Source organism: Ranitomeya variabilis, chromosome 4 (genome assembly GCF_051348905.1).
Source record: "Ranitomeya variabilis isolate aRanVar5 chromosome 4, aRanVar5.hap1, whole genome shotgun sequence".
Classification (NCBI taxonomy): domain Eukaryota; kingdom Metazoa; phylum Chordata; class Amphibia; order Anura; family Dendrobatidae; genus Ranitomeya; species Ranitomeya variabilis.
Genome location: NC_135235.1, coordinates 400,110,031 through 400,182,119, shown reverse-complemented (window position 1 = coordinate 400,182,119; position 72,089 = coordinate 400,110,031). Strand labels below are relative to the sequence as shown.

Below are 72,089 nucleotides of genomic sequence, written 5' to 3'. Positions count from 1 at the left end.
AGATATCGCTGTAATCGTACTGACCCGACGAATAAAACTGCTTTATCAATTTTACCAAACGTGGAACGGTATAAATGCCTCCCCCAAAAGAAATTCATGAATAGCTGGTTTTTGGTCATTCTGCCTCACAAAAATCGGAATAAAAAGCGATCAAAAAATGTCATGTGCCCGAAAATGTTACCAATAAAAACGTCAACTCGTCCCGCAAAAAAGAAGACCTCACGTGACTCTGTGGACCAAAATATGGAAAAATGATAGGTCTCAAAATGTGGAGACGCAAAAACTTTTTTGCTATAAAAAGCGTCTTTTAGTGTGTGACAGCTGCCAATCATAAAAATCCGATATAAAAAAACGCTATAAAAGTAAATCAAACCCCCCTTCATCACCCCCTTAGTTAGGGAAAAATAATAAAATTAAAAAAATGTATTTATTTCCATTTTCCCATTAGGATTAGGGCTAGGGTTAGGGCTAGAGCTAGGGTTAGGGCTAGGGTTAGGGCTAGGGTTAGGGTTGGGGCTAGGGTTAGAGCTAAAGTTAGGGTTAGGGCTAAAATTAGGGTTAGGGTTGGGGCCAAAGTTAGGGTTTGGATTACATTTACGGTGGGGATTAGGGTTGGGTGTGTCAGGGTTAGGGGTGTGGTTAGGGTTACCCTTGGGATTAGGGTTAGGGGTGTGTTTGGATTAGGGTTTCAGGTAGAATTGGGGAGTTTCCACTGTTCAGGCACATCAGGGGCTCTCCAAACGCGACATGGCATCCGATCTCAATTCCAGCCAATTCTGCGTTGAAAAAGTAAAACAGTGCTCCTTCCCTTCCAAGCTCTCCCGTGCGCCCAAACAGGGGTTTACCCCAACATATGGGGTATCATCGTACTCGGGACAAATTGGACAACAACTTTTGGGGTCCAATTTATCCTGTTCCCCTTGTAAAAATACAAAACTGGGGGCTAAAAAATCATTTTTGTGAAAAAAATAATAATTTTTATTTTCCCGGCTCTGCGTTATAAACTGTAGTAAAACACTGGGGGGTTCAAAGTTCTCACAACACATCTAGATACCTTCCTTGGGTGGTCTAGTTTCCAATATGGGGTCACTTGTGGGGGGTTTCTACTGTTTGGGTACATCAGGGGCTCTGCAAATGCAACGTGACGCCTGCAGACCAATCCATCTAAGTCTGCATTCCAAATGGCGCTCCTTCCCTTCCGAGCTCTGCCATGTGCCCAAACAGTGGTTCGCCCCCACACACGGGGTATCAGCGTACTCAAGACAAATTGGACAACAACTTTTGGGGTCCAATTTCTCCTGTTACCCTTGGGAAAATACAAAACTGGGGGCTAATACATAATTTTTTTGAAAAAAAAAAAAGAATTTTTATTTTCACGGCTCTATGTTATAAACTGTAGTGAAACACTTGGGGGTTCAAAGCTCTCAAAACACCTCTAGATAAGTTCCTTAGGGGGTCTAGTTTCCAATATGGGGTCACTTGTGGGGGGTTTCAATGTTTAGGCACATCAGGGGCTCTCCAAACGCAACATGGCGTCCCATCTCAATTCCAGTCAATTTTGCATTGAAAAGTAAAATGGCGCTCCTTCCCTTCCGAGCTCTGCTATGTGCCCAAACAGTGGTTTACCCCCACATATGGGGTATTGTCGTACTCAGAATAAATTGCACAACAACTTTTGTGGTCTAATTTCTTCTCTTACCCTTGGGAAAATAAAAAATTGGGGGCGAAAAGATCATTTTTGTGAAAAAATATGATTTTATATTTTTACAGCTCTGCATTATAAACTTCTGTGAAGCACTTGGTGGGTCAAAGTGCTCACCACACATCTAGATAAGTTCCTTAGGGGGTCTACTTTCCAAAATGGTGTCACTTGTGGGGGTTTTCAATGTTTACGCACATCAAGGGCTCTACAAACGCAACATGGCGTCCCATCTCAATTCCAGTCAATTTTGCATTGAAAAGTAAAATGGCGCTCCTTTCCTTCCGAGCTCTTAAACATTCCAAAAATTCCTGTGAAACACCTGAAGGGTTAATAAACTCATTGAATGTGGTTTTGAGCACCTTGAGGGGTGCAGTTTTTATAATAGTGTCACACTTGGGTATTTTCTATCATATAGACCCCTCAAAATGACTTCAAATGAGATGTGGTCCCTAAAAAAAAATGGTGGCGTAAAAATGAGAAATTGCTGGTCAAATTTTAACCCTTATAACTCCCTAACAAAAAAAAAATGTTGTTTCCAAAATTGTGCTGATGTAAAGTAGACATGTGGTAAATGTTACTTACTAAGTATTTTGCGTGACATATCTCTGTGATTTAAGGGCATAAAAATTCAAATTTTTCACCAAATTTCCATTTTTTTCACAAATAAACGCAAGTTATATCGAATAAATTTTACAACTATCATGAAGTACAATATGTCTCGAGAAAACAATGTCAGAATCGCCAAGATCCATTGAAGCGTTTTAGAGTTATAACCTCATAAAAAGACAGTGGCCAGAATTGTAAAAATTGGCCCGGTCATTAACGTGCAAACCACCCTCGGGGCTTAAGGGGTTAAATTTGCTAAAATTTCTACATTTCTGTTTTTTTTTCAGTCAAGATGGGGTGCAGAGTGTACATTAGTGTGAAAAAAATGAACTTTTTTGAATTTACCAAACGGCTGCAATGAAACAAAGAGTGAAAAATTTAAAGGGGTCTGAATACTTTCCGTACCCACTGTATAATCAGAGTATACCATGTACCTCCATATGTGTCAGACTACAGATCTGCTCCACCAATCTCCACCTGGCTTTTGAGCAAAATCATTGAACATGTAGCCAGATTTATTCAAGTAAAAATTTCAAACACTAAATACTAATTTATTCAGGAATTAACATGTAATTCAGATTTTGTCATTTATACCATTATATGTGAATGTGGTTTTATATACGTGGGTCGATTATTTGGCAGGATTCAGTGAAGGAACTGAACCGGTTCATGAACCAACCCAATCTGAATCACAATAACATTAAACTTACGATCAAATATGATCCTAGCACTATAGAGTTTCTTGACATCCGTATGGAGGTGGATCAACGATCTAGCCTACAGACTGATGTCTATAGAAAGAGTACATCTGTAAATGCATTACTGCATGCAGAATCTGCTCATGATCAGTTAACTATAAGGGCCATCCCAGTTGGTCAATTCCTCAAGGTGAGGCGGATTTGCTCATCTGAGGCCGATTTTGAAAAACAGGCACGGGATCTGTCTGATAGATTCTCTGAAAGGGGATATAGCAAAAGATGCATAAGAAAGGCATATAAAAGGGCAAAATTAACTCCGCATAACGAATTGCTCAATTCAAAAAAGAAAAGAGATACGGGTGATGGACAATTAATATTCATCTCTACATACAATCAGGATTGGGATACCATGAGATCCATCTTAGGCTACTTTCACACATAAGGCTTTTTGTTTCAGGCACAATCCAGCAATTTTTGAAAAATCGGATCCGGTTTATTTATGCCGGATCCGTGTTTTTCCCATAGAGTTGTATTACCGCCGGACTGTGCCTGATGGCCAGACGTTTCATCCGTTTTTTGCCGGATCCGTTCAAATAGTCGTTTCTGGCAGACGGAGAAAACGTCCACTGCAACGTTTTTTTGTCAGGCGGAAAAAAACGCACAGTGACGAAATCGGTCAAAAACAGATGAAACGGAGATGTGAAACAACAATCCGGCGTCTGGATCAGGTTTTCACAGCATTTTCCATGCAAATCATGGAGATTTTCCGTTCCGGGGTCTCTCTCTCTCGCACACGTTGTGGTTTTTGATGCATTTCCGTGGCGTATTTGGAAGCGCGGAATTGCCTCAAATACGCAGTGCATTGTGCACACAATGTTAATCAATGGGAAATTCAAAAACGCTGCGGAAAAAAAATTGCGGATTCACAGCGTTTTTTTTCCTCAGCATATCAATTCTTTGTGCAGAACTGCAGCGTTTCTGCGCTAACTGACTTGCATTGAGTCAGTCACATCCGCAGCAAAACTGCAGATGTAAAAAAGATCTGCGGTTTTGCTGCGCATGTGGGTGCGAGAAACGCTGTGGCCTGGAGGAGGGAAATGTGTGGGCGGAGTGTGGGAAGTGACTGTGTGCTTGTCTGTGTGTGGGTCTGCGGGGATGTGTGCGGGGTCGGCAGGGCTGTGTGCGGGGTCGGCGAGGCTGTGTGTGGTGTCGACAGGGCTTTGTGCATGGTCAGCGGGGCTGTGTACAGGGGCCTGCGGGGCTGAGCGGGGGGTCTGCAGGCTGTCCGTGGGTCTGTGCGGGGGTCTGCTTGGGCTGTGCGGGGGGTCTGCGGGGCTGTGCAGGGGTCTTCTGGAGCTGTCCAGGGGTCTGCTGGCTGTCTGTGGGTCTGCGGGGCTGTGCAGGGGTCTTCTGGGGTTGTGCGGGGGTGCTGCAGGGCTGTGCGGGGGTCTGCCAGGGCAGTGCGGGTGGGTCTGCAGGGCTGTCCAGGGGTCTATGGGCTGTCCGGGGGTCTGCGGGGCTTTGCGGGGGTCTGCCGGGGCTGTGCCAGTGTGTGTGTGTGTTTGTGTGTGCAGGCATCGTCCGATGGGACTACAAGTCCCATCCGGCTATACCTTCAACAGTGACAGTAATTGACACATTAGCCAATGATGGGACAGTAGTAGTTCCATCATCCGACTAATGTGTTGAATGTAAAAAAAAAACAAAAAAAACACATACAGTATATATATATAGTTCATACTCCCCATCTACACCTAATCCCCGAAGCCCTCGCACACCTGATAAAATATTTAAATAATAAACCAACAATATACTCCCTGTGTCCGACGTAATCCAATTAATACGATTGTCCCACGACGATCTCCTGTGGAGAGCTGTCACATCAGCAGATGCGACCGCTCTCCAGGGGCTCCGGGATACAATGACGGAAGGTATCCCTCCGCACTGTACCCCTCTGCCGCTATGAGTACAGTATAGTTCATATTGTCACTTGCGGCACAGCTGTGTGGGAAAATTCCCAAGCAGTATTGCATAAAGCGAGACAATGAACTAAAGTAACCTCTTCAGTGATGCACTACAGGAGCCATTGTCTCCTCTCAGTGTTTCACTGGAGGCCCTATAGAGAGGTGACATCACCCGATGTCACTGTTCTATAGGGGAGATCGTCGTGGGACACTCATTAATTGGACTGCGTCGGACAGGGAGTATACGGTTGGTTTATTATTTTTTGCAGGCGATCGAGGGCGTCGCAGGAATTAGGCGTGCTTGTAAGTATGGTGAAATTAAGAACATTAAAATACTTTTTTCTGGCTGTGTCTTTTTTTTTAATACTTTTTCACTACTATAGGATTAGTAATGGATAGGTGTCTTACTGACGCCTCTCCATTACTAACCAGGCTTGATGTCACCTTACAATACAAAGGTGACATTAACCCCTTATTACCCCATATGCCACCTCTACAGGGCAGTGGAAAGAGAGAGGCTAAGTGCCGGAATTGGCGCATCTCACAGATGTGCCATTTCTGGGGCGGTTAAGAGCTGGTATTTGTAGCCAGGGGAGCCAATATCCATGGCCCCTTCCAAGGCTATGAATATCAGCCCGCAGCTGTTTGCTTAGCCTTTCTGGCTACAAAATATAGGGGGAATCCACGTCATTTTTTTTTGGGGGTCCCCCTATTTTAAAAGCCAGTAAAGGCTAAGTATACAGCTGAGGGCTTATATTCATAGCCTGGGAAGATCCATGGGTATTAACCCCTTCCCAGTCTACAAACATCGGCCCCCAGTTGCTGGCTTTCCCACTCCGGACTTGAAAATTACTCGGGAGCCCACGCAATTTTGTCCCCATTTTTTTTTTTTCGCATGAGTCTCGCACCTCAATACCCTGCACTGCCACCGGCACTCGGGACCGGAGTGTGCGGCTGGATGTATTTCTATGCAGCTGAACGCTCCAGTCCCAGTGCCGGCGGCACTGCTGGGTATTGAGGTGCGAGACTCATGCGAGTTTCTCGCAAGTGTGACCCCGGCCAACGCAGATTTTGAGTGTGTGTCTTTATTTTACTCTTTATTTACCATTTTATCATGTTTATTACTAAACATCGGGCTTGGTATTATCTATCTATCTATACATATATCTATCTATAGATATAGAATAAAAAAAAGGATATTACATCCGAAACGTCGCCACGCCGTTCAGGCATTAAAGTCCACTTTTTCTTCAGCTATTTTTGTGCTGTTTTCCTTTTTTTGATTCTATGTTTGAAGGTCACTGGATCGGTGGTTAGGAAAGCTTTGCATGTCATCTGAGGTAACACTGGATGCTGTTCCAATTTTTTCTTATCTATAGATCTATCTATAGATAGATCGATAGATCTATCTATAGATAGATATATCTATAGATAGATGGATAGATAAACAGATATATCTGGAGCGCCCCCACGTTAAGGGCAATGGGGTACTCGGTACCGGGTCCTTCGGTTCGGGGAATGTCACGGTGGCCCGACCCGGTCCGTGGCCCTTCTGAGGGGCGTCCAATTAAAGGTGAAGTCTGTACGGTGTTCGTGACACCACCTGTGGTGCTCGGTCAGGGTGACTGACGCTGCTTAGGGGTCCACTGGGGTGATGGAATAGCAGCTAGATGGTATACCTTCCCACAGGTGAAGTATGTCCCCAGGGCTTCCCAGAAGTGTAGGTGGTGATGGTGGATGATGTAAGGCGCAATGAATAACGAGGACACAAAGGTTGCAGTCTCTTTACCTTTTACTGAAGACTTCAGCGTCCACAGTCCAGAGTACCGTTCACAGGGCAGGCAGAGTCCGGTTGGTCCGAAGGCATATCCAGAGTTCTCTTAACCAGGTGGAAATCAGTAGCCTTCCTACTAGCGCCTGTGTGTTGTAGTACCTCCCTGCTGAGCACCACGGGATAGTCCTCACAACTTTCGTAGATGTTTCTGATGTTCTCTTTCTCTCTGTCCCCCAGATGGTATGGATAGGACAACCCGTATGACTGGGATAGCCTGGGGCTTGGTTGTAGGGATCCTAGTGATGCTCTGACCCCCACAATTTGTCACCGTGTCTTCTTAGGTATTAAGGTCGGGCAGCCAACTTGGAATTGACTCTCCTGCCGGTCTCTGAAGTAATGCGTAGAGTCAATTACTCCCTCGGTGTTCTGGCCACCGGCTACGCGCCTCAAAAGGAGGCTGCCGATCTCGGGGCAGAGCTCCTCCCGGTATTATCTCCTTGTGCTGTGACTTCGTTTCTCACTCTCCACAATACACTTCTCTTCGTGTCCTTTCTTAGGATTCTGCCGCATGTGGGGCAGGCGCAGCTGCGTAGCTTTCTATCTCGTGCTAGACCTCTGTCAGGATCCCACCCCTGACAGGGATCCTCTGTCTGCAGCTCAGATGTTCCTCCTTCTCCCCCTGTCTGCCTGACAGGAACCCTCTGGGTCTAAACCCAGGCAGCATCTGACTTTCTATCCAACCCACCAGTTTTACCCGTATGTGAGGAGTGCCCTAATAGATAGAAGCAAGGCTCCCCCTGGTGGACTGGAGTGTGAAGTGTCGTGTGTGACTTGTGATACCTGGCAAGGTGAACTCCTTTAATACCATCAGACGTAATATCACTCCCCCTGGTGGAAGAGCGACATCACTGCAGCAACTAGGACTCTGGGGCGCTGCATATCTATAGATAGATCTATAGATAGATAGATCTAGAGAGAGATCTATCTATTTTTCTATATATCTATCTATCGATAGATCTATCTATCTACCTATCTATTCTGTGTGTAAACATTATTCTTCAATCGAGTATGTAAATGAAGAGGTTGGACAAGAAATTACATCACAATTCTTTTTTTTGTTCAATAATAGATCTTTATTTAGCTTTCAAAAACACATACACAAGCACATCAAAAACGCATCAAATCCACACAAAAAACAAGAGATGCCGAGAGATGCGGATTCTGTGGGGAAAAATCCGCAAAGTGTGTACATACCATTAGAATAGCATTGGTCCGTCCTACATATTATTATTATTTATTTATATAGCACCATTAATTCCATGGTGCAGTACATGAGAAGGGGTTACATACAAGGTTATAGATATCGTTTACAGTAAACAAATTTACGATGACAGACTGGTACAGAGGGGAGAGGAACCTGTCCTTGTGGACTTACATTCTACCTTCCTTGAGTCCACATCTATCAACAATTCCATTGATATCTCCTAAACGGTGTAAAAATATGAGATACATCTTAGTGAAAAGTCACTATATCTCACCGGTCAAATCCTTTTGGGTTAAAAGGACCCACAAATGGTTGTTTTCCGTGCGTCCACTGTCTGGCCTGCACCAATGTCTCTTGCACTGCTACTTTTTTCCTCTGCATCTGGGGATCGTGAATATACAATTAACAACCATATCTCATGTGGTAGCTCCTATGTGGTCTACTATGCAACATGTGGTTGTGGGAAGATCTACATAGGACTCACATCAAGTGAGTTACGGGTGAGAGTCAGAGAGCATGTGAGAGACATTGGTGCAGCGAAGACGGTCGTCGACACCACAACACTAAAAATGGTGCCACTGCATTTTAAAGCCTATCATGGCAGTAATCCCAAGACCTTTATGGTCTGAGGCATTGACATAAGCCATGGGGGCATTTGTGGGGGCAACATCAAAAAGACTTTGGGCCAAAGAGAGACTAAATGGATTGTTGAATTGGGAACTATGATTCTGAATGGGCTAAATTAATCCTTAACTACTTTCCTTTAAAATTTAAAATGTATGGTTTTCCTTTAATAATGATTGCCGGTTGTATTGTTCAATTGTGTTTTATTATCTTTAATTTTTCCACTTATTGTGTTGGTTGTCTTGTTCTATACAGCTCAATTACCTTCCTATTCATTAAGCCTATTCTTTGAATGCCTGGACGGACTTTTTTGAACATCCCTGAGGATATAACCTCTATGGCCTTCTGAAAATCTTATCCCCTTGATATACATAGTGAATCTGTGGAATTTTCTTTTATTACGTTGTCTTGTGTTATTACTGTATGTTTATTTGGGCCTCCTATTTCATGTCCGTGGTGTGCGCATGCACGTACCTCCATGCAGCACCCCTGCACCTGCATGGGTGTCTGCATTTCCCTGGGACTGTGCCTCCACTTCCCGGCTGTGTGCGGCCCCCTTGATTGCCCTGGGCTATGTGGGCGGCGTGTGCTGCGATGTCTGCATGCGCCAATATACCCGGCTGTCATTGGTCTACTGTGACCATGTGATCACAGGTACTGACGGATCAGAAACACTTAGGCTTCTTTCACACTTCCGCCGAGCGGGGTGCGTCATAATGCAGCGAAATGACGTATCGACGGACGTTGTGAAAATAGAGTAAAACGTGTATAACGCATCCAGTTTTATGACGGATGCGTCGAATGGGGAGAGAGAGAGATTTTCCCGAGACAAGAAAATCATTCCTGGCATGCTCAGAATAGAAAAACGCAATACGTCGCTGGCTTCCTGCTTTTCGCAGGCAACGACGCCTCCTGCGTCCATAGGCTGCCATTATAGCCAACGACATATGCCACAGGATAGTCGTTTTTCCGATGCTGACAAAAACGTTTCATTGAAAGTTTTTTCCAGATGATGAACCGCTATTTTCCGATGGATCCAGTGCACGACGGATGAAACAGATGGCTATCTGTCACAATCCGTCGCTAATACAAGTCTATGGGAAAAAACAGGATCCTGCAGAAAAATTTGCAGGATCCTGTTTTTTCAAAACTCGACGGATTTCGACGGGAGGAAAAAGACGAAAGTGTGAAAGAAGCCTTAGAAGGTCCTTTTTCTGATTACAAAGCGAAATACGCGTTGAGGCTCTCTTTAGATCCTGGGACCTCTTCTTCTTATCAATATGGGTAAGAGTGCAATTCCTCCATCTACATCCCTTACTTTGCACTAGCACTTTAGTGTACCGACAACTTTTTCTTTCACTTCCTCTGGTCCATGTTGAGTGTGATACACACCATGTCACCAAACAGCACAGTGAATATCTGTAGCCCTATATACAGGCCCACTCACTGATTCCAAGATTGTAGGCACCTGTGATGCTAGTTAGTGGACACACCTTGATTTGACATGTCCCTTTTGTCACATTGTTTTCAGGGGTACCATCAATTCTGTCCAGGCCTATTTCATGAGTTTTTTTTTTTTTTTGGAAGCACGGTTGAAAAGCAATGTTTGACTTTCATTTGTTCATTTTCATAGATTTTTTTATTTATTATTACTTTTGTCAGATTCAAGGTGTTTCTGTGATCATTGTGGTTTTTTTTTGTCATTAAACGAGGGGTACCAACAATTTTGACCACGTGTGTAATGCACCCCCCATAATACTCCATACTCTATTATGGCCACCAGTCGCTGATTTAAAAATAAATACAATACTAATTTTTCCTCGTTCCACCTGATGCTCCGGTCTCCTGAGCGTGAGGTGTGAAGCGTCGCACATTTAATAACAGCATGTACGCTGTAATTATGTCACCGCGCCCGCTGCTCTGATGAGTCAGATGCCAATGTAGAATGATGGGGTGGAAGCTTCTGTAATGCTCCATCATCATTGCTTGCGCTGACGGCAGGAGGGGTGCCTGGTGCAGATGCTGATGGGTGAAGTGGGGATGCTGAAGGGTGGAGTAGGGGCCTGGTGGGGCCGCTGACGGGTGGAAGAAGGGGCCCGATGTAGGCTCAGACACTCCCATACAATATAACTATAGTATTAGTAATGGATAGGTGTCTCATAGACGCTTCTCCATTACTAACCCGTGGGCTTGTCACTGAACAATACAAAGGTGACATCAACCCCAATTGATACAGGCACATCACAAGTAGGAAGACCTGGGCAAAGCGTCAAAATTGGCGCATCTAATAGATGTGCCTTGTCTGGGCAGCTGTGGGCTGCTATTTTTAGGTTAGGGGGAGCAATATCCATGGCCCCTTACCAGCCTGAGAATACCAGCCCCCAGCTGTCTGCTTTAGCTTGGCTGGTTGTAAAAAAATATTATTATTAATTTAAAAAAAAACTGCGTGGGGACCCCTCTATTCTTGATAACCAGCCTTGCTAACGCTGACAGCTGAGGGTTGCAGCTCCCAGCTGTCAGTTTTGCCTGGCTAGTTACCAAAAATACAGGGGACTCCACACCACTTTTTTATTTATAGCCTAGTCATCGGCTGATACTCCCATCAGCCTCCGACTGTTCTTGCTGTTATTAGCAGCAGCAAGCGTAGGCTGATGAGAGTTAGGCCGGCGTCACACTAGAGAGTTTTACGGACGTATGCGAGGCGCAAAAACAACGCCTTGCACACGGACCAATGAATCTCTATGGGGCAGCTCCTATTTGGCATATATATTATGCATTCGTATTTTACGGACGTAGAAAATCAGAGCATGCTGCGTTTGACAGCGTATTGCGCAAAAAATCCGCCAATGAAAGTCTACGGGTGCGCAAAAAATACGGATTACACACGGACCAACAGTGTGACTTGCGTAAAATACGCAAGAGTTCAGCAGGTGACAGGAAATGTGCCAAGCCCTCAATCGGGAAGCTTAGACATGCTAATTAACTGAAAAAGCCCGACATCCCGGAAGTGTGCTGCACGCCTCCATGGAGTCTCCTGCATCATGGCCAATATTATTAATGTCAAAATGCTGCTGGTCCTGGTGCAAGAGAGGCCAGAAATATGGGATCAGCGAGATGCCCATTATTCCAACTGGGCCAGAAAAGAGGCGGCATGGAGAAGAATATGTGGGATCCTTTTCCCAGAATATGAGCAGCAGCCACGTGAGGTCCAGAGACAGATAAGTAAGTACACTCATGTTTCTCTATGATTAATATTGCAAACTGCATTACCTACATGAATTTGGGCCTTCTGATATTTTCATTAACATTAATCTCATTTATTTATATCGCCCCATTAATTACATGGTGCTGGGCATGAGAAAGGGGTTACGTACAGAGTTTTATAGATGTCGTTTACAATAAACAAATTTACAATGACATACTGCTACAGAGGGGAGAGGACCCTGTCCTTATGGCCTGAAATTCTGTGTATTTTCCATTATATCGTATTGTGCTGTTTGTGTTTTCAATCTTTATGTTGATGAATTTTTTTTTAAATGCAGGTTACTAGGCCACATTAAAATCTGTTATATCACTGACACATTGTGGTACCACTGTGCACAATGGCCTTATACATTATTTTTTTGGCTTTCGTTGCAGTGGAAGATGTTATGAGACGATGGCGCAGCATACGCGACCAATATAGGCGAGAAAGGCACCAGCGGGCCAGGAGTGGGGTAGCAGCGCCTGCAAAAAAAAAAGGAAATATATATATATTATGACCAACTCCTTTTTAGATCCCAGTATGAATCTGAGACCGTAGGTAAAAACATAATTAAAAATTACACATATGTTTTATAAAGGTAAAATTTGAATTTATCATTAACCCCTTTACCCCCAAGGGTGGTTTGCACGTTAATGACCAGGCCAATTTTTACAATTCTGACCACTGTCCCTTTATGAGGTTATAACTCTTGAATGCTTCAACGGATCACGGTGATTCTGACAATGTTTTCTCGTGACATATGGTTCTTCATGATAATGCTAAAATTTATTTGATATTACCTGCGTTTATTTGTGAAAAAAATGGAAATTTGGTGAAAATTTAGAAAATTTTGCAATTTTCCAACTTTGAATTTTTATGCAATGAAATCACAGAGATATGTCACACAAAATACTTAAAAAGTAACATTTCCCACATGTCTACTTTACATCAGCACAATTTTGGAACCAAAATTTTTTTTTGCTAGGGAGTTATAAGGGTTAAAAGTTGACCAGCAATTTCTCATTTTTACAACACCATTTTCTTTTAGGGACCACATCTCATTTGAAGTCATTTTGAGGGGTCTATATGATAGAAAATAACCAAGTGTGACACCATTCTAAAAACTGCACCCCTCAAGGTGCTCAAAACCACATTCAAGAAGTTTATTAACCCTTCAGGTGTTTCACAGGAATTTTTGGAATGTTTAAATAAAAATGAACATTTAACTTTTTTCACAAAAAATTTACTTCAGCTCCAATTTGTTTTATTTTACCAAGGGTAACAGGAGAAAATGGACCCCAAAAGTTGTTGTACAATTTGTCCTGAGTACGCCGATACCCCATATGTGGGGGTAAACCACTGTTTGGACGCATGGCAGAGCTTGGAAGCGAAGGAGCGCCATTTTACTTTTCAATGCAAAATTGACAGGAATTGAGATGGGACGCCATGTTGCGTTTGGAAAGTCACTGATGTGCCTAAACATTGAAACCCCCCACAAGTGACACCATTTTGGAAAGTAGACCCCCTAAGGAACTTATCTAGATGTGTGGTGAGCACTTTGACCCATTAAGTGATTCACAGAAGTTTATAATGCAGAGCCGTAAAAATAAAAAATCATATTTTTTCACAAAAATGATCTTTTCGCCCCCAATTTTTTATTTTCCCAAGGGTAAGAGGAGAAATTGGACCCCAAAAGTTGTTGTACAATTTGTCCTGAGTACGCTGATACCCCATATGTGGAGGTAAACCACTGTCTGGGCGCATGGGAGAGCTCGGAAGGGAAGGAGCGCCGTTTGACTTTTCAATGCAAAATTGACAGGAAATGAGGGACGCGATGTTGCGTTTGGAGAGCCCCTGATGTGCCTAAACATTAAAACCCCCCACAAGTGACACCATTTTGGAAAGTAGACCCCTAAGGAACTCATCTAGATGTGTTGTGAGAGCTTTGAACCCCCAAGTGTTTCACTACAGTTTATAACGCAGAGCCGTGAAAATAAAAAAAAACTTTTTTCCACAAAAATTATTTTTTAGCCCCCAGTTTTGTATTTTTCCAAGGGTAACAGTTGAAATTGGACCCCAAAAGTTGTTGTCCAATTTGTCCTGAGTATGCTGATACCCCATATGTGGGGGGAAGCACCGTTTGAGCGCATGACAGAGCTCGGAAGGGAAGGAGCGTCATTTGGAATGCAGACTTAGATGGATTGGTCTGCAGGCGTCACATTGCGTTTGTAGAGCCACTAATGTACCTAAACAGTACAAACCCCCACAAGTGACCCTATATTGTAAACTAAACCCCCAAAGAAACTTATCTAGATGTGTTGTGAGAACTTTGAACCCCCAAGTGTTTCACTACAGTTTATAACGCAGAGCAGTGAAAATAAAAAAAACTTTTTTTTTCCACAAAAATTATATTTTAGTTCCCAGTTTTGTATTTTCCCAAGGGTAACAGGAGAAACTGGACCCCAAAAGTTGTTGTCCAATGTGTCCTGAGTACGCTGATACCCCATATGTTGGGGTAAACCCCTGTTTGGGCGCACGGGAGAGCTCGGAAGGGAAGGAGCACTGTTTTACTTTTTCAACGCAGAATTGGCTGGAATTGAGATCGGACGCCATGTCGCGTTTGGAGAGCCCCTGATGTGCCTAAACAGTGGAACCCCCCCAATTATAACTGAGACCCTAATCCAAACACATCCCTAACCCTAATCCCAAAGGTAACCCTAACCACACCCCTAACCCTGACACAACCCTAATCCCAACCCTATTCCCAACCGTAAATGTAATCCAAACCCTAACTCTAACTTTAGCCCCAACCCTAACTTTAGCCTTAACCCTAGCCCTAACCCTTGCCCTAACCCTAGCCTTAACCCTAATCCTTGCCCTAACCCTAGCCCTAATGGGAACATGGAAATAAATAAAAAAATTTAATTTTTTAATTTTTCGCTAATAAGGGGGTGTAATAATTATAGGGGATAACTCAGGAGACTCTTTGAGTGGAACAAGACAACTACAGGACACAGTTTTATAAGTGGGTAAGTCTATATTATCACACGGTGATTCAAACAGGTGCAGAGAGAAACTCAAGTCCACAACACTTGGTGCAAATATCAAATGCAGCTCAGCAGTCTATAGGAAACTTCAGAGGAAAATGCAATCATGCAGAAAGTCTATGAAGCACAATTATTCTTGAGGATACTTGACACGAATAAGTCCTTGCTTAGTCCAAAACACAGATAGATATGCTTATAAGGCATTATTCCCATAGTCCTAAATCAGACAGGCTGATGTCACTTCAAAAAATCATTAACTCACATATTCATTTGTGAAAGCATCACAAAGAAAAAACGAAGTAAAGAGAGTGGGGTAATGTTAAAAAGTAATATGTTTATTAACAATAATTAAAACAGTACACTACAGTACAGTACAGGTGGAGAAAAGAAGGCGGGGGGGGAGAGGTCTTACCACCAGACAAAATTAGGAAACGGACCTGCACCATACCACTAGGGGTTACCAAAGTGGAATTAACCCCAAAATATCACGTATAGTTGAATAGATGGTGATATAAAGGTAAAGGGCGGCACAATTAGGCACACATTACTCATATATAATTGTCCATTAAAATTTAACCAGTATACTACCAATGTAGGGAGTATCCCATATAGGTGGTATTTTACTAGCTCAGTGAGTGTATATATCCAGTAGTGCAAAATACATTGCTAACACACTAGAAAGTAAACCCACTATAGACAATCTGATAAAGGAAAGTTCCTATGAATGGTTAATTTACCTGTGATGTGGATGGAAATACAAAGGTGCCTGACGCGGGTGGTAGCGAGCAGGTGCGGATCCCCGGCGCCCGACAAGCGCTGTTTCGCCGTAGCTTCTTCTAATGGGGGCGAGGGTCCTAGTGGTATGGTGCAGGTCCGTTTCCCCTAATTTTGTCTGGTGGTAAAACCTCTCCCCCCCTGCCTTCTTTTCTCCACCGTTTGGTGTACTGTAGTGTACTGTTTTAATTATTGTTAATAAACATATTACTTTTTAACATTACCCCACTCTCTTCACTTCGTTTTTCCTTTGTGATGCATTCACAAATGAATATGTGAGTTAATGCTTATAAGGCAGTTCAAATAATATCTTAGCTCAACCAGGGAGGTCTGGGTAATAGTCTCAGGTTCTTGCAAAGCAGAAACAGCTTACATGTCCAGCAAATGCAGATGGAAGTAAATACGAGCAGCAGATGAAGGAGGATTAGTGGAACTGGTGTATGCAGCAGGAACTCAGAGCAGAGTATTCTTCGGGATCAGTACGATTACAGCGATACCTCATTTATATAATTTTTTTATGTTTTGGCGCTTTTATACGATAAAAACTATTTTATAGAAAAAATAATTATTTTTGCATCGCTTTATTCTGAGGACTATAACTTTTTTATTTTTTCTTTGATGACGCTGTGTGGCGGCTCGTTTTTTGCGGGACAAGATGATGTTTTCAGCGGTACCATGGTTATTTATATCCGTCTTTTTGATCCGTGTTATTCCACTTTTTGTTTGGCGGTATGATAATAAAGCGTTTTTTGCCTCGTTTTTTTTTACGGTGTTCACTGAAGGGGTTAACTAGTGGGACAGTTTTATAGGTCGGGTCGTTACGGACGCTGCGATACTAAATATGTGTACTTTTATTGTTTTTTTTTTTTATTTAGATAAAGAAATGTATTTATAGGAACAATATATATATATTTTTTTCTTTGGGGATTTTTTTTTTTACACTATAACATTGCCCGGGGGGGGGGGGGGGGGGGGGGGCATCGTGTTATAATGTAAGATCGATGATCTGACACTTTGCTGTGCACTGTGTCAGATCGGCGATCTGACGTGCACAGCTCCTGGAGGCTTCCCGGTGCCTGCTCCGAGCAGGCGCTGTGAAGCCACCTCCCTGCAGGACCCGGATGCCGCGGCCATTTTGGATCCGGGCCTGCTGCAGTGAGGAGGAGGTAAGAGACCCTCGGAGCAACGCGAGCACATCCCGTTGCTCCGGGGATCTCAGGGAAGCACGTAGGGAGCCCCCTCCCTGCGCGATGCTTACCTATAACTCCGGAACACTGCGATCATGTTTGATCGCAGTGTGCCGGGGTTAATGTGCTGGGGGCGGTCCGTGACCGCTACTGGCACATAGTGCCGGATGTCAGCTGCGATAGTGAGCCGTGAGCGCGGCCGATTGCTATGACGTACTATCCCGTCGGTGGTCATACGGGCCCACCTCGACGGGATAGTACGTCTAATGTCAGAAAGGGGTTAATTATTCTCATACTTTACAAACAGAACACAGTCAAACCTCACTGAGAGGGAGACCGGCTCAGACTCGGGGGCCCTGATAGATCTGGTTGGGGAAGGAGAAGAGGTGGCTGGCCCATCTTCTCATCCTTCCAGTGACATCCCTCCTGCAACATCTTCAGTTGCACCACAAGATCAGGCAACAACTGGCCAAGAAGCTGCACCACCACCCACAGCAGCACCACATCCAGGAAGTCAGGATGATCCAGGAAACAGTAGCAGCCCAACTATTCCACTGGAGACCTCCTCACAGCCTGCTGTAATTTCCCGCCGTGGCCGCAGAAGGAGAGAGCTGCAAGAAACTCGTAGGAATGTGGACATTGGGGTCCTTAATTATTTGGCCAGAGCTGCACAGGATGATGGTGAGGAGGCCTATTCGAGGAGCCTGGCCCGGTACCTCCGTCCCATACTCCGTGAGGTAAGGCTACATGTGAGAGGGTGTTTTCAAATACTTATTGATGCATGTACCCCACCAAATGAACCCTATGAATTATTTGAGTTCATTGAGAGGTGGCAGCTGTCAGGACGTAACGTCCTGCGCCTTCCATCATCTCAACAGGTGCATGCTCAACAAGTATTTGAAGCACCCCCTCCAAGTGTGCCTACACCTCTACCCGTTTCCACCCAAAACCCATCAAGGCCAGCACATTACCATATGCCATCATACCATCAACCTTCCCAATATGGCCACTTGTCCAGACCCAGTGCTGGAGGCTGGTCCCAACCTGGGTTTGGACGACATGGCCATATTGGGGTGGGGGGGTGGGGGGGTTATGATGCAAGGCCTTACTTTCAACCTCATGAGGGCCATACTCAAAACCCTTATTATAGCCAATACACAACTGGTCAATATGAGCAAGGGCATCATTTTGAGCATGGACAGACATCATACACACAGGATGATGGACAATTGGCACAACAAAGGCCACCTGACCAGGACCCTGAGCTTCCGCCATCACCTCCACCAACTTACAGAAATCTGTAATGTGAATTGTTTTATGATAATTCTTTTTATTTTTTTTTTCAAAACATGTTTTTCTTTGACTCTGCTGTGATAGCACTTTGTTATATTTTTCTAACAAAATGGGGTATGTCCTGTTTTTGGAAAAAAAGAAACCATATTATATTAATATGGTGTTTAAAAACCAAAAAAGGCTTTTGCTATAATAAAAAAATATAGTCAAAAGTCAATTTTAGGTTGTTGGACAAATCATTACATCATCATACTCAATTACTCGGTTGATAAACATCTGTTACATAAGTCAATGGAACACACATAGTTAAGTAATTTAAAGGGAACCTGTCACCACGTTTTTGGAAGATGGGATAAAAATAGCGTTAAATAGGGGCAGAGGTGGGCATTACATTAGTGTGTTTGTTATGCGTTTATTACCCACCTAAGTTGCCGAAATACCTTTGCAAAGTCTCCGTTTTCGCCTGTCAATCAGGCTGGTCTGGTCAAAAGGGCGTCTTGTCTTCCCCCAGATTTTGCGTAGTTTTCCGTTGGTGGCGTAGTGGTGTGCGCATGCCCAAAGTCCTGAATCCTCTGCCAGGGGATTTAAAAGAGCGCGCTGTTCGTTTTCATTGGTGATCGGTGGGCGCGGCCATCTTCCTTTGGCCGCGCGTGCGCAGAAGCGGCGCTCTGCTGGCCGCGGCTTCAGGAAAATGGCCGCGGGATGCCGCGCGTGCGCAGATGGATATCGCGGCGGCCATTTTCCTTTAACGCTATTTTTATCCCATCTTCCAAAAACGTGGTGACAGGTTCCCTTTAAGAAATTTATGCATTTTTTCAAAAGAGATATATAGATATACAGTACAGACCAAAAGTTTGGACACACCTTCTCATTTAAAGATTTTTCTGTATTTTCTTGACTATGAAAATTGTACATTCACACTGAAGGCATCAAAACTATGAATTAACACATGTGGAATTAAATACTTAACAAAAAAGTGTGAAACAGCTGAAATTGTGTCTTATATTCTAGGTTCTTCAAAGTAGCCACATTTTGCTTTGATGACTGCTTTGCACACTCTTGGCATTCTCTTGATGAGCTTCAAGAGGTAGGCACCGGGAATGGTCTTCAAAACAATCTTGAAGGAGTCCCCAGTGATGCTTAGCACTTGTTGGCCCTTTTGCCTTCTCTCTGCAGTCCAGCTCACCCCAAACCATCTCGATTGGGTTCAGGTCTGGTGACTGTGAAGGCCAGGTCATCTGGCGTAGCATCCCATCACTCTCCTTCTTGGTTAAGTAGTCCTTACACAGCCTGGAGGTGTGTTTGGGGTCATTGTCCTGTTGAAAAATAAATGATGGTCCAACTAAACGCAAACTGGATGGAATAGCATGCCGCTGCAAGATGCTGTGGTAGCCATGCTGGTTCAGTATGCCTTCAATTTTTAATAAATCCCCAACAGTGTCACCAAGAAAGCACCCCCACACCTCCTCCTCCATGCTTCACGGTGGGAACCAGGCATGTAGAGTCCATCCGTTCACCTTTTCTGCGTCACACAAAGACACGGTGGTTGCAACCAACACAACTGATGGTCCCAACCCCATTTATAAGCCAAGAAATACCACTTATTAAACCTGACAGGGCACAACTGTGAAGTGAAAACCATTCCCGGTGACTACCTCTTGAAGCTCATCAAGGGAATGCCAAGAGTGTGCAAAGCAGTCATCAAAGCAAAAGGTGGCTACTTTGAAGAACCTAGAATATAAGACATAATTTCAGTTGTTTCACACTTTTTTGTTAAGTATATAATTCCACATGTGTTAATTCATAGTTATGATGCCTTCAGTGTGAATGTACAATTTTCAAAATCATGAAAATACAGAAAAATCTTTAAATGAGAAGGTGTGTCCAAACTTTTGGTCTGTACTGTATATGAAAAAATTACTACAAAGAAATAGCATTATCTTGCCAGAGAGTAGCTCTCTGAGGAGAAACAAAATAATTTGTAAAAATATCCCTAACTTTTATGCCAGAAAGGGGACGCCGTGGAGGAAAGACTTGTGTTGTAAGCCTACCCACATTAGCCAACATGCCTTCAACACTGTCCGCTGAGGAGCACTCATGAATTCTTGTGGAGTTGTGTAAAACAACACAAGCTTTTATGACTTCATTTACATTTGCCTCACTCAGCTGAATGGCAGACTGGAGAACACGCCATTTGGATGCCATAATGCCAAAGGCGCACTCCACCAGTCGCCGTGCAAGTGAAAGTCTGACATTAAAGACACGCCGCCGGTGGTCCGGGTTGCGCCGGGGATAAGGCCTCATGACATGCCTGGTCAATTGGAAGGCCTCATCTGCCACAAGTACATATGGCACTGCTTCAGCATTGGAGCCTGGGAGCTGTCGTGGTGGTGGGAGGTCCAACAGGTTTTCACGTAGCCGCCGACCCATAATGGACGCATTGAAGACTCTAGAGTCTCCAGTTTGCCCATAGGCCCCAATATCTACAATTCTAAACCTGTAGTTACTGTCAACTACAGCTAACAGAACTACAGAGAAAAACTGCTTATAATTATAGAATTGGGTGCCCGAGTTCGGCGGCTTACGCACCCTGATATGTTTCCCATCCAGGGCTCCAATACAGTGCGGAAATTGACAACAGTCAGAAAAGCCACGGGGTATTTTCAGCCAATCCTCCATTTTGGGCTCCGGCTCCGCCCTATAAGAAATTCAAGATGTAGTCTCGCATAAGATAATCCAGTTGACAGGAATCTGAAAGCAAAATAAAATTTAAAAAATTAGCTATGTTACAACGCTATGCAAAAACCTTAGTAAACCAAAGTAATATGAGGAACAAAAAAGGCAGGAGACCAGTGTACCTTCCTAAATTTACACTGGATACTATGGATACTAACATTTAATACATATTTGTGTATGATTTATACAAAATGTATTACTATTGAATAACAAAATCAAGTAGCACGTATTAAGAACCTGGGCCAAGAGCATGTTTAGGTATTACACTCTCCCCATCTTAAATATCCAATGTTTAAACTCTAGTGTAGTACTCCAAAATACATATGAATGTCAAAAAACACGGAGTAAACGACAACACTCAAAAAGATGGTATAAAACTCTTTTTATTAAAGATACAACTTACAAACAAAAATAACCCATATAATAAAGGGAAACAAATAAAAATAAGGAGGAAACAATGCCAATAACCCGAGGAGATCAAAGTGGTCACTGGTATAATCTGGGTAAAATGTATGTTGCAGTGCTACGGCGTATATGCCTCATGCATGCAAGTAAATCTCTCCCCAGGCATAACACCATATTATACGCCCATGTATAAATGCCCCTAGAGCAGAGCATACATGTAAAGTGCGTTCTAGTGCTTCCCCATGATACATCCTAATCAATACAGCCTGGGTAAAAAATACATACGGCAGTGCTCAATTCTCTTATTAGGTTTACACGCATGGCAGTTACCATACTAAATGCCCCTATAGAACTGCCTCCAAAAAATGGAGCATACATATAAAGTGCCACTAGTGCTTACCCATGGTAGTTGTATCTTTAATAAAAAGAGTTTTATACCATCTTTTTGAGTGTTGTCGTTTACTCCGTGTTTTTTGACATTAAAATGTATTACTATTATTTAAATAAGATGCTATTAAAATCAAAATAGGGAAAAAAACATCAACATACAGTATGTGAGGATGGTGAATACATACCATAAGATAAGGAGAAGATGCTCCTCTGCGGATATGCATTTCCGCATCCTGGTATCCTTATACGTAATTCCTGTACGTACTGTCTCCAACAAGATATCAAAGGTGGGTATTGTCATGCGACAGTACTGGAAGAATTTGTCCAGATGTGTCCGCAGAGATGAATAGAGCCGGTGAAAATGCCCTTTAGTGAGGCGTTGCCGCAAAAGTGGATGCACCCACATTCGTCTTCTCCTCCTTCGCGGATCAGCTCTCACGGGGTATGGCTGGCCAAAGCGGCGTGACAAGACCCAATTAAATAACTCCCACTAAGTTGGTGTGAATTGCAGGAGGTCACACATGTTGCCCAAGTACCACCAAAACACCTACACAAGCACAGCAACAAAATGGCCATATGGGAGGGTTCCACCTGTTGTAGAGGCCTTAAATAGGGTTTATGCTGATGATTTAAATTATTTTCAGGCCTCAAAACCGTTAAATGTCCATTTTGTAAGGTTGTGTGAAAAAAAAGCAGTACGGATGCCATACGGATTACATACGGAGGTTAACATGTGTAAAAATGTGTAAAACACCCTGCCTACGGATGACATACGGAACACTGTTTTGGGATAATTTCTGCGTATTACGCCTGTAAAATACGGACCGTATTTCCCTATGCCTAGTGCGACGCCGGCCTTATAGTCCCATCAGCCAACGCCTGTGACCGCAGGGAAACTTTCAACTTCGGACAGGTGAGGGATACTGTTGTTTTTTATTTTTAATTGTTTACAGGGGACAAATACTTCAGGGCATTTTGGTGTTAAGGTGAGTATAATGTGATTTTTTATTTTAGGCTAGTTTCACACTAGCGTCGTGCACTGCACGTCGCTCTGCGTCGTTTTGTAGAAAAAAGGCATCCTGCAAAAGTGCTTGCAGGATGCGTTTTTTCTCCATTGACTTGCATTAGCGACGCATTGCCACACGTCGCAACCGTCGTGCGACGTATAGTGCGTTATACTGTACATAAACCATAAAGCATATCATGGGTTAATGGCCGAGAGCAGAACAATCTCGCTCCCCCACTCTGTTACTGTCCACATCAACAGGACTCACAGGGAAACTCCAAAATACATATGCAACTAGAAGCTGGAGTACAACAATCCCAAAACACACATTAACTAAAAATAATGTATATTTTATTACATTCAATGAACAACAACAATAGTTTGAAGCATCAAATACTATAATAGCACATATAAGGCAGAAAGAAATGTGGAGGAAACCTGTAAGTATGCTGAATGGTAAGGGAGAGCCTAATTGTGTCAAACTAGGTAAAAAGAGAAGAACCAATACTGGGAATATGCAAGGGAAAACCCATAATCAGAGCAAGGTTGTATGCACCTAATAGTGCAAAAGTACGCCTCCATATTGCACCTAATAGTGCAAAAGTACGCCTCCATATTAAATCCCAGTGAAATTGACGTCGCCACCAAAAAACGTTGCTTGTAATGTTTTTGGTGCGTCATGTCAGCCATTTCCGACCGCGCATGCGCGACCGGAACTCCGCCCCCTTCTCCCCGCACCTCACAATGGGGCAGCGGATGCATTGAAAAACAGCATCCGCTGCCCCCGTTGTGCGGCGCTTCCACAGTATGCGTAGGTGCGCATTGCGACATTCAGTGCACGACGCTAATGTGAAAGTAGCCTTATTCTTAATCCTACATTTGAATACAACTCTCACCATTGTCCCCACATTGCACTGATCGCAGGGGGTCAATGATGAGAGCTGTCTTCAGCACCCGGCACCGGGGAACAGTGCTAACACACATCAGTGTGATACGCACTGGCGCCTGGAAATCAGTGGTACAGATAGCGCTGTTCCCCAGCACCAGTGCTTGTCACACCGATCACATAACTGTGTGTCGTCTGTGTACACGTGTGTAGGATGTTTTGTGGCCGATGCTGCTGTCAAAAAATGGGACATATCAGTGTATTCTGCCCACACACGGTCCGTGGAAAAACACTGACATGTGCACATACCCATTCACTTAAATGGGTCTAAGTGTGTGTCTCCGGTACATGTGAAAACTGTCACAAGTCCAGGCCACACTGACCTGTGAAAGAGGCCTAATCTTTTAACGTTGGGAGGTGCCGCAGAAGCCCTCGCCCGAGTACTGTGCCCCCTTGCAGAGCACCCTCGACCAAGTACTGTGCCCCCTCGCCCCAGTGCAGTGCCCCTTCGCCCCAGTACTGTGTCCCCTCGCCCCAGTGCTGTGCCCTTTCCCCAGTGCAGTGCCCCCTCGCCCCAGTACAGTACCCCCTTGCCTCAGTGCTGTGCCCCCTCGTCTTCTGTTCTGCGTCCCCTCATCCCAGTGCTGTGCCCTTTCCCCAGTGCAGAGCCCCCTCACCCCAGTACTGTGCCACCTCGCCCCAGTACTCTACCCCCTTGCCTCAGTGCTGTGCCCCCTCGTCTTCTGTTCTGCGTCCCCTCGTCCCAGTGCAGTGCTCCCTCACCCCAGTACTGTACCCCCATGCCTCAGTGCTGTGCCCCCTCGCCTCTGTTCTGCGTCCCCTTGCCCCAGTGCGGTGCCCTTTCCCCAGTACTGTACCCCCTTGCCCCAGTGGTGTGCAACCCTCACCCCAATACTGTGCCCCCTCGCCCCAGTACTCTACCCCCTTGCCTCAGTGCTGCGTCCCCTCGTCCCAGTGCTGTGCCCTTTCCCCAGTGCAGTGTCCCCTCGCCCCAGTGCTGTGCCCCCTCACCTGTTCTGCGTCCCCTCATCCCAGTGCTGTGCCCTCACCCCAGTACTGTGTCCCCTCGCCTCAGTTGTGTCCCCTCGCCCCAGTGCTGTGCCCCCTCACCTCAGTTCTGTGCCCCCTCGCCTCAGTTCTGTGTCCCCTCGCCCCAGTGCTGTGCCCCCTCACCTCAGTTCTGTGCCCCCTCGCCTCAGTTCTGTGTCCCCTCGCCCCAGTGCTGTGCCCCCTCGCCTCAGTTCTGTGTCCCCTCGCCCCAGTGCTGTGCCCCCTCGCCTCAGTTCTGTATCCCCTCACCCTAGTGCTGTGCCGCCTGGCTGACCAGCCCTGCGGAGACCAGCGCATGCTACATAGATTGTAAACTAAGAATTCATACATCACATACACCTAGCGTTCTGTGCAGTGCGTACATCTGGGGCACTTGCCCCACCTGGTGAAACGCCATTTCTTGGGAGTGTATTCACATGAGACGTTTTTTATAGTTTGTGCAAAAACTGCATTTTGCTCGTACTTGTTATAATTAAAAAGCAGTAAGTGGTCTTTGCCAAAATGCAATCTCTGGGGGCCCAGACCACATGGCTCTTGTCAGATATGAGCCCACCTATATGACACGCCCGCTGCCGCCATTTCTGTGACTGGACGCGCTGCACACGGCTCACACAGCACTGCAGTGCCCACCACCTCCTTGTCCAGATTCCTTCACCCATGTGAACGGAGACCAGAAAGGCGTGGCCTGGACGATCTGCCAGTGACCCCTCCCACTCACGCAGGAAACTGAAACGCAAATCTCAGAAGTAGTTTGGAACGCACGGCCGGAAGTGATATGCGAATGACCCGGAAGTGTGTCTCTATTATCCTGGCGATTTATTGTGCTGGTCCATGTGGTCCAGAGAAGAAGCAGCAGTCTCATCTCCACCAGCTGTGATCTCGGCCGCCGTCCTCCGTCTGTCTACACAGGTGACTGGCTCCTGGCATAATGTAAAGAACATTGAGTGATCTCGTGGGCGCAGACTATGCGTTATAACAGCTCTATCTGCATTATCAGACACGTTACAGCGAGCTGGAGTGTATTAGCTGTGTGTTATAACTGACTGGAATGTAATACTTTACACATCACATTATAACTGCCTGCAATCGTGTATACTGTGTGTTATACAATCTGGGTTGTAGTCACATGTACTGTGCGTTATGCTGGCCTGGACCCTAGGGCTGTATAATATATATATATATATATATATATATATATATATATATATATATATATATATATATATAGCGTTATACTGTACATAAACCATAAAGCATATCATGGGTTAATGGCCGAGAGCAGAACAATCTCGCTCCCCCACTCTGTTACTGTCCACATCAACAGGACTCACAGGGAAACTCCAAAATACATATGCAACTAGAGGCTGGAGTACAACAATCCCAAAACACACATTAACTAAAAATAATGTATATTTTATTACATTCAATGAACAACAACAATAGTTTGAAGCATCAAATACTATAATAGCACATATAAGGCAGAAAGAAATGTGGAGGAAACCTGTAAGTATGCTGAATGGTAAGGGAGAGCCTAATTGTGTCAAACTAGGTAAAAAGAGAAGAACCAATACTGGGAATATGCAAGGGAAAACCCATAATCAGAGCAAGGTTGTATGCACCTAATAGTGCAAAAGTACGCCTCCATATTAATTCCCAGTGAAATTGTAAAGTGTCAAAGCTTACCCATATAGGAGTCAAATGACTCTCCCCGTTCCACCAGCGGCCCCCTGACGCACGTTTCGGGGTCAGCTTTTTCAAAGAGCTTTTTGAAAAAGCTGACCCCGAAATGTGCGTCAGGGGGCCACTGGTGGAACGGGGAGAGTCATTTGACTCCTATATGGGTAAGCTTTGACACTTTACAATTTCACTGGGATTTAATATGGAGGCGTACTTTTGCACTATTAGGTGCGTTACAACCTTGCTCCGATTATGCGTTTTCCCTTGCATATTCCCAGTATTGGTACTTTTTTATATACCTAGTTTAAGACAATTAGGCTCTCCCTTACCGTTCAGCATACTTACAGGTTTCCTCCACATTTTTTTCTGCCTTATATGTGCTACTAGATGGTGGCCCGATTCTAACGCATCGGGTATTCTAGAATATCTATGTATGTATGTATATAGCAGCCACATAGTATATAGCACAGGCCATGTAGTATATAGCAGACAAATACCACGTGGCCTGTGCTATATACTATGTGGCTGCTATATACATACATACATATTGTACAATACCCGATGCGTTAATACAGGCCACGCAGTATATAACTGTGGCCACGCAGTATATAACACATCCCACGTACTATATAACAGCCCACGTACTATATAACAGCCCACGCAGTATATAGCAGCCACGCAGTATATAACACAGGCGACATAGTATATAACACAGGCGACATAGTATATAACACAGGCGACATAGTATATAACACAGCCCACGCAGTATATAACACAGCCCACGCAGTATATAGCAGCCACGCGGTATATAACACAGCCCATGTAGTATATAGCAGTGTGGGCACCATATCCCTGTTAAAAAAAAAAATATTTAAAATAAAAAAGTTATATACTCACCCGCCGGGATCCGGCGAAGCTGTGCCGAGACGCGCGCAGCTGCCGCCATCTTCCATTCCCAGGATGCATTGCGTAATTACCCAGATGACTTAGCGGTCTTGCAAGACCGCTAAGTCTTCTGGGTAATTTCACAATGCATCTCTGGGAATGGAAGCTGGTGGAGGCCGCGCGCGTCTTGGCAGACTACAGAAGGTGAGAATAACAGGTTCTGTTTTTTTTATTATTTTTAACATTACATCTTTTTACTATTGATGCTGCATAGGCAGCATCAATAGTAAAAAAGTTGGGGACACACAGGGTTAATAGCAGCGTTAACAGAGTGCGTTACCCGCGCCATAATGAGGTACGTTAACGCTGGCATTAACCCCGTGTAAGCGCTGACTGGGGGGGGAGTATGGAGCAGGCGCCGGGCACTGACTGCAGGGGAGTAGGGAGGGACTAATTGGACTGTGCCCGTCGCTGATTGGTCGCGGCAGCCAGGACAGGCAGATGGCGAGACCAATCAGCGACGTGGGATTTCCGGGACAGACAGACAGATGGACAGACGGAAGTACCCCTTAGACAATTATATAGTAGATTCTTGCACTCTAACGCATTGAGTATTCTAGAATATGCATGTCCCCGTAGTATATGGACAATGATGAGTCCAGAATTCGCGGCAAACTGTGCCCGTCGCCTGGCGGCCTCGACCAATCAGAGACGCGGGATTTCCAGGACAGACAGACAGACGGAAAAACCCTTAGACAATTATGTATATAGATTATAGTATTTGATGCTTCAAACTATTGTTGTTCATTGAGTGTAATAAAATATACATTATTTTTAGTTAATATGTGTTTTGGGATTTTTGTACTCCAGCTTCTTGTTGCATATGTGCGTTATACCGGCCTGGACCCTAGTGCTGTATATTATATACATACTGTGCTTTATACTGGCCTGGACCCTAGTGCTATATAATATTTATATATATATATATTTTTTGGGTTATCAGGAGTTGTATGCCAAAATCATCAGTATTAAAACAATAAAAGACCTGACAAATTTCAGTTGGTGGATAATGAATCTATAATATATGAAAGTTTAATTGTAATCATTACATTATGGTAAATAATGAAATTTTAACACTATATGCTAATTTTTTGAGAAGGACCTGTACAAGAAGGCCAATCTAGTATCCCCATACAAAGATTGAGTCGACTTCTCCCCTTTTTATCTGGTTTCAGGTGATTTTCATATTGTCCACACCTGTTACTTGCCACAAGCGACTTTGAACGAGCATCACATGCTGGAAACAAAGTTGTTTACCCACAATATACACTTGGCACTCCAATATATTGTTTATACACAATATAAACTTGGCACTCCAATATTGATGCAAAAAAATAAAACAAAGGATTTTGTTTTACACAAACAATTCACTGTATAGATGGTGATTCAGCCAAATTTTAGGCCTTCATCAGAACAGTTTGCAAGGTAGGAGAGATACAGAAATATAAGGAAGGCCCAAATGTTAGCAGCGCCTCAGGAGTATGTACATCCGTGCTATAGTCCTATCGCCGTATTTGGCCGAAATGTCCTTTATACAGTGGATTGTTTGTCATTCAAAATAAATCTCTTCCGTTTTCACACCAATAGTAAAATACAGTCATATGAAAAAGTTTGGGCACCCCTATTAATCTTAAGCTTAATGTTTTATAAAAATTGTTTTTTTTTTGCAACAGCTATTTCAGTTTCATATATCTAATAACTGTTGGACACAGTAATGTTTCTGCCTTGAAATGAGGTTTATTGTGCTAACAGAAAATGTGCAATCTGCATTCAAACACAATTTGACAGGTGCATAAGTTGGGCACCCTTAGGGTACGTGTCCACGATCAGGATGGCCGGCGGTATCGTCGGAGCGGCGAAGCCCCGCCCCCTTTTGTGAAGCGATGATGCCGGATGTGTTAACTGTACACATCCGGGATCATCGCACCCCTCGCCATAGGGCCCTGTGTTATGCCTTGCGGGGACGCAGCGTCCCCGCAAGGTATTCGGACATGCTGCGATCTGAAAAGACGCGCAGCATGTCCGGAGTCGCAGGGAAGTCGGATGCGTGTTTCCACGCATAGTGGACACGGGATTTCATAAAATCCCCTCCACTATGCTGGAACATCTGGACGCTGCGTGTTTGACGCTGCAGCTCGGCGCAGCGTCAAACACGCAGCGTTAACTGACTGTGGACACGTACCCTTATCATTTTCTTGTTTTAAATACTCCTACCTACTTTTTACTGTCTTACTAAAGCACTTTTTTTGGTTTTGTAACCTCATTGAGCTTTGAACTTCATAGCTAGGTGTATGCAATCATGAGAAAAGCTACTTAAAGTGGCCACTTGCAAGTTGTTCTCCTGTTTGAATCTCCTCTGAAGAGTGGCATCATGTGCTCCTCAAAACAACTGTCAAATGATCTGAAAACAAAGATTATTCAACATAGTTGTTCAGGGGAAGGATACAAAAAGCTGTCTAAGAGATTTAACCTGTCAATTTCCACTGTGAGGAACATAGTAAGGAAATGGAAGAACACAGGTACAGTTCTTGTTAAGGCCAGAAGTGGCAGGCCAAGAATAACATCCGAAAGGCAGAGAAGAAGAATGGTGAGATCAGTCAAGGACAATCCACAGACCACCTCCAGAGAGCTGCAGCATCAACTTGCTGCAGATGGAGAAGCTGTATGGGAGAGTGATGCGAAAGAAGCCATTTCTGCAAGCACGCCACAAACAGAGTCGGCTGAGGTATGCAAATGCACATTTGGAGAAGCCAATTTCTTTTTGGAAGAAGGTCCTGTGGACTGATGAAACCAAGATTGAGTTGTTTGGTCATACAAAAAGGCGTTATGCATGGCGGCAAAAAAACACAGTGCGTTGTATAGTTGACCAATGCACAGTGACACCATCTGCAGCAAGTTGATGCTGCAGCTCTCTGGAGATGGTCTGAGGATTGTCCTTGACTGATCTCACCATTCTTCTTCTCTGCCTTTCCGATGTTTTTCTTGGCCTGCCACTTCTGGCCTTAACAAGAACTGTACCTGTGTTCTTCCATTTCCTTACTATGTTCCTCACAGTGGAAATTGACAGGTTAAATCTCTGAGACAGCTTTTTGTATCCTTCCCCTGAACAACTCTGTTGAATAATCTTTGTTTTCAGATCATTTGACAGTTGTTTTGAGGAGCCCATGATGCCACTCTTCAGAGGAGATTCAAACAGGAGAACAACTTGCAAGTGGCCACTTTAAGTAGCTTTTCTCATGATTGCATACACCTGGCTATGAAGTTCAAAGCTCAATGAGGTTACAAAACCAAAAAAAGTGCTTTAGTAAGTCAGTAAAAAGTAGGTAGGAGTATTTAAAACAAGAAAACGATAAGGGTGCCCATACTTATGCACCTGTCAAATTTTGTTTGAATGCAGATTGCACATTTTCTGTTAGTACAATAAACCTCATTTCAAGGCAGAAACATTACTGTGTCCAACAGTTATTAGATATATGAAACTGAAATAGCTGTTGCAAAAAAAAACAATTTTTATAAAACATTAAGCTTAAGATTAATAGGGGTGCCCAAACTTTTTCATATGACTGTATATATGCGTATTTATAGAACTGTACTTCAGGCGACTATAATAGGTCGTATATGTGATTGAAAATATGTGATGACCTGGACTACTGTGTACATTATATATCCACTCTACATGATATACACTCACTGGCCACTTTATTAGGTACACCTGTCCAACTTCTTGTTAACACTTAATTTCTAATCAGCCAATCACATGGCGGCAACTCAGTGCATTTAGGCATGTAGACATGGTCAAGACAATCTCCTGCAGTTCAAACCGAGCATCAGTATGGGGAAGAAAGGTGATTTGAGTGCCTTTGAACGTGGCATGGTTGTTGGTGCCAGAAGGGCTGGTCTGAGTATTTCAGAAACTGCTGATCTACTGGGATTTTCACGCACAACCATCTCTAGGGTTTACAGAGAATGGTCCGAAAAAGAAAAAAAATCCAGTGAGCGGCAGTTCTGTGGGCGGAAATGCCTTGTTGATGCCAGAGGTCAGAGGAGAATGGGCAGACTGGTTCGAGCTGATAGAAAGGCAACAGTGACTCAAATCGCCACCCGTTACAACCAAGGTAGGCCTAAGAGCATCTCTGAACGCACAGTGCGTCGAACTTTGAGGCAGATGGGCTACAGCAGCAGAAGACCACACCGGGTACCACTCCTTTCAGCTAAGAACAGGAAACTGAGGCTACAATTTGTACAAGCTCATCGAAATTGGACAGTAGAAGATTGGAAAAACGTTGCTTGGTCTGATGAGTCTCGATTTCTGCTGCGACATTCGGATGGTAGGGTCAGAATTTGGCGCAAACAACATGAAAGCATGGATCCATCCTGCCTTGTATGGAGCATCTTTGGGATGTGCAGCCGACAAATCTGCGGCAACTGTGTGATGCCATCATGTCAATATGGACCAAAATCTCTGAGGAATGCTTCCAGCACCTTGTTGAATCTATGCCACGAAGAATTGAGACAGTTCTGAAGGCAAAAGGGGGTCCAACCCGTTACTAGCATGGTGTACCTAATAAAGTGGCCGGTGAGTGTATATTGCATTCTAATGACTTGGACTATAATAGCATATACTGCACATTATATAATTGCCTGGACTTTAGTAGTGCATTATAGCTGCGAAGTTGATAATCTGCCATACTTTTGGTAAAAATTAAAACATTGGGACAAATGCTTTTTAATAATAAACATTGTGTTGAACACCCTGCCTCTGCTGCTCCCCGACAATCTCTCGTGCAGAGCTTGAGCAGTGCCATGCCATCTCTAACACTGACTGCTGCAATCAATCACCGGGCTCCGTATTGGCACTCCTAATCCCAGAGCGATGAGCCCAAGGGACACAAGCAGCAAGCATTGATATTTCAAAGAATTACCTGCTTTTGCCCCATTTTTTTTTAAATAAAAACTGACAATTATTAAAATGTATTATAGTTGAGTGAACAGAATAGTACTTTGTTACGATGTATAATGTGGCAGTGCTCAGCATTTGACAGCACACTGTATGATTTACAGCTATGAACGGACATGTAACGTATTGTTTTCCTGCTCTTGGTCTAATTCTAGGACATAATTTCTGTCTGCGTTTCATGAGCGAATCCTGCATGGCCAATGATGGACGTGGATCAGGGCCCCATGAGCGAGAATATAATAACCATTACCTTGGAAGTGGTTCACCTGCTGACCGGAGAGGTGAGCGCCTGATGTCCGTGTTGTAGTCAAGTCTACGGGAACAAAGTTTTATTTTTAGCTACTTTAATTAAATTCCGTGCTGTTGGCATCTGAGTAGATAGGAAACCAGGGTTTCTATGTAACATGTTCAACAAGCAATGCAACAGGACTGTGGCTCATGGGGTAAAGTTTCTCCTTAAGGAGAGCACCAAGGTGGTGTATGGAGACTTAAAGGCCATGAATTAAGTATGCAGTAGCCTAGAAGAAGAGAACAAGTTCTTCAGTGCCACCTATTGGAAGTAGCAAGTCAGTATTGGCCCTTTTAACACGTTTTTCTGTAAGATCTTCATTTGCAAAGTTCTTGCCCCTTTTGAGTTCAAAATGCCAGATTGGCTTATAGGGTCAATATTGACTCCTTGCTACATCCAAAGTTTGTAATAGAGCCCCTGTTCACTTTATCTGTGAAGAGACTGCATGGCATGGAAGTCTCCCTATGCCAGCTTGGTTGCCTTCTTAGAGGGAACCTATCAGCGGATATTTACACCCCAAACTAATGTCATCTTTGTAAAGTCGCTAATGTTGATTTTAAATCCATACTTTTGTTGTAAAATCTTTGTTTTCCTTATGGCAAACTTTTATGCAAATGCAGCGCAAGTGTAACAGCGTTGACAGTTCACTCTCAGCTCTCCTGCCTCACTCTCTAATTTCTCGCCTACCTCCTGAAAGTGACTCCTCCACCCATGATCTTGTGCAGGCGCTGCCATTCCCTGGAGATTCTTACCCAGAAAAAACCCACAAAACAAATGTCAATCATGGTACCCAGTTATAAGTAAACAACTAAAAAAGACCCACCTAATATTTACTAAACTTTTAATAATAAATAGATAAAATAGGGGGACTATCTATATTAAGGGGAGTGGTTGGTGCTCCAGATAGGGTAGGGGTAAAAATTAACCCTGGTTATATCCTAGATCTGACCCTATCTTACCGTGGAGGTTGAGGATATGGCGCCCCCTCTCACTGTAGACTCGCCCTTAATAACCCTAAGGCTATGTGCATATGTAAGAAAAGAGGTGCAGAATTTTCTGCACAAAATCCGCATCTCCTGGCAGAATCCGCAGCTGCGGATTTGCTGCGGTTTTTGTGCGGATTTTCTGCAGTTTTTCCCAATGCGGATTTCTATTATGGAGGGGTGCAGAAACGCTGCAGATCCGCACAAAAGAAGTGACATGCACTTCTTTGAAATCCGCAGCAATTCCGCACTGATTTATCTGCACTATGTGCACAGCTTTTTTTTTTTTTTTTACATTGTACTGTAAATCACAGTACGGATCTGCAGTGTTTCTGCGCGGAAAAAAAAACGCTGCGGATCCGCACTAAATCTGCATCGTGTGCACACAGCCTAAGAAACCCTATAACCATAAGGATGGCTCCAAGCCATGATGTTTCTTATTATGGAGACTCATTAAGGCTATGTGCACACGTAAGAAAATAGGTGCAGAATTTTCTGCACAAAATCCGCAGCTCCTGGTAGAATCCGCAGCCGCGGATTTGCCGCGTGTTTTATGCGGATTTTGTGCGGTATTGTTGCGGATTTTCTGCGGATTTTAGCACTGCGGATATTTATCAAAGGGGTGCAGAAACCCTGCAGATCCGCACAAAAGAAGTGACATGCACTTTGAAATCCGCAGCAATTTTGCACTGATTTTTCCGCACCATGTGCACAGCTTTTTTTTTTTTCTTTTACATTGATTTACATTGTACTGTAAATCACAATGCGAATCTTCAGCGTTTCTGCGCGGAAAAAATCCGCACTAAATCCGCATCGTGTGCACACAGCCTAATGCATCACACGATAGTTATCCTGTCCCCTGATGAACCCCTAAATAAAGAGAGGGTGGGGGGCAACGCATATCTCCTTGAAAGTATATTTTGGGGAATTATTAATGTTATCCATCTATTTGCATAAACAGTTCTGTTGCTGGACAGACAACCCCCTAATCCTCAAAGGCTACTTTCACACTCGTATGACGCACGTCGCAATGCGTCGTTTTGGAGAAAAAACGCATCCTGCAAAATTGCTTGCAGGATGCGTTTTTTTCTCCATAGACTAACATTTGCGACGCATTGCCACACGTTGCAACCGTCGTGCGACGATTGCGTCGGACCGTCGGCACAAAAAAACGTTGCATGTAACGTTTTTCGGTGCGTCGTGTCCAGCATTTCCGACCGCTCATGCGCGGCCGGAGCTCACAATGGGGCGGTGGATGCGTGGAAAAACTGCATCCGCTGCCCCCGTTGTGCGGCACTTTCACAGTGTGCGTCGGTACGTTGCCACGTCGCATTGCGTCGTACGACGCTAGTGTCAAAGTAGCTAAAGGCTGATATTCACAGGAATGATGTGATGCCAGTGTCATCTGTGTACAGCCTTGTGTATATATGAAAGGGTTGAGGTCAGGAAACCCACTGCCAATCTGTACATGGACCATGTCTCACGGTCATCTGAATTCGGTCTAATAGATTCCTCCACAGAGGACTTTTCAAAAGTCAGTTTTTTCATAAATGTTTTTTAAACAAGACAAGCCTTATAAGCAGCCTACAAGTAAGTGTTGGCAGCTACACAGTGACATGTTGGATCTCCATGCTTTGGTGAAGACCTGTGGTTGACGAGACGTCACCTCTCCAATTGTCCCTGGACATGAGACATGAGTCAACAATAGTAGTAGAAATGTTGAGGCAGCATCGAGCTTCAATACTCGAGGATGAATGAATGCCCAATGTGGGATTATACTTTTTCCCAACCAAAATCCAAGCTATAAGTGGCTTTGGCATCCTATAATGGTCAACTTGCTTTACGGTATGTCATCAACCTACTAGTAACAGCAGTAATATTTTGACCCCTGGTATTGGGTCTGTGGCAAGCTGGAGGGGTTGAACATTGCTTTTGTCGCTGCATTTATGTGAAAATGATAAATTCTTGGAAGCTGAAACCATTCTTTTTCTTGGACGCTACACAAGGGTAGGGGGCATAGGGTGACCTCTACAGTAGTATACTCAAGTAAACCAATGTTATCTTGGTAATGAGTTTATCCTATACAACCAAGACTAAAATAATATATATATATATATATATATATATATATATATATATATATATATATATATATATATATATATATATATATATATATATATATATATATATATATATACCTCCAGGACAACCTGAAAATCCTAGAGAAATTCAGCTCCACCTGGGCTCTACCGGTCAACCTAAAGAAAACCAACACCATGGTGTTCCAGAGGAGAAAGAGAAAATCAGACCAGCACCCACCATTTGTCCTCAACAACTGCGACCTCACAGGAACGGACAAATATACCTACCTGGGCCTAGAGATTCACCGGTCAGGGAGCTTCAAACAAGCCATAGAGACCCTGAAAGACAAGGCCTGCAAAACCTTCTATGCCATCCAAAGGAAACTCTACCATCTGAAGCCACCAGTGAGGGTCTGGCTAAAAATTTTCGACTCCATCATCGCCCCAATCCTCCTGTATGGCAGCGAAGTCTGGGGTCCTCACACCTACCCAGACCGGTCAAGGTGGGATACTAGTCCAACAGAAATATTCCACCTGGAATTCTGCAAGCACCTTCTCCAGGTCCATCGGAACACCTCCAACAGTGCTTGTCGGGCCGAGCTGGGCAGATTCCCTCTACACCTAACAGTTCTAAAGAGGGCGCTGTCATTCCGGGCTCACCTGCATAGGAGCAATCCAAGCTCCCATCACCATAAAGCCCTGATACATGTAGGTGAAACAGAAAAACCAGAACCCTGGGAACAGCCAAGCCAAACCCAACCGGACCAGAACACCAATCACAACAACCTGACAAAAGCCGGAATCAGGAAGATGGCAGAAGAAGGCCAGGAGAGGCATGTCAGTGACTGGAAGAATGATATCAACAACTCACAGAAACTGAACACGTACCGGAGTCTACAGAGAGACTACAGACTGGCCCCATATCTGGAGAAACTCCCGGACCCCAGAGATCGCAAGATCCTGAGCCGATATAGACTCAGTGCCCACAGTCTGGCCATCGAATGTGGCCGACACAGGCAGAACTACAAGCCCAGGGAGGAAAGACTGTGCCAACACTGTGATCAGGAGGCCATAGAGGACGAAACCCACTTCCTGCTACACTGCTCCAAATACTCAGCAGTGAGGGACACTCACTTCAGGAGACTCTCACATCTCTTCCTGGACTTCATCACCATGAAGGAGGAAGAGAAGACATATATCCTGCTGGGAGAAGAAGAGAGAGCAGTGGAGATAGCAGCGCGGTATGTGAGCGAATGTCATAGACTGCGAGAAAGAGAACTATGATGCCATGGACTATAGCCCCCACAATGGATCTGCCCCCATCCACCTTCCCTATGCCATGGACTATAGCCCCCATGATGGATCTGCCCCCATCCACCTCCCCTATGCCATGGACTATAGCCCCCACCCTGGATCTGCCCCCATCCACCTCCCCTACAGCTCCTACCCAACATCCCCACAGTCCCTATTCCTATTGCCTTTATACACTTGCTTTGGCAAAACTGATGTGTATTTGGTCCTGCCAATAAAGCTTCTTTGAATCTTGAATCTATATCTCTCTCTCTCTCTCTCTCTCTCTCTCTCTCTACATATATATATCTCTACATATATATATCTCTATATATATATATATATATATATATATATATATATATATATATATATAATCTCTATATCGATCTATCTTAAACTCTTTATAGGATTATACGGTTGTGAAGAAATCTGGAGATTTTATGTTACCCAGTGCTGCCCAAGAATTGAGAAGGACTGAGACCTCTATCATGGTGCCATCACCCCATACTTTAATAACAGAGGGGACTAATGATCGGAAGATCCTAGAACTTACCAACCGGATCATTCATCTTCTCACTGGAGAGGTGAGCCCTGCTGGAACATGGACACCAATAGAGATATGCAGATGATGACTTTATCTGTGTGTGAGGTTTCTCCAGTGTCAGGATGTTGTCTGTTTCTGCAGGTCTGGAAGTATTTAGGCAATTTGTCTGTCACCAGTGACTACGTAATGGAGCATCACCAACAAAGTACACCTCTAGGTAAGAAGGTATTTGTTGTTTATTTTTGTCATTTGTGTGGTTGAAAGGTAAAGTGAGGTGTGGGAATAAATACTCAAGTGGTAGAGTAACAATCGTTTTAATTACACATATCAATAGCGCACGAGAAAATAGGAAACTTTGAAAGATATCTTATCAGAAATCTTCTTCTTTCTCCTCTTGAATGGATCTTTCATTCTCAAATTGCAATTGACATCGGTCTTCAATGAGCATTACTGAGATAGGAGATGGCAGTTGGTGGCCAAAGCTATATGTAAACTTTAACTGTCGTTTCAGAATAACTTGCAGCAGAATGTCTATCTGTGTATAACTCTTCCTTCCGTAGAATATTTAAAGCACCAACTGCTATTTCTGAATGCAGATTTTACCCATGAATTTAGAGTGAAAGGTTAAACCCAGGGGGAGAAAGAACAAACTTTGACAAGATGTTACAAAGTTGGAAATTAAAATGACTCTAACCAAACTTTAATTTACCAAAACTCTAGAATTCCAAATAGCATTATTGTATTAGATTATCATCCAAGAACTGCATCGGAGACCTCCTCTTTCTAAAATACCCCAATTTTTGTGCATTCCCATAGCGTGTGCATTAAATAGGCTTCATCCTTCCCACACCTAGGATCCAGTGAATTGGGCCTAATTCCCATTTTGTCGAGTAAACTAGGGATTTGCCCATAATTAAGAGACTCAGTGACACCCTGGGAGTGGATTGCAGGATATTTTCCCCCATTCCATCTGATACAGGCCCAACATCTGCTTCCCATTTGGATTCACCATATATTGGGAATTTAGATAGATATGATGGTAGTGTAAATGCTTGTGTGCTGGATATTAATTCTCTTGTAACTTTAGCAGATGTAATTGTATCTATCATCAAATTATTTATCTTCAAGTTTTATTCTTTAATTTGTATTGTACAATCATGGGCGAAGCTGCAAGTATTGATAAAAAAAAACCACTGGTATGTTAAATTCTGAACCTAGCGGTTAAAATGCTTAGGCTATGTTCACACGTTGTGTTTTTGCTGCTTTTTTATGCCAAGTTTAAAGGGAACCTGTCAGCAGGATTGTGCACAGTAACAGCAGATAGTGCCAGGTTGGCGCTGTTGTTCTGATTAAAATGATATCTTGGTTGATGAAAGCCTCTTGTGGTTGTTGTGTAATCTTTTTCAGTTTATGATATGCTCGTGCTTCGGGGCAGCCTGTGAGGGGGTCTTCATGTGGTGCTCTGATTAGGTATAATAATTCGCCACTCAATTGACCCATACTATAAAACCACTATTTCTTTAGAAAGTCTAATGCGACATGCCAAAAGCTCAACTGCAAGAGCAAATATGAGGGGTGATAAGAGGCAACCCTGCCGGGTTCCCCTGCCCAGTTTAAATGGTTGAGAGGTGCCCACTCATTCACAATCTGGCAGACTAAGATTGGCATAATAATTTAACATGAGAAATAAAGTTAGATCCAAACTTCACCTCCAGAACTGCCCTCAAGTGGCCCAACTGAATGCTATCAAAAGCTTTGGCAGCGTCTAGTGAGAGCTCCACTCTACTCCCAATTTCTGTAGAACTTCGCTGTAAATTTAAAAACAACCGTCAGATTAATTGTTGTAGATTTATTGGGTATGAAACCAGTTTGGTCCTCACGAATCGCCTCATTTTTTACTTTTGCCGATCTAACAGCCAAGGTCTTGGCCATCAGGTTTGTGTCTATATTTAATATGGAAATTGGTCTATATGATTCTGCGTTTTCCATGGCTTTAATAACACTGATCGCCTGTTTCATAGAGCTTGATAAATGTCCTATAGTGATGATTTCTGCATGTAACGTAAACTCCCCAGAGAGACCTGCTCAACCTGGTGCTTTTTCTTTGTGACTTGTTTAAAGAGCTTTCTCCAATTCCTCTCTGGTTCTTCTTTTTCTAACTACCCCTTGCACCAGGTGAGATCTGAGGAGGAGAACACTCCAACAAGTATTGAGCTGTTCCCGACCGCTGACCATCAGATCTATGTGAAGATAGGGAGTTCTAATACCTATATAATTCCTGCATAATTAAGGTGTCATTATTCCGCACCTCTCCAGATTCAGATATTGGCCTACTTATGTGTTGGATCATTTTGCTCCTTAACTATGGTTGCCCGCAAATGGCCAGCGCTCTCTTACTCTACAAAATATTTTTTTTTTTTATATATGTGCGTGTGTATATATATATATATATATATATATATATATATATATATATATATATATATATATATATATATATATATATATATATATATATATATATATATATATATATATATATATATATATATATATATTGTATGTAGTTAGAAACATCAAATCATCATTTGATTGCTGAACCTGATCCCAACTGTTTTTTTACATTTCAGATGGTGAAATGACACACATACCCTCCATGCCCTCTTTTTGTTGGTTATTTTCCTCATCATAGTTTTCGTTCGACTAATATCTTTGATATATAATCCCCTAATGTATGCCTTCATAGCATCCCATATATATATATATATATTTTAATGCAGTGCCATTAAAAGCCAGAAAGTGTACAATATCGGTGTTGATAGCATTAGCAATAAGGTGGACCTAGAATGGATTAGCATTCTATAGGCCTCCCATCCTAGGATTCTCTCGAGAAACATTGAGTCTCACGTGCATAGATGACTGGTTAGTGATGTTATGAGATAGTTAACTTCCATCACAAGATGCAACGTGGGTGCAGATCCCACTGTCCGATCTATACAGGAGAGAGTGGTGTGAAAATGAGTAGCAAGAGAATGGTTTGATGCTCCAGAAGTCTGAGACCTGCCTCAGATAACACCCCATACAATGAAGTAGGGGTCGCTGATATTGGAAACATTCTGATGGTTATCCCAATAAGGGTGTAAATAGTTATTCAAATCTCCAATAATTACACTATGTTCCAAATTATTATGCAAATTACATTTTTCTCAGATTTTCCTAAATGGTCGGTGCAAATGAGTCGGTCTAATAAAAGTCATCACCCGTTAGAGTATACATCAAATTTTATTGAAGAAACCTCCCAATGATAACAGTATAATCTCCAAAATGAATAAAAACTCAAAGTGCACTGTTCCAAATTATTAGGCACAGTAGAATTTCTAAACATTTGATATGTTTTAAAGAACTGAAAATGCTCATTTGTGGAATTTGCAGCATTAGGAGGTCACATTCACTGAACAAAAAAGCTATTTAACGCCAAAACATCCTAACCGGCCAAGTTACATGTTAACATAGGACCCCTTCTTTGATATCACCTTCACAATTCTTGCATCCATTGAACTTGTAAGTTTTTGGAGAGTTTCTGCTTGTATTTCTTTGCATGAAGTTCGAATAGCCTCCCAGAGCTGCTGTTTTGATGTGAACTGCCTCCCACCCTCATAGATCTTTTGCTTTATGATACTCCAAAGGTTCTCTATAGGGTTGTGGTCAGGGGAAGATGGTGGCCACACCATGAGTTTATCTCCTTTTATGCTCATATCAGCCAATGACTCAGAGGTATTCTTTGCAGCATGAGATGGTGCATTGTCATGCATGAAGATGATTTTGCTCCTGAAGGCACATTTCTGCTTTTTATACCATGGAGGAAAGTTGTCAGTCAGAAACTCTATATACTTTGCAGAGGTCATTTTCACACCTTCAGGAACCTTAAAGGGCCCCACCAGCTGTTTCTCCATGATTCCGGCCCAAAACATGACTCCTCCACCTCCTTGCTGACGTTGCAGCCTTGTTGGGACATGGTGGCCATCCACCAACCATCCACTACTCCATCCATCTGGACCATCCAGGGTTGCTCAACACTCATCAGTAAATAAGACTGTTTAGAAATTAGTCTTCATGTATGTGTGGGCCCAATACAACCATTTCTGCTTGTGAACACTGTTTAAGGGTGGCCGAATAGTAGGTTTATGTACCACAGCAAGCCTTTGAAGGAGCCTACACCTTGAGGTTCGAGGGACTCCAGAGGCACCAGCAGCTTCAATTATCTTATACGGCACCAGAATATTAGTTATACACCCACGTAAGTATATAGACTCATAGACATATCTATCACCAGGAGGACACTGAGTCAATGAAATATACCAACCATATTAAATAATTTTAACAATTATTTTATTAAGTAACATCAAATATAACCATAAAAAAGGTACATGGGTCTCATAAATCATGTGAATCACCCTAAAGTGTGAACTATGACCAGGAAAGAGCGTGTCGGGTTAAAATAGTTAAATTACTGGTTTTACCAAAGGTTGCTGCTGAGTGATAAAATGTCCACTCCATAGGGACATATTGCTGGGTTTGAAATAGTGACCCCTCTCACTCGCAGCTAACAACTTGGATATCATATAACCATTACCCGTGTTCAGCACATAATAATAACATTTTAGAGGCAATAATTACCCATCATCAAACGCCGAACTACGCTCCAGCCTGCGTCAAAACCCCAGGGGTTTTGACGCAGGCTGGAGCGTGGTTCGGCGTTTGATGATGGGTAATTATTGCCTCTAAAATGTTATTATTATGTGCTGAACACGGGTAATGGTTATATGATATCCAAGTTGTTAGCTGCGAGTGAGAGGGGTCACTATTTCAAACCCAGCAATATGTCCCTATGGAGTGGACATTTTATCACTCAGCAGCAACCTTTGGTAAAACCAGTAATTTAACTATTTTAACCCGGCACGCTCTTTCCTGGTCATAGTTCACACTTTAGGGTGATTCACATGATTTATGAGACCCATGTACCTTTTTTATGGTTATATTTGATGTTACTTAATAAAATAATTGTTAAAATTATTTAATATGGTGGGTATATTTCATTGACTCAGTGTCCTCCTGGTGATAGATAGCTTCAATTATCTGTTTGCTGCTTTGTAATGGCTTTTTAGCAGCTGCTCTCTTAATCCGATGAACTTGCCTGGCAGAAATCTTCCTCATTATGCATTTATCAGCACAAACACATTTGTGCTCGGATACAGCCACAAATATCTTAACAGTACGATGATCACGCTTAAGTTTTCGGGAAATTTCTAATGTTTTCATCCCTTCACCAAGGCATTGCACTATTTGATGCTTTTTGGCAGCAGAGAGATCCTTTTTCTTTCCCATGTTACTTGAAAACTGTGACCTGCTTAATAATGTGGAACATCATTTTTAAGTAGTTTTCCTTTAATTAGAATCACCTGGAAAACCAATTATCCCATGTGTTTAAGATTGATTTCAGTGATCCATTGAGCCCTGAGACACAAAACCATCCACGAGTTTATTTGAAAAACAAAACAATTAAATCTTTGACACTTAAATCCAATTTGCATAATAATTTGGAACACAGTGTAGATTAGGAACATTTGGCTGCTCTGATATAAAGGATATTTTATTCAGTCACCATGACAGCACAACGACAGCACAACGAGAGAGGGGATCCGCCCTTCAGGGACAGGAAACCTACAGACATAAAAGGGCGGTACTTCTCCCCCGCATCAGTTGGTTTCCTGTCCCTGACAGCGGAACCTCTTCAGACAGGCCTTATGAAGAAGATCGAAGACTAAGAAGAAATCCCACTCCTGACAGGCCGATTCAGGTGGCGGGGGTCCCCCACCTCGGCTTAGTCAGGAAACTGGAAGCACCACACGGCAGGGGAACTGTTAGTGTCGGTGGCGGCAGGAGGAAGCAGCCTACAGGTCGGGGCTGGCTTCTATGGTGGTCTACAGAGCCGGGTACCTGGTGAGTATGGGGGCTCCTCCTGGGTAACTGTGTCTGCTGCGACTCTGCCGTCTGTCCGCGTTTTCCGGGAAGCGTGTGCGTCAGTCTGGAGGACCGCTCGCATCCTCGGTCGCGTCTCGCTGTGCTAGCTGCAGCCGCGGCCGGAAGTGACGCGGCTGGGCGGCGCGGTGTGATGACGCGACGGGGCATGCGCAGTTGCGTCCTTCCGGCCAATGGCGGCGCTCCGGCGTTTCTGCCGGCTAGATCCCAGGGGAAGCGGCGATGTCGGCGGCGGGGCCCAGGGGTAGAGCGGACCCTATTGGTGGTACCGGTCTCGCCACTTCTTCTCCCTGCTGACCCCCATCTGGGGGTGGTACCTTTTCGGGGGCATTATTTAAGTGCTGCAGGTGGGCCACATGGTGTTCCTGGCCGTTTCCCTGCATGATGGAATCGCCAGACGGAACTTCACAGCAGCAGCAGCGGCAGCAGCAGCAGCACAGCGTGGAATCGGAGGAGCCTGTGGTGATCTCCCAGCGTCGCTCCAGTGGCAGCAGTCGCGCTGGTGGAGCTAGAAAGGCTCAAAAGTCGGATAAGTCCTCAGGCCGTAAAGAAAACCCGGCTAGAAAGGACCCCCCGTCTACGGTACCATTCACTGCAAGGCTGGGTAAGTGAGCTACGTGAAAGTTCGCTTGCTGATTATTGTCCCCCCTTGTATTCCCTCTCTCCTTACTAGGGGAGGAAATGCCTAACTAAAGCCAAACATAGGCAGTGTGCCGAGTGTGCGGAACCACTCCCGGATGGCCATAATAAAACACTGTGTAGATCCTGCATACAGCACCTTGTTGAGGAGGAAGTCCCTAACCTCACTTCTACGCTAAGGCTACTTTCACACTAGCGTCGGGCTAGTTCCCGACGCTAGCTGTTGTGAATTCCGTTCTCGGGCTCCCTCCTGTGGTCATGAGTGGTACTGTGTGAGTTTGGTCTTGGGCTCCCTCTGGTGGCCTTTAGCGATTTGGCTGGTCTTGGCTGGGCTCAGCTGTTTCATCTCCTGCTAGGCTGGGCCTATTTAACTCACCTGGACCTTTAGATGTCGCCTGCTGTCGGTGTATTCAGTCCTGATCCTGTGTCCTCCTGAATATTCCTTGTGACCAGTCTCCTGCTATGAGAAGCTAAGTTTGCTTGTTCAGTTTCTCATTATTTCCTTGAAAACGTTTCTCATTATATTATGAGTTCAGCCCAGCTTGCTTTTATGTGATTTTTTTGCTTGCTGGTTAGTTCTGGGGTGCAGAGTGCGCCCCTCACATCGTGAGTCGGTGTGGGGGTTCTTGTATTCTCTGCGTGGTTTACTTTTGATAGTTTTTGTACTGACCGCACAGACACCTATCTATTTTCTGCCTATCTAGTATTAGCGGGCCTCATTTGCTAAATCTGTTTCATCTCTACGTTTGTGTTTTCCCCTTGACTCACCGTTATTATTTGTGGGGGGCTATCTAAAACTTTGGGGTACATTTCTCTGAGGCAAGTGAGGTCTTTGCTTTCTTTCTAGGGGTAGTCAGTTTCTCAGGCTGTGACGAGACGTCTAGGTTTTCAGGTAACGTTCCACAGCTGCCTTTAGTGTGTTTGGATAGGATCAGGATTGCGGTCAGTATAGTTTCCACATCCCCAGAACTTGTCCTATATACTCAGGGTATATTTGTCAGGTCAGTTTGAGATCCTACCACCAGGATCATAACAGTACAGCAGGACAGAAAGTGTTAATGCAGCTAAAGAGGGAGAAGAGAAATCTTAAGGTCATTTTTTTTTTTTTTCCTCTGCACTGTGTTTTGCCTCTCTCCTCCCCTTAATCTCTGGGTGGTTCTGTATGCAGCAACTAATATGGACATTCAGAGTCTGTCTTCTAGTGTGGATCATCTCACTGCAAGGGTACAGGGCATTCAGGATTATGTAGTTCGCAGTCCTATGTCAGAGCCTAAAATACCTATTCCTGAGCTGTTCTCCGGAGATAGATCTAGGTTTTTGAACTTTAAGAATAATTGTAAGTTATTTCTTTCTCTGAGACCTCGCTCATCTGGCGACTCTGTTCAGCAAGTCAAAATTGTTATTTCTTTGTTGCGAGGTGACCCTCAAGATTGGGCATTCTCTTTGGCGCCAGGAGATCCGACACTGCTAAATGTTGATGCGTTTTTTCTGGCGCTTGGAGTGCTTTATGAGGAACCAAATCTGGTAGACCAAGCAGAGAAGGTTTTGCTGGCTCTCTCTCAGGGTCGGGATGAAGCAGAGGTTTATTGTCAGAAGTTTAGGAAGTGGTCAGTGCTCACTCAGTGGAATGAGTGCGCCCTGGCGGCGATTTTCAGAAAGGGTCTTCCTGAAGCCCTTAAAGATATTATGGTGGGGTTCCCCATGCCGACGGGTCTGAATGAGTCAATGTCTTTGGCCATTCAGATTGATCGGCGTTTGCGGGAGCGCAAACCTGTGCACCCTCTGGCGGTATTTTCTGAGCAGAAACCTGAGCCTATGCAATGTGACAGGATTCTGACCAGAGTTGAACGGCAAAACCACAGACGTCAGAATGGGTTGTGCTTTTACTGTGGTGATTCTGCTCATGTTATCTCAGCATGCTCTAAGCGCACAAAAAGGGTTGCCAAGTTTGTCACCATTGGTACTGTACAACCTAAATTCATTTTGTCTGTTACTTTGATTTGCTCTCTGTCATCTTACCCAGTTATGGCTTTTGTGGATTCAGGTGCTGCCCTGAATTTGATGGATTTGTCATTTGCCAGGCGCTGTGGTTTTATCTTGGAGCCTTTACAATTCCCTATTCCGCTAAAGGGAATTGATGCTACACCGTTGGCCAAGAATAAACCTCAGTACTGGACTCAATAGACCTTGTGCATGGCTCCTGTACATCAGGAGGTAATTCGCTTTCTTGTGTTACATAATTTGCATGATGTTGTCGTGTTGGGTCTGCCATGACTGCAGGCTCATAATCCAGTCCTGGATTGGAAAGCAATGTCTGTGTCAAGTTGGGGGTGCCAGGGGATTCATGGCGATGCTCCTTTGGTGTCAATTGCTTCTTCTACTCCTTCTGAAGTCCCTGAATTTTTGTCGGACTACCAGGATGTATTTGATGAGCCCAAATCCAGTGCCCTACCTCCTCATAGGGATTGTGATTGTGCCATAAATCTGATTCCTGGTAGTAAGTTCCCTAAAGGTACCGTCACACTAGGCGATATCGCCAGCAATCCGTGACGTTGCAGCGACCTGGATGGCGATATCGCTGTATTTGACACGCAGCAGCGATCTGGATCCCGCTGTGAAATTGCTGGTCGCTGCTAGAAGGTCTGCACATTATTTGGTCGCTAGGTCGCCGTGTATCGCCGTGTTTGACAGCAAAAGCGACGATACCAGCGATATTTTACACTGGTAACCAGGGTAAACATCGGGTTACTAAGCGCAGGGCCGCGCTTAGTAACCCGATGTTTACCCTGGTTACCAGCGTAAAAGTTAAAAAAACAAACAGTACATACTCACCTGCGCGTCCCCCAGCCTCTGCTTCCTGACACTAAAGCGCCGGCCCTAAAGTGAAAGTGAAAGCAACAGCGGTGACGTCACCGCTGTGCTGTTAGGGCCGGAGCTCAGTCAGCGTCAGGATGCAGAGGCTGGGGGACGCGCAGGTGAGCATGTACTGTTTGTTTTTTTAACTTTTACGCTGGTAACCAGGGTAAACATCGGGTTACTAAGCGCGGCCCTGCGCTTAGCAACCCGATGTTTACCCTGGTTACCCGGGGACCTCGGCATCGCTGGTCGCTGGAGAGCGGTCTGTGTGACAGCTCTCCAGCGACCACACAGCGACGCTGCAGCGATCGGCATTGCTGTCGCTATCGCTGCAGCGTCGCTTAGTGTGACGGTACCTTAAGGGACGACTCTTTAATTTGTCTGTACCAGAACATACCGCTATGCGGAGTTATATAAAGGAGTCCTTGGAGAAGGGACATATTCCCCCGTCCTCGTCCCCTTTGGGTGCGGGGTTCTTTTTTGTGGCCAAGAAGGATGGTTCTCTGAGACCCTGTATAGATTATCGCCTTCTGAATAACATCACGGTCAAATTTCAGTATCCCTTGCCACTGTTGTCCGATCTGTTTGCCCGGATTAGGGGGGCCAGTTGGTTCACCAAGATAGATCTTCGTGGAGCGTATAATCTTGTGCGCATAAAGCAGGGCGATGAATGGAAAACAGCATTTAATACGCCCGAAGGCCATTTTGAGTACTTGGTGATGCCTTTTGGGCTTTCTAATGCCCCCTCTGTGTTTCAGTCCTTCATGCACGATATCTTCCGAGAGTACCTGGATAGATTTATGATTGTGTACCTGGATGATATTTTGGTCTTTTCTGATGATTGGGAGTCTCATGTGAAGCAGGTCAGGATGGTATTTCAGGTCCTGCGTGCCAATGCCTTGTTTGTGAAGGGCTCTAAATGTCTCTTCGGAGTCCAGAAGGTTTCCTTTTTGGGCTTTATTTTTTCTCCTTCTACTATCGAGATGGATCCAGTCAAGGTCCAGGCTATTCATGACTGGACTCAACCTACATCTGTGAAGAGTCTTCAGAAGTTCTTGGGTTTTGCTAATTTTTACCGTCGCTTCATCACTAATTTTTCTAGTGTGGTGAAGCGGATTTGACCAAGAAGGGTTCTGATGTGACGAATTGGTCTCCTGCGGCCGTGGAGGCCTTTCAGGAGTTGAAACGTCGTTTTTCTTCGGCTCCTGTCTTGCGTCAGCCTGATGTCTCTCTTCCCTTTCAGGTCGAGGTTGATGCTTCAGAGATTGGAGCAGGGGCTGTTTTGTCGCAGAGAAGCTCTGATGGCTCTGTGATGAGACCATGTGCTTTCTTTTCAAGAAAGATTTCGCCTGCCGAGCGGAATTATGATGTTGGTAATCGAGAGTTGTTGGCAATGAAGTGGGCATTTGAGGAGTGGCGACATTGGCTTGAGGGAGCCAAGCATCGTGTGGTGGTCTTGACGGATCACAGGAATTTGACTTATCTCGAGTCTGCCAAACGGTTGAATCCGAGACAGGCTCGATGGTCTCTGTTTTTCTCTCGTTTCAATTTCGTGGTTTCATATCTTCCGGGTTCGAAAAACGTGAAGGCTGATGCCCTTTCTAGGAGTTTTGTACCTGACTCCCTGGAAGTTTCTGAACCGACTGGTGTTCTCAAAGAGGGGGTGATTTTGTCTGCTATCTCTCCTGATCTGCGACGGGTGTTGCAGGAGTTTCAGGCCAATAGACCTGACCGTTGTCCACCGGAGAGACTGTTTGTCCCAGACAGATGGACCAGTAGAGTTATTTCCGAGGTTCATTCTTCGGTGTTGGCGGGTCATCCTGGGATTTTTGGTGGCCTTCCTTGTCGTGGGATGTGCGTTCCTTTGTGCAGTCCTGTGGGATTTGTGCTCGGGCCAAGCCTTCGTGTTCTCGTGCCAGTGGATTGCTTTTGCCTTTGTCTGTCCCGAAGAGGCCTTGGACGCATATTTCCATGGATTTTATTTCGGATCTTCCTGTCTCTCAGAGGATGTCTGTCATCTGGGTGGTTTGTGATCGTTTTTCCAAAATGGTCCATTTGGTACCCTTGCCTAAGTTGCCTTCCTCCTCCGATTTGGTGCCATTGTTTTTTCAGAATGTGGTTCGTTTACATGGTATTCCGGAGAACATTGTGTCCGACAGAGGATCCCAGTTTGTGTCCAGATTTTGGCGATCCTTTTGTGCTAAGATGGGCATTGAATTGTCTTTTTCGTCAGCATTCCATCCTCAGACGAATGGTCAAACCGAACGAACTAATCAGACCTTGGAAACTTATTTGAGATGTTTTGTTTCTGCTGACCAGGATGATTGGGTGACCTTTTTGCCATTGGCTGAGTTCGCCCTCAATAATCGGGCTAGTTCTGCTACTTTGGTTTCACCTTTCTTTTGCAATTCTGGTTTTCATCCTCGTTTCTCCTCGGGTCAGGTTGAGTCTTCTGACTGTCCTGGGGTGGATTGTGTGGTGGATAGGTTGCAGCAGATTTGGAACCATGTGGTGGACAATTTGACTTTGTCCCAAGAGAAGGCTCAGCGCTTTGCTAACCGCCCTCGCTGTGTGGGTCCCCGAGTTCGTGTGGGGGATTTGGTATGGTTGTCTTCTCGTTATGTCCCGATGAAGGTTTCCTCTCCTAAGTTCAAGCCTCGTTTCATCGGTCCTTATAAGATTTTGGAAATCCTCAACCCTGTGTCTTTTCGTTTGGACCTCCCAACATCGTTTGCCATTCATAATGTGTTCCATAGGTCATTGTTGCGGAGATATGTGGTGCCTGTGGTCCCTTCTGTTGATCCTCCTGCTCCGGTCTTGGTCGAGGGGGAGTTGGAATATGTGGTGGAGAAGATCTTGGATTCTCGTATTTCGAGACGGAGGCTTCAGTACTTGGTGAAATGGAAGGGTTATCGTCAGGAGGATAATTCCTGGGTTGTCGCCTCCGATGTCCATGCGGCCGATTTGGTTCGTGCCTTTCATTTGGCTCGTCCTGATCGGCCTGGGAGCTCTGTTGAGGGTTCGGTGACCCCTCCTCAAGGGGGGGGTACTGTTGTGAATTCCGTTCTCGGGCTCCCTCCTGTGGTCATGAGTGGTACTGTGTGAGTTTGGTCTTGGGCTCCCTCTGGTGGCCTTTAGCGATATGGCTGGTCTTGGCTGGGCTCAGCTGTTTCATCTCCTGCTAGGCTGGGCCTATTTAACTCACCTGGACCTTTAGATGTCGCCTGCTGTCGGTGTATTCAGTCCTGATCCTGTGTCCTCCTGAATATTCCTTGTGACCAGTCTCCTGCTATGAGAAGCTAAGTTTGCTTGTTCAGTTTCTCATTATTTCCTTGAAAACGTTTCTCATTATATTATGAGTTCAGCCCAGCTTGCTTTTATGTGATTTTATTTGCTTGCTGGTTAGTTCTGGGGTGCAGAGTGCGCCCCTCACATCGTGAGTCGGTGTGGGGGTTCTTGTATTCTCTGCGTGGTTTACTTTTGATAGTTTTTGTACTGACCGCACAGACACCTATCTATTTTCTGCCTATCTAGTATTAGCGGGCCTCATTTGCTAAATCTGTTTCATCTCTACGTTTGTGTTTTCCCCTTGACTCACCGTTATTATTTGTGGGGGGCTATCTAAAACTTTGGGGTACATTTCTCTGAGGCAAGTGAGGTCTTTGCTTTCTTTCTAGGGGTAGTCAGTTTCTCAGGCTGTGACGAGACGTCTAGGTTTTCAGGTAACGTTCCACAGCTGCCTTTAGTGTGTTTGGATAGGATCAGGATTGCGGTCAGTATAGTTTCCACATCCCCAGAACTTGTCCTATATACTCAGGGTATATTTGTCAGGTCAGTTTGAGATCCTACCACCAGGATCATAACAGCTAGCGTTGTCTCCGCCGCACAACGGGGGCAGCGGATGCATTTTTCCAGCGCATCCGCTGACCCATTGTGAGGTGAGGTGCGGGGAGGTGGGGGCGGAGTTCCTGCCGCGCATGCGCGGTCGGAAAAAGCGGACCGTCGTGAGCAAAAAACGTTACATGTAGCGTTTTTTGGTCCCGACGGTCCGCCACAACACGGTCCGCCGCAAGACGGTTGCGACGTGTGTCAATACGTCGCTTAATGTAAGTCTATGGGGAAAAAACGCATCCTGCAAGCACTTTTGCAGGATGCGTTTTTTCGGCAAAACGACGCATTGTGGTGGATTGCAGTTAACGCTAGTGTGAAAGTAGCCTTAGACAGTTGGTTAGGCAAGAAGTGAGAGGTTCCATGAAGTCACATAAAATGGAGACCAAAAAGAAAAAAGAAGTGTTATCCCCGGTCTCGGTGACGGATTCGGACTCGAATGGACAGAGTTCTGACTCTCTCCCATCATGGGTCTCATCAGAGGACATAGAGTCTAGTCGAGCCTGTTTATCGCTCGACAGAATCAACAACTTAGTTAAAGCAGTCAACAACACGATGGGGATTGAGGAGCCTCAATCGGAATGTTCCATTCAGGATATTATGTTCAGAGGTCTGGATCGGATATCCCGGAGATCCTTTCCTGTAGTGGATAAGGTCAAATCATTGATTTCAAGGGAATGGAAGAAACCCGAAAGGAAAGGGTCACTTCCTCCGGCCTTCAAAAGGAGGTACCCCTTTGAGGAAGAAGCATCAGCCTCATGGGACAAAGTTCCGAAGCTGGCCTCGGCTGTAGCCAAGGCATGCAAGAAAACATCTCTTCCGTTTGGGGAGTCTGAAGGACCCTTTAGATAGGAAAGCTGACGTTTTCCTTAAGGGTGCTTAGGAAACATCAGCAGGTTCCCTGAGACCAGCAGACGCAGCCACTTGCACAGCTCGGTCGTTGATGGTGTGGCTCGGACACTTGGAAGATCAACTCAAGGACAAAGTCCCCAGGAGCGAGATCTTGGCCTCTATGCCTATTATACAGGATGCCGCAGCTTTCCTTTCTGATGCATCGGCGGATTCCGTTAAACTTGCCGCCAGATCTTCTGCCTTGTCTAACGCAGCTCGAAGAGCGCTGTGGATTAAGTGTTGGCCGGGAGATTTACAGGCCAGGTCGAAGCTGTGTAACATTCCCTGCGAAGGATCGCATTTGTTTGGGCCAGTACTGGACGATCTACTGGATAAGGCCGGAGATAATAAAAAACGCTTTCCTTTCCTAAAGAGACCCTTCTTTAGACGGGACTATAATAGAGGATGGTCTAACCGTAGAAGATCTAACCGAGAGTCAAATAGAGAGATTACCAGATTTGACAACACCAGAAGAAGAGGTAGAGGATACATGTTTAATTCCTCCCGAGACTATAAAAAGCCCCAATGACTGGCGGACCAGGTGGGGGGTAGGCTTTTGGCCTTCTACCCTACCTGGATACAAAACACTAATAGTCCTTGGATTCTGAGCATCATAGAAGCAGGTCTAAGATTCGAATTCCATCAGATCCCTCGAGACAAATTCAAGCTGACACCCATCCGTTCTTCTCCTGCAGAACAATTGGCTTTGGAATCAGAAGTTCGGGAGCTTCTACAGAAAAAGGTTCTAGTCAAGGTGCCTGTAGAAGAAAGAGGTAAGGGGTTCTATTCCCCTTTGTTCCTGATCAAAAAACCTGACAAATCCTTTCGCACCATTATTAACTTGAAAGGCCTCAACAATTTTCTGTTAGTTCCGTCCTTCAAGATGGAATCTGTGAAAACGGCAATAAAGCTTCTTTTTGAAAACTGCTTCATGGTTGTCTTGGACCTTAAAGACGCCTACTACCATGTCCCAATACACGCAGATCATCAGAAATTCCTTAGGGTGGCGGTTTCACTCGCTGGCACAATAGAGCACTTTCAATATCGGGCACTTCCCTTTGGTGTCGCAGTCGCACCCCGTGTATTTACTAAAATCATGGTAGAGGTTATGGCACACCTACATGAGCAGAACATAATAATAATTCCTTATCTGGATGACTTATTGATTGTGGGTCACTCAGAATTACATTGTGAAGTCCAGCTAGAAAGAGTGATTGCGGTATTGCACAATTTAGGATGGATTATTAACCGTAAAAAATCCTGTTTAAAGCCCTTAAAAACGCAGGAATTTCTAGGTCTAGTTATAGATTCCAGTCGGCAAGAATGTCGCCTTCCAGATTCGAAGGTTGATAGTATATATCAGCTCGTCACGAGGGTGATTAATAATCCGTTAGTCTCTGTAAGAAGTGCCATGTCACTCTTAGGTTCTCTTACAGCTTGTATTCCGGCAGTTCTTTGGGCCCAATACCACACCAGAACACTGCAGTGGGATGTCCTACATAACTCACGCCGACTAGGGGTTCATCTTGACAGCAAATTCTTGTTATCCATTGAGTCCATCCGTTCACTAAATTGGTGGTCTCGCGTTTCAAACTTATGTAGAGGAGTTCCCTGGACTAACCATGTAACTAAAATAATTACTACTGATGCTAGCCCCAAGGGATGGGGGGGTGCACTTAGAGAATAACTGGGCCCAGGGCCTTTGGTCCCATTCGGAACAAGACTCGTCTTCCAACCTAAAAGAATTTTGGCGGTAGAGCGTGCTTTAAACAGCTTTCTTATACCCTTACAGGGTCATCACGTCGGGCTGTTCTCGGACAACCAGGTAACCGTGGCCTACATTAATCATCAAGGGGGTACGCGGTCCAGTTCACTAATGGAGGTTGCTGATCGTATTTTCCAGGTGGCCGAAAATCACCTGCTTTCCCTCACGGCACTTCATATAAAAGGGAAATTCAACACCATGGCCGACTATCTGAGCCGCAACAAACTCAGACAGGGGGATTGGTCTTTAAGCTCGACCGTCTTCAATCAGATCGTGCACTTATGGGGATGTCCGGAAATAGACCTCTTTGCCAGCCAAGAAAACAAAAAACTACCTCAATTCTGCTCCCTAAATCCCAGAGACAACCCGTATGCGGTGGACGCTCTCCTAATACCATGGCACTTCGGTCTCGCATATGCGTTTCCCCCTCTGAACTTAATACCAATAGTTCTGAGAAAAATTCGGGAAGACAGAGCCCGGGTAATCTTGATAGCCCCGTTTTGGCCCAGGAGATCATGGTTTCCTTGGCTGAGGAAGATGTCCGTCACTCAGCCATGGGTTCTCCCAGATTTGACAGATCTCCTCTCTCAGGGCCCAATACTCCATCCACGAGTAGCCAACCTACACCTAGCAGCGTGGAATTTTGAGAGGTCGCTGCTAAGGGGGAAGGGGTTCTCTAAACATCTGGTAAATACACTTCTTAAAAGTAGGAAAACCTCTACAACTAACATTTATGTCAGGGTCTGGAAAAAGTTCTTGTCAGTTTCAGGGGCACAAATTGACCAAGAACCTTGTATTAATCAAATTCTAGAATTTCTACAAAAAGGTTTAGAATTAGGCTTAGCCACTAGCACTCTTAGAGTCCAAGTATCAGCTCTAGGAGCACTATACAATTCTAATTTGGCCGGCAATTACTGGATTTCTAGGTTCTTCAAGGCGGTTACTAGATCCAGACCCGTTATAAAGCAAAAGATAGTTCCGTGGGATCTAAATCTGGTTCTTTCAGCTTTAACACAAACCCCGTTTGAACCTATTGATATCATTCCAATCAAAATCCTATCGATTAAAACAGCCTTTTTAGTTGCTCTTACGTCCGCAAGAAGAGTTAGTGATCTTCAAGCGTTATCTAGACAACCGCCATACATGCAGTTTAGAGAGGATAGTCCTTATGAAACCGGATCCCCTTTATCTTCCTAAGGTTGCTACAAAATTTCATAGGTTACAGGAGGTAGTTTTGCCGTCATTCTGCTCCAATCCCACTAATGATAAAGAACGTAAATTTAATTCCCTAGATGTGAGAAGGTGCCTCCTTAAATACATTTCAGTTACAGATTCCTGGAAAAAAGATAACCCTTTTTATATCTTATCAGGGGGTTAGGAAGGGTCTTAGGGTACCGTCACACAGTGGCATTTTCATCGCTACGACGGCACGATTCGTGACGTTCTAGCGATATAGTTACGATCTCGCAGTGTCTTGACAAGCTACTGCGATCAGGGACCCTGCTGAGAATCGTACGTCGTAGCAGATCGTTTTAAACTTTCTTTCGTCGCTGGATCTCCCGCTGTCATCGCTGGATCATTGTGTGTGACAGCGATCCAGCGATGCGATCGCTTGTAACCAGGGTAAACATCGGGTTACTAAGCGCAGGGCCGCGCTTAGTAACCCGATGTTTACCGTGGTTACCAGCGTAAAAGTAAAAAAAACAAACCGTACATACTCACCATCTGATGTCCGTCAGGTCCCTTGCCGTCCGCTTCCCGCTCTGACTGTCTGCCGGCCGGAAAGTGAGAGCAGATCACAGCGGTGACGTCGCCGCTGTGATCTGCTTTCACTTTACGGCGGCACTCAATCAGAGCGGGAAGCGGACGGCAAGGGACCTGACGGACATCAGATGGTGAGTATGTACGTTTTTTTTTTTTTTTACTTTTACGCTGGTAACCATGGTAAACATCGGGTTACTAAGCGCGGCCCTGCGCTTAGTAACCCGATGTTTACCCTGGTTACCAGCGAACCTCGGCATCGTTGGTCGCTGGAGAGCGGTCTGTGTGACAGCTCCCCAGCGACCACATAACGACTTACCAACGATCACGGCCAGGTCGTATCGCAGGTCGTGATCGTTGGTAAATCGCATAGTGAGACGGTACCCTTAGAGTATCTAAAAACACTTTAGCCAGGTGGATCAGGGAGGCGATTTCTCTCGCTTATACAGCAGGTGGCGTGGAGATCCCAGAGGGTATAAAGGCTCACTCCACTCGAGCTGTTTCAACATCCTGGGCGGAGAGATCCGAGGTGTCGATTGAAGACATATGTAAGGCGGCCACATGGTCTTCTCCATCTACCTTTCTTAGACACTATAGGCTAGATCTGGGTAGCTCCTCTGACCTCACGTTTGGGAGAAGGGTACTTGAGGCTGTTATCCCTCCCTAATCTTCCTTACTTCTCTGAAAGTCTCTCGTTGTGCTGTCATGGCGACTGAATAAATACGTACGCTACTTACCTGGTAGCTGGTGTTTTTTCAGGAGCCATGACAGCACCCTTATATTCCCTACCCTATTCTTTTTCGGATAAGCTCAAACACTTTCGTTTTTTCCCTTTTTTTTTTAATAATATGTTCACTTAATAAATTGTATCAAAGTGTATGCTGTTTCTGTGTTACTAACCAAGGTGGTCCTCTCATGCTCTGGAACTAACTGATGCGGGGGAGAGGTACCGCCCTTTTATGTCTGTAGGTTTCCTGTCCCTGAAGGGCGGATCCCCTCTCTCGTTGTGCTGTCATGGCTCCTGAAAAAACACTGCTACCAGGTAAGTAGCGTACGTATATTTTCTTCATAACATCTCCAGAATAGGGTGGTGGGATATATAAAGCTGCTAATATATACACAATCACTTAAAGTACAGACCAAAAGTTTGGACACACCTTCTCAATTAAAGATTTTTCTTTATTTTCATAACTATGAAAACTGTAAATTCTCATTGAAGGCATCAAAACTATGAATTAATACACGTGGAATTATATACTAAACAAAAAAGTGTGAAACAACTGAAAATGTCTTATATTCTAGGTTCTTCAAAGTAGCCACCTTTTGCTTTGACTGCTTTGCACACTCTTGGCATTCTGTTGATGAGCTTCAAGAGGTAGTCACCGGAAATGGTCTTCCAACAATCTTGAAGGAGTTCCCAGAGATGCTTAGCACTTGTTGGCCCTTTTGCCTTCACTCTGTGGTCCAACACCCCAAACCATCTCGATTTGGTTCAGGTCTGGTGACTGTGGAGGCCAGGTCATCTGGCGTACCACCCCATCACTCACCTTCTTGGTCAAATAGCCCTTACACAGCCTGGAGGTGTGTGTGGGGGCATTGTCCTGTTGAAAAATAAATGATGGTCCAACTCCCCTAAACCCTACACCAAGTAAGGAACTGTTAATCTCTTCTTGAACTATTCCTCAACGTACAATCCTCTGTCTCCAAACACTGACAGCCACCTCATGCCTCTCCTGCTCCCACCTGCTAACACTTTCTCTGCTCCTTCTCACTGCTGGTGATCTCTCTCCACATCCTGGCCCTCCTCACCACATCCCCACAGGCATTTCTACCTCCCATCCACACTCTATCACAAAGTTCCGTAACCTCTAACCTTATACCCATTCGTCCAGCCCCCGCTTCCCCAGTTCCACTAACAGGAGCTCTGTGGAATGCTCGCTCTGTCTGCAACAAGCTTTGCTACATCCATGATCTTTTTGTTACTACCAAACTTTCGTTCCTCGCCATCACCGAAACCTGGCTCACCCCTTCTGACACAGCCTCTCCTGCTGCACTTTCATATGGCGTCTTCCACCTTTCTCACACACCCCGCCCCAGCAGCAAGCATGGCGGAGGAGTTGGTTTTCTCCTGTCAAATGATTGCTCCTTCACCCCAATCCCACTGCCACCCTCTGTTACCCTTCCTTCCGTTTGAGGTGCACACTGTGCACATCTACTCCCCCTCCAACTGGCTGTCATTTACCGCCCCCTGGGCCAGTCACCACCTTCTTTGACCACTTCACCACCTGGCTACTTAATTTCCTTTCCGCAGACATCCCCACTATCATCATGGGCGACTTCAACATCCCCGTTGACACTTCCCTCTCAGCTGCCACTAAACTTCTATCTCTCACTTCCTCCTTTGGCTTCACCTAATGGTCTTCTACAGCCACCCACAAAGATGGTCACACACTGGACCTCATCTTCACCCGCCTCTGCTCCCTATCTAACCTCTCTACTCACCTCTTCCTCTCTGTCCACAGCCTACTCACATTCTCTTCCCTCCATGTCTACATTCCCCACCCCACAAACTTTCACACCCTCGCAGAAATCTTAAACATCTTGATCTACACTCATTCTCTGAATTCCTCCTCCCTCTCACAGATATAAGTTCCCTACACAATGCGGATGACACTGCCACTCTATATAACACCACAATAGCTGTAGCTTTGGAATCTGCTGCCCCTCTTACACATACCAAAGCTCGTAAAATCAACAGACAGCCCTGGCACACCAGCCTGACCAAAGAACTGAGGCGAGCTTCCAGGGCTGCTGAGCAGAAATGGAAAAGATCCCACTCCAACAAGCACTTCATCGCATTCAAACAGTCCCTCACTACTTTCAAGGCCACACTCGCCACAGCTAAACAAACTTACTTCTCATCTCTCATATTCTCCCTGTCTCGCAACCCTAAACAGTTATTCAACTCCTTGAATTCTCTAATCTGTCCCCCAGCAACTCCTCTCTCCCCACTCATCTCTGCTGAAGACTTTGCCTCATTTCTCAAGCAGAAGATTGATATCAGAGACAGTTTTGGTCAACAACCCCCAGAGCCTTTTCTCCCAACTTCCTAGCCCTCCACCTCCAAAACCAACCTCTCCACCATTACAGAAGATCGACTCTCCACTCTACTCTCAAGATCGCATCTCACCACCTGTGCACTTGACCCGATCCCATCCCACTTCATCCCAAACCTTCCCACAGTCTTCATCCCAACCCTAACCCATCTCTTAAACCTATCACTAACTGGTGTTTTCCCCTCAAGCTTTAAACATGTCGCAATCACACCTATCCTCAAAAGCCCTCTCTTGACCCATCCTCTGTATCTAGCTATCGCCCTATATCACCTCTCCCCTATGCCTCCAAACTACTGGAACAACACGTCTATCTTGAACTATCCTGCCATCTCTCTTCTTGCTCCCTCCTCGACCGCTTACAATCTGGCTTCCTGTCACACCACTCCACTAAAAGTGCGCTAACTAAAGTCACCAATGACGTATTAACCGCCAAGAGCAAGCGACACTACTGTGTCTTTCTCCTCCTGGACCTGTCCTCTGCCTTTGACACAGTGGACCATTCCCTATTACTACAGACCCTCTCATCCCTTGGCATCACAGACTTGGCCCAATCCTGATCTCGTCATACCTAACAGACCAGACATTCAGCGTCTCCCACTCACACACCACCTCCTCACCTCGCGCCTTATCTGTTATCTGTTGGAGTCCCACAAGGTTAAGTCCTAGGGCCCCTGCTCTTCTCCATTTACACCTTTTGCCTGGGACAGCTCATAGAATCTCATGGCTTTCAGTATCACCTCTATGCTGATGACACACAGATCTACATCTCAGGACCAGATATCACCTCCCTACTAACCAGAATCCCTCAATGTCTGTCTATTTCATCCTTCTTCTCCGCTAGATTTCTGAAACTTAACATGGACAAAACAGAATTCATCATCTTTCCCCCATCTCACGCGACCCCCCCCCAACGAACCTAACCATTACAGTAAATGGCTGCCCACTCTCCCCAGTCCCACAAGCTCGCTGCCTCGGGTGTAATCCTTGAAACAGATGTCTCCTTCAAACCACATATCCAAGCCCTTTCCACTTCCTGCCGACTTCAACTCAAAAATATTTCACGGATCCGTACATTCCTCAACCAAGAATCTGCAAAAACCCTAGTCTATGCCCTCATCATCTCTCGCCTTGACTACTGCAACCTCCTACGCTGTGGCCTCCCCTCGAACACTTTGCACCCTTCCAATCTATTCTAAACTCTGCTGCCCGACTAATAATCCACCTGTAAACCCCCCCCCCCCCTTGCTATTCCCCAGCCTCCCCTCTGTGAATCCCTTCTCTGGCTCCCCATTAACCAGAGACTCCAGTACAAAACCCTAACCATGACATACAAAGCCATCCACAACATGTCTCCTCCATACATCTGTGACCTCGTCTCCCGGTGCTTACCTGCACGCAACCTCCGATCCTCACAAGATCTCCTTCTCTACTCCCCTCTTATCTCCTCTTCCCACAATCGCATACAAGATTTCTCTCGCACATGACCCCTACTCTGGAACCCTCTACCACAACATATCAGGCTCACTCCATCGAAACCTTCAAAAAGAACCTTAAGACCTACCTCTTCTGACAAGCCTACAACCTGCAGTAACCACCGATCGACCAAACCTACCCTCGCCTACTGTATTTTCACCCATCCCTTGTAGATTGTGAGCCCCCGCGGCAGGGTCCTCTCTCTCCTCCTGTACCAGTTGTGACTTCTATTGTTTAAGATTATTGAACTTGTTTTTATATATACCCCCTCCTCATATGTAAAGCACCATGGAATAAATGGCGCTATAATAATAAATAATAATAATCATAACTAAACGCAAACCGGATGGAATAGCATGCCGCTGCAAGATGCTGTGGTAGCCATGCTGGATCAGTATGCCTTCAGTTTTGAATAAATCCCCAACAGTGTCACCAGCAAAGCACCCCCACACAATCACACCACCTCCTCCATGCTTCACGATGGGAACCAGTCATGTAGAGTCCATCCGTTGATTTTATTCTGCATCGCACAAAGACACGGTGGTTGGAACCAAAGATCTCAAATTTTGACTCCTCAGACCAAAGCACAGATTTCCACTGGTCTAATGTCCATTCCTTGTGTTCTTTAGCCCAAACAAGTCTCTTCTGCTTGTTGCCTGTCCTTAGCAGTGGTTTCCTAGCAGCTATTTTACCATGAAGGCCTGCTGCACAAAGTCTTCTCTTAACAGTTGTTGTAGAGATGTGTCTGCTGCTAGAATTCTGTGTGGCATTGACCTGGTCTGTAATCTGAGCTGCTGTTAACCTGCTATTTCTGAGGCTGGTGACTCAGATAAACTTATCCTCAGAAGCAGAGCTGACTCTTGGTCTTCCTTTCCTGGGGCGTTCCTCATGTGAACCAGTTTCTTTGTAGCACTTGATGGTTTTTGCAACTGCAGTTGGGGACACTTTCAAAGTTTTCCCAATTTTTCGGACTGACTGACCTTCATTTCTTAAAGTAATGATGGTCACTCGTTTTTCTTTACTTAGCTGCTTTTTTTTTTCTCGCCATAATACAAATTCTAACAGTTTATTCAGTAGGACTATCAGTTGTGTATCCACCAGACTTCTGCTCAACACAACTGATGGTCCCAACCCCATTTATAAGGCAAAAAATCCCACGTATTAAGCCTGACAGGGCACACCTGGGAAGTGAAAACCATTTCCGGTGACTACCTCTTGAAGCTCATCAAGAGAATGCCAAGAGTGTGCAAAGCAGTCATCAAAGCAAAAGGTGGCTACTTTGAAGAACCTAGAATATAAGACATAATTTCAGTTGTTTCACACTTTAAGTATATAATTCCACATGTGTTAATTCATTCCACATGTGTTAATTCATAGTTTTGATGCCTTCAGTGTGAATTTACAATTTTCATAGTAATGAAAATACAGAAAAATATTTAATTGAGAAGGTGTTCAAACTTTTGGTCTGTACTGTATATTGTACATAATGCCCCAAAATGTCTCTTAGAACCTGTTTTTACAAAAAAATTGAATATTTTTGTGAACCATAGCACGAACGTCTGACATGTCGAGAATACAGAATGGTATACTTTCCAATCCATGACCGATGTAGCCAATAAACTCTCTCTCTCTCTTTAACCGTATGAGTCGGATATGCTTATTACTGCTGGTTGAAATTGACAGCCAATTATTGCGCACCTCTTGGTTGCATCTCCCATACCGCTAACATTAAATGCTATTATGCCCATATGTTCTGCCATATTCAGTTCAATGCTAATATATTAGTGTAATATAGCTGAAATAGATAACTATTGACCCACAGTGCCACATTATTTTCCTTATTCTAATAAACGCCTATCATAACTGTAACAAACAAGGACATTCTCCTGCTTATGAGAAGACCAGGGTAAACGTAAATTTTGGACTGAAAAACCCTATAAAACAAGTATATAACTCTAGAACTATAAGCATTTTCACTACCCGCAAATGAATTATATCCCAAACACTTAAAGGGTTTATAAGTATCTGTTATGTTACATTTGCAACAATCATAATCCGTTCTTTGTGGGATTCAGCATGTAGCATATGTTCTGGCATTACTCAAAATGTCAACTTTTTGGTTTCACCGACATCTTTCATTGGCATCCAACCACGTCCGTGCATCCACTGGGAGTCAAAAAACTGTCTTTCCCAATGGGACTACACACAGTTTTGCAAGGAACTGCATCGAGTATGTGATTGTTAGCTCTTAGTCGTTTTTTGGTATGTAGAAATTTTGCCCACTTTTTTTTTTCCACTTATTCTGAAAAGAAAGGAGAAATGGAGACCTTATTACTATCCACCATTAGGGACTGATTGTCTTTAGCTTATCGTGGTATGTATTTGTCCCTAAAATGAAGCAATTTTAATGAGGATTGGCCTAGGTGGGAAACCTGGTGGCCATGGACAACTTAGGCTCCTTTCACACTAGCGTTAACTGCAATCCGCCACAATGCGTCGTTTTGCCGAAAAAACGCATCCTGCAAAAGTGCTTGCAGGATGCGTTTTTTCCCCATAGACTAACATTAAGCGATGTATTGCGACGGATTGACACACGTCGCAACCGTTGTGCGACGGTTGCGCTGTGTTGTGGCGGACCGTCGGGACAAAAAAAAACGCTACATGTAACGTTTTTTGCTCACGACGGTCCGCTTTTTCCGACCGCGCATGCGCGGCCGGAACTCCGCCACCACCTCCCCGCACTTCCCTGCACCTCCCAATGGGGCAGCGGATGCGCTGGAAAAATGCATCCGCTGCCCCCGTTGTGCGGCGGAGACAACACTAGCGTCGGGAACCTCGGCCTTTTTCCGCTGCAGGGAGTTCCGGAATTGCCATGGAAATTTCCGCTGCAATTCTGGATGTGTGCACATAGCCTTAATCTGGGCATCAACACTTCCTCCATATCTTTGCAAATTTTGGCTGGTAGTCCATCTGCTCCTGGCGCCTTACCCCTTGCCATTGACCTTAATGCCCGGCTCAATTCCTCATCTGTAATAGGTGCATCCAACGTTCCCTGTCATCCTCACTCAGCTTAAGCAACTCAAGTCCCCCTAAAAAAGCCCCAGTGTCTCCCATCAATGCATCCACCCGCGAGGAGTACAAATCCGCATAGAAGTCTGTAAAGACCTCTATGATCTCAGAAGTCTCCTGCACCTTCGCACAATTTGCTGAAACCAATGAATGCACAAATGATGTACTCTGAGCAGCAGGGCTGTGGAGTCGGAGTCGTGGAGTCGGAGTTAGTTTTGGTCGGAGTCGGTAGAAATGTACCGACTCCGACTCCAGCTTTAAAAAAAAAAAATGTATTAATATTTCATAATTGAACTTTCATAAGAATTTTATAAATGTTACTCAAATATATATGTTGTATCAAACTATGAACAACAGTGATAAGCAGTTCTGCTGGAGATAGAGACATTTCTTACTTCTTGTGTGTCACTGTTCTCCACTGCCCTTATCTAATCTTATACTTGGTTAACGTCATGCTGCCCCAACCCCCCTACTTACAATGTATGAAACTGAAAGTGAAAATGTGTTGCAAATTCTTAGTAGTAAAGCTCCTCCTCTAGACTAGATGTTTACTAGGTGTGCGTCTTCCAAGCATCTCACAGCTGCTACTCAGAAGAGGAAGACTGTAAGAAGTATTATCCTTTCAACAAACTTTGCATCAGTTAACTGTGAGTACATGAGGAATAACAGTATTACTGACCACTATATCAGTTGTACGACCTGGCAATAATTTTGTACAATTGTTTTTAGGAAAAACAATTGTCATTTGGATTGTGAATGCAGAATTAAAAACCTGAGAATGTCAAAGAAGCGTCCCATTAAATCAGCTGTATTTGAACATTTCACTATCACTCAAGATAGAAAACATTGTCTGTCAGTGTATGACAAATGATCCAGACGAAAACAAATGCTGTGAAGCCAAGATCAGTGCATATTCAGACAAAGATAAAAATGCTCCTACCAGAGATTCTAATCTAAAGAGACATTTACAGCGCTTTCATCCAGAAGTACTGAAAGCAGTGGATGAGAGAGACTGCATCCAAACCAATGAACCAGTGCCCAGCTCTTCCAGCCAAACAAAGGAGCAGAGAACTTTGCAGCCATCAGTTGCAAGATATTTTGTCAGTGACAAAGTTACTGTGACAACGACAGTAGATACATTTAAAAAACAGATCATAGAGCCTGTTGTAAAGGATAGTGTGCCTATTTGATTATTTTCACGACCAGCTTTTATGTGTCTGAATGGGGAAATGGCCCGCAAGCTTGGTGTTTCTCTGGAGAGAGAGAGAGCATTAGAAAATTAGTTATCGAAGAAGCTTTTAAACAAAAGGAAGAACTTATAAAAACTCTCAAGGGACGCTTTCTGTTTCTTAAAATGGATGCCTGCACACGTCAGAGTGAACTATTTTGCCATCAATGTCCGATTTGTTTGTGACAAAAATGAAATAGTTACCAAGACATTGGCAGTAAAAGACACCAAAGCTCATCATACCAGTGAGTTTCTCCAGGTCTTGGTGGAAAAGGTTCTGCAAGACTATGAACTTAAAAAAGAGCAAGTTCTTTCTGTCGTAACTGACAATGCTTCAAATATGATAAGTACTATTAAGCTAATGAATGAGAGTAATGATGGTGACCAGCAGCTAGAAGAACATTCTGGGTCCACAGACACAGAAATGTTTGAAATAGAAGAACACAGTATTGTAACTGAGGAGCAAACTGAAGTTGCTTCAGATGAACAGCAACATGATAGTTTAGATCTTGTTGAAACTGTGTCAATACGTTCTTTCATTCATCACATGCGCTGTGTTGTGCATACGCTACAGCTGGCTATAAGAGACAGTCTGCAAGAAGGACATGCTGCTGCACTGATTGGCAAGGTGAGAAAATTGGCTACTGTTGCCAGAACCCCTAAAGTTGACTCCATTTTGAAGAGACGTGCTGGAAAAGGGGCAATTATTGATCAAGCCACACGATGGGGCAGTACTTAATGATTCAGCGCTTGGTTGAACTGAAAACCTTTCTTGTAGACATGGCTAACCCTCAACTGATGCTTAAATGAAAGTCAGTGGAATCAGGTGACTGAGCTGGAAAAATTGCTAGAGCACCCATTTACAGTGACTAAAAAATTACAAGCAGAGGACTTAACTCCAGGTATTTTCTTAAAGGAGTGGAAGAACCTGATGTTTCGTCTGTCCCAAAGAGGAGGGTTAATTGCAAGTGGCATTGCTGCATCAATGATACGGAGAGAGGAGCTACTATTACAAAATAACATTCTTTTGGCAGCTGTTTATGTAGACCCAATGCATTGGATTCTTCTAGATGATCAACAGCTAACTAAAGTAAAAAAAGCTCTGTTAGAAATAGCAGTAAGGATGAAAGGGTTGCAGAACAGTCAGGAGGAACAAGAAGAATTTGGTCGTCCTGCCACATCTTCACCCTCATCAACTGATGAAGAATTTAATTTTGAAAAATATTTGGATCACAAGGACCGAGCAAAGCGTTCCCGCATAGAAGAAGAGTCATCCCCATCAAAGAACACAGCCAGTACATTTCAGCAGAATTTTTCATGTGCAATAAAAGAAATTGAGAAATTTGACCGTTCATCAAAAATAACAGTGTAACAAGCGATTCCTCTGTATCCTGACATTGTCAGATATGTTGCCCGAGTGGTTACCAACCCAAGTTAGTGTGGAGAGCTTGTTCTCTGCTCTCAAAATAATTAGATCAGATTTGAGGGCATCCATGAAGGAGGAGCCGACAGGGGCAATACTTTTTCTGAGGACAAATTTATAGATTTCTTCTTATTAACTGCATAAGTGTTTATTGCATATTTACTTACAAGAGTTTATAAAAGTTATTTGCTATATTCTAATTGTATTCTAATAAATATAGTTTTTGCTCTAAGTGGTCCGATTACTTATATGATGGTGAGAAACTGAATAAGCACGATGTTAATATTTTACAACAGTAAATTTATTGTTACTAAAATAAAATAAAATCCAGGAGTCGGAGTCACAACTGTGGCTTACCGACTCCACAGTCCTGCTGAGCAGAGGCCACCAGCGACAGCATATGACCCACCACCTCCCCCTCCTGATAAAAAGCTAGTCTCTGAAACTTTCTCTCTGCCTTCTACAAAATAATTTTATCCATTTTATTCTGAGCTTCTTTTAAGTTTCCCAGCCTCAAGGGTACCCAGAGCAATCATTTCATCCTCCGCTACTCTCAGCCTCTCACTTGCCGATCTTTCCGCCTGTTTTGCCCGCCGCTTACATCTACTAATATCTCTAAACAGCAATCCCTTCAGATACGCTTTCATAGTTTCCCAAATAGTGGGTATATCAGCACTCCCGTCATTAAACTCAAAGAACTCCTCTATATCCCGCTGTATGTTGTCTATATCAATACTGCGCAACCAGTTAGGGTGAATTTTCCACTCTCCCCTGCACCCGACCCGCATCCTCATTGGCTGCAGCTCCACCTCAATCGGATTATGATCCGAAAATGCCTGTGACAGGTATCTCACGTCTCCCACCATTGTATCTAACATTTTATTTCCAAGAGCCATATCTATTCTAGATAAGGTATCATGGGCCGGTGAGTAGCAAGAATACCCCCTCTCCTCAACGTGTCGCACCCTCCACAGATCAATCATGCCAATGTCCTGAACATATGTACCAAACGTAGTAGTATGACCTTCAGACCTATTCTGTAACTTTTTGTTCCTATCCCAGAAGTCATCACATATATTATTGTAATTGTAAAGTGCTGCGGAATATGTTGGCGCTATATAAATAAAAATTTATTATTGAGGTCTCCAATAATTAGAAGTGGTATCGGGTCTCCTCGCCTCACCAGCTCCAACACTTCTCTAATTTTCTTACTGGAATAGGGAGGTGGAATATACATAGCCACTACGCACAGCAGCACCCCAAGCAATTTACATTTCACCACCACATATTGACCATCCGCATCAACATACACCTTCATCTCCTCAAATCGCACCCCCGCAGGAATCCGTACTGACACTCCCCTTGAGTACGTAGAGAAAGAGTGATACGCTTTCTGTATCCAGCGCCTAGACAAGACATCAACTCTCTCACGCACTAAATGTGTTTCAAGCAGACATATCAATGAGGCCCTTTGATCACAAGCATACTGTAAAACTGCCGCCTGCCTGGTTCTATCCATTAAGCCTCTTACATTCCAACTCAATATTTTAATACGGTCCCCATCATACCTCTCATCAACCTTCAGAGTAACCTTATTTCTTGGCCTGAGCTATCTAGCCCCTCCCCCTTACCCTTTGAACTCCCAACTCCCATCTAAGCATTTTCCTCTCATCGAGAGTGGGGCTCCTCTGCCCATCAGACACTCTCCCTTGGATTACTTTCTCCTTCCCCCTCCCACCACCATTAAGGTCACAACTCTTTTCATTCATCTAAAACATTTCAAAACATAGAACAAAGTAAAGAGGTATAATACACATTCGCATTACACCTTTTTCTAAAGCACTCCTCTGCCCTCCATATTATCTATTGCAGCATTGTCTGGCCAAAGAACCAGAGTGGCTAAACTCAACTCTTTCATAATTGAAAATAATACAAGCAGTAAACAAGTATGCAATTAACCCAATTATCCTCTTTCAAAGAGAAACCAATATCCCATATCCATATCTCAACGAGTTCTCAGTCTCCTTTAGCTTGTATTTTCTTAGCATTAATATCAATCCACTGGGTAGCGTCCTCTGGTGTCAGGAAAAAATTAACTCTATTAAAAGCTACCACTTTTGGTCTCGCGGGAAAAAACATGGAGTATTGCTCCCCCAACTCTCTGACGTCTCTTGACACCAGTAAACTGCATTTTCTGTTTGTGGACCGTAGCGGAGTAATCCGGATAAATGGCAATTCTCCGTCCTCCAACCGTGAGATCCTCCATTTCTCCGGCCTTTCTAAGAATGTCTCTGTCTCTATAGTTTAATATCTAGATAAATTTTCTCCCCGCTGCATTCGGCTGCGTGTGGGCGCAAAGCAGCATCATAATGCTATTACACCTGCAGATTAATCCCATGTCTGCAGGTTAACCGCGTTATTCCTGGTGACAGGTTCCCTTTAATCCACTTGTGTAGCGTCTTGTAGCAATTGGATTGCAAGCAACTGTCATGGATTCTCATTTTTCTGGTTGTGGCCTGGATATCATCCTCCGCTGTCAGGTCTTCAGGGAGTGGGAGTTGACAGTTTTATAGTCATTATCAAGTCTGGATGGCTAGTTAGGTGCAGAGTGGGCAAACCACTTTAATTTTACTGCTGCAGTAAATGTAATTTTCCTTCACTGGTGTGGGGTGTTACCATATTGGAAAGGCCTCCTTCACTGGTCTGTTCTTTTACAGCCTTTGCCCTTGTCATGATCAGCTGCTTATTCATGTGTTCACTGTGTGCAGAAGGACAGGGTAGAGGGAGACAGGTCAGCTCTTTATAGTTGATCCTCAAGCTGAATCCACAGGATAATGAAGAATGGATGTGCGGGAGCTCAGCACCGTGCGTCCTTATTCCATGCCGTTCAGGCAACGCTCCATCGTCCATCAGTTTCTAGGCCAGATTTTCCACTTATATGTCTGGATCAGGAACTTCCCTGACATTTACATTATAGAAAGATTGATATTATGTACAATATTTATTTTAGTTTTGTGTTTTCACAGGATCCCCAGAAGATTTCCAAACCAACCATGTTCCTGGTGAGGTTAAGAATGAATCTGGGACATGTAAAGGCATTGATATAGAGAATAATGCACTAATGTGTCCATTGACACAAGATACAAATGGCCACAACGAGGTTGGTAAAACCTCTTCTGAAAGAGAGACTCTCGTGGACATTGATTCCTGTGCACCTACAAAGCTCATGCACAACCATGGGGCATTTCGTATTAAAGAAGAATTGGTTCCTCCCTCCAGACAGGCACAGAATTTACCCAATAGTGTTAAAAAAGAATCCAATTTACGTAAAGATGGGAATTTCAAAGGCTCTAAAATGTGTACAGCTGCCAGTCACACCGTACAATATTACGACTCTCGTATTAAGATGGAGTCTGTTTTATTTCAGGAAGAAAATTCCACAGGTACAGAAATGTCTACTATAGCTCACGCACACCAATATCCATCTGCTCATATTAAGCAGGAGTCCGTTGTGTGTCATGAAGTTAACTCCAAAGACAATGAGACCTATACACAGATAGATTATTTGGTACCTTATACTGATGATTGTAGTGGAGAAGATAGCGATTCAGCAAGGACAGATGGGAATGCCATAGCTACAGCCAGCGAAAACAATAGAAGATGCTATAACAAGTCACACGCCATATCTGGACAATCAAAAAACACCCAAGAGAAAAGATACAAATGTTCGGACTGTCAAAAATGTTTTTCAAGAAATGCTGATTTGCTGAAACATCAAAGAGCTCATACAGAGGAACAGCCGATAATATGTTCTGACTGTGGAAAAACCTTTGCCAAGAATTCTATGTATATAAGGCACCAAAGGATTCACACAGGGGAGAAACCATTCTCTTGTTCAGAGTGTGGAAAAAGTTTCTCTGTCAGTGCCCATCTCATCACTCACCAGCGAATTCACACAGGGGAGAAGCCTTTCGGGTGTTCTGACTGTGGGAAGTCCTTTAGCCAGAAGGCATCACTCATCAAGCATCGTAGGACTCATACGGGAGAAAAACCATTTGTTTGTGCCGATTGTGGAAAATGTTTCACAAGCAGCACAAACCTTACACTGCACCAACGTGTTCACACAGGAGAAAAACCGTATTCTTGCTCTGTGTGTGGCAAATGTTTTAGAAGTAGCCCCAACCTTATTTCTCACCAGAGAATTCACACTGGGGAGAAACCATATTCCTGTTTGGAATGTGGCAAATTTTTCACCAATAGCTCTGTACTGGTTAGACATCAGAGAACACACACAGGAGAGAAGCCATTTTTATGTTCTGAGTGTGGGAAGAGTTTTACCCGAAACTCTCAACTTATAAAACATCAAATGATTCATGCTGGAAAGAGACCCTATTCCATTACCTAATCAACCATACATTAAAGAAAGGTAGACTTGCTCACGTGCAAAAAAAATATGTCTATAGGGTTTACACATTGTTTACGTATAGTTTAGACAGTATTAACCTGTATAGAAATATGGGAGATGACGTTGGACTTAGTCACTCCTCTTCTGTAAGTACATTAAAGTAAATTTGCAAATTTAATCTGTTTAGTTGGTTTTTTGTTTTTTTGTTTTTTTTTAACACCTTCACTCTTTTTAGGCCAGTTTCATGCTAATGTGAAACAAAGACTGTACTAGCATCGGAAGACCTGCCCCAACCAGACATAATCTTTAACTGCCTTATAAGTATATATTAAGCAGTTAGCTAAACTAAACTTTTTTAAATTAAATTTTTGATCAGTCTTTGTACAGTTAAGGTAATGGAGTACATTACAAAAATTGTTAACATCAGCATGGAGTTTTGGGAGAAAAGGAAATTAAAATAAGGTAATGGAGTATATTGTAAAAATCCATTACTTTACAAAGACAGATAAATAATTAAATTGATATAAAGGTTCAGTTACTTTTTAACCCCTTAATCCCGTATGACGTACTATCCCGTCAAGGTGACCTGGGACTTAATTCCCGGTGACGGGATAGTACGTCATACCCGATCGGCCGCGCTCACGGGGGGAGCGCGGCCGATCGCGGCTGGGTGTCAGCTGCCTATCGCAGCTGACATCCGGCACTATGTGCCAGGAGCGGTCACGGACCGCCCCCGGCACATTAACCCCCGGCACACCGCGATCAAACATGATCGCAGTGTACCGGCGGTATAGGGAAGCATCGCGCAGGGAGGGGGCTCCCTGCGGGCTTCCCTGAGACCCCCGGAGCTGCGAGGGTCTCCTACCTCCTTCCTGGCTGCAGGTCCCGGATCCAAGATGGCCGCGGCATCCGGGTCCTGCAGGGAAGGAGGTGGCTTACCGAGTGTCTGCTCAGAGCAGACGCTGGTAAGCCTGCAGCCCTGTCAGTGAGATCGGTGATCTGACACTGCTGTGCACACTATCAGATCATCGATCTGTGATGTCCCCCCCGGGACAAAGTAAAAAAGTAAAAAAAAATTTTTTTCACATGTTTAAAAAAAAAAATAAAAAAAAAATTCCTAAATAAATAATAATAAAAAAATATATATTATTCCCATAAATACATTTCTTTATCTAAATAAAAAAAAACAAAACAATAAAAGTACACATATTTAGTATCGCCGCGTCCGTAACGACCCAACCTATAAACCTGCCCCACTAGTTAACCCCTTCAGTAAACACCGTAAGAAAAAAAAAAAACGAGGCAAAAAACAACGCTTTATTACCATATCGCCGAACAAAAAGTGGAATAACACGCGATCAAAAAGACTGATATAAATATCCATGGTACCGCTGAAAACGTCATCTTGTCCCGCAAAAAACAAGCCACCATACAGCATCATCAGCAAAAAAATAAAAAAGTTATAGTCCTGAGAATAAAGCGATACCAAAATAATTATTTTTTCTATAAAATAGTTTTTATCGTATAAAAGCGCCAAAACATAAAAAAATGATATAAATGAGATATCGCTGTAATCGTACTGACCCGTCGAATAAAACTGCTTTATCAATTTTACCAAACGCGGAACGGTATAAACGCCTCTCCCAAAAGAAATTCATGAATAGCAGGTTTTTGGTCATTCTGCCTCACAAAAATCAGAATAAAAAGCGATCAAAAACGGTCACGTGTCCGAAAATGTTACCAATAAAAACGTCAACTCGTCCCGCAAAAAACAAGACCTCACATGACTCTGTGGAGCATAATGTGGAAAAATTATAGGTCTCAAAATGTGGAGACGCAAAAACTTTTTTGCTATAAAAAACGTCGCTGGTTTCACACTTGCGTTTTTGTCTGCAGCGGTTTTTGCACAAAAAAACGCATGCGTTTTTTCCCTATATTTAACATTGAAAACACATGCGGTTTTTTGTACACGTTTGGTCGCGTTTTCAAACGCATGCGTTTTTTTTTCTGCATGCGTTCATTTTCAGAAATACAACCTGCAGTATTTTCTTGCGTTTTTAAGCACATGCGTTTGTTTGCGTTAAAAACGCATG

General features: G+C 44.2%; 1 protein-coding gene across 1 annotated transcript; it reads left to right on the top strand.

The window, feature by feature from the left end:
* The first annotated feature begins 25,259 nt into the window (after positions 1-25,259).
* Positions 25,260-70,169, top strand: LOC143764910 (uncharacterized). Its single transcript, XM_077251013.1, has 5 exons — positions 25,260-25,580; positions 32,406-32,531; positions 37,307-37,483; positions 37,585-37,660; positions 68,618-70,169. The coding sequence occupies exons 2-5, from the start codon at positions 32,451-32,453 to the stop codon at positions 69,994-69,996; spliced, it is 1,713 nt and encodes a 570-aa protein (XP_077107128.1). The 5' UTR covers positions 25,260-25,580; positions 32,406-32,450; the 3' UTR covers positions 69,997-70,169.
* The last annotated feature ends 1,920 nt before the right edge of the window (positions 70,170-72,089 follow it).

Coding starts and splice junctions, on each gene's coding strand:
- LOC143764910 (XM_077251013.1), top strand. CDS start 32,451: ATGATGGACGTGGATCAGGGCCCCATGAGCGAGAATATAATAACCATT. Junction 37,484..37,584: donor TTCATCTTCTCACTGGAGAG/GTGAGCCCTGCT, acceptor CTGTTTCTGCAG/GTCTGGAAGTATTTAGGCAA. Junction 37,661..68,617: donor CCAACAAAGTACACCTCTAG/GTAAGAAGGTAT, acceptor GTGTTTTCACAG/GATCCCCAGAAGATTTCCAA.